Source organism: Pristiophorus japonicus, chromosome 1 (assembly GCF_044704955.1).
Source record: "Pristiophorus japonicus isolate sPriJap1 chromosome 1, sPriJap1.hap1, whole genome shotgun sequence".
NCBI classification, from domain to species: Eukaryota; Metazoa; Chordata; class Chondrichthyes; family Pristiophoridae; genus Pristiophorus; species Pristiophorus japonicus.
Genome location: NC_091977.1, coordinates 524,050,739 through 524,122,827, shown reverse-complemented (window position 1 = coordinate 524,122,827; position 72,089 = coordinate 524,050,739).

Below are 72,089 nucleotides of genomic sequence, written 5' to 3'. Positions count from 1 at the left end.
CAGGGTATCAGCAGAATGGAATATCCGCCCATCACTGTGAGTCCACCACGACCATTAAAAAGGACAGAAAATGACCTGAAGATGCAGGAGGGGTTTGGAGTGTTTTAGGCCACGGCCTGGACCAAGGACTGAAAGGATTACGGCCTGAGGCCTAATTGAAGGGAAAGGTTTCCTCCTCTGGTCCCTTTCCCTCCTCAAGAGGCGTCGGTGGACGTTTACGATTCTCATTAAAAATTTCAAACCAAAACATTTTGTTCTCACACATGACTTGGCTACTCAAAGAAGTTTAGCATGAAATATTTTCTGTACTGCATAATTTTTAATTATTCTCAGGACACGGGTGTCGCAGGCAAGGCCGATGTTTTTGCCCATCTCTAGTTGCCCTTGAGAAGGTGATAGTGGGAATTCTTCTTGAACCGCTGCAGGTGCTCCCATCATCACCATCATCATCATATGCGGTCCCTCGAAATGAGGATGACTTGCTTCCACGCCAAAAAAGGACGAGTTCACAGGTGTTTCGAATGAAGAACCCAAACTACATCCTCAAGGTTGGAAGATGCCTGTGTGTGACTTTTTTTAACGTGTGGTGACCGTTGCACACCAGCCACCACACGGGCTTGACAGAGCTAGGCCTTGGTCCAGTGGCAAGGATTAATCAAGACAACTGGAAACAGCTCTGCTGCACGGACCCAGTGCGCACATATAAAGCAGTGTGGGCTGGCCCGTGCTGCCCCTGTTCCCCTGGCCCCAAACTCACGCCTCCCCTGGGCCCCGATCACATCCCTCCACAGTCTCTCACCGCTCCTTCGCCCCGACCTCGCCGCTCCTGCTGTACCTGCCCACGCTCCAATCACCGACCTGGACCTTGCTGACGTCACACTTCGCTGCCGTCGCTCTCCTGCTCCAGCACGGGCTGTACCTTGGCTGCCCATGGCCGCCGCTCATTTTATGGCCCCGACCTGCCGCTGATGGTCTCTCGCGGGTCGGGGCTTCCACGCTGCCCATGGCCGCCGCTCACCGCTCACCCACACTGCTTAGCAGTTCGCTATGACCGAGTGGCTTGCTAGGCCGCCTCAGAGGGAATTTATGAGTCAATCTCAGTGCTGTGGAACTAGAGTCACATATACGTCCCTGATAAGGCCTGGAGGTTTCCTTCCCTGAATGACGTAAGTGAACAGTTTGAGTTTTTATGACAATCCAACAGCTTCATGGTCACTTTTACTGATACCAGCATATTCTTTTTATTCAAAGATTTATTTTTAAACTGAGTTAAACTGGACATCGAGGGATTTGAACTCACATGCTTTAGATGATTAGTTCAGGCTTCATAGACTACTGGTCCAGTAATATAACCACTGCACTACCCTAGCCCAGATCTGCCCATCATATGTCTTCTCATTATCAATGGTCATGTGACAACACTCTGAATATAAAAGGGTCTCATTTTGGTACACTTTAGAGGGCATAAATAGCATAATGTTTGCAGGGATCTGCAGCTTTTTGATATGTTGTATGTACAATGCCGTTGTTACCTAATTCTAAGTAATGGCATTGGATTGAAATGACAGGAATGGTTCCAGGGATGAGGGACTTCAGTTGGATAGACTGGAGAAGCTGGGGTTGTTCTCCTTGGAACAGAGAAGGTTGAGAGGAGATTTGATCGAGGTGTTCAAAATCATGGTGGGTGTGGACAGAACAGACAGAGAGAAACTGCTCCCATTGGCAGAAGGGTTGAGATACCAGAGGACACAGATTTAAGGTGAATGGCAGTAGAACCAAAGGCGACATGAGGAAAAACATTTTTTACGCAGCGAGTGGTTAGGATCTGGAATGCACGGCCTGAAAGGGTGGTGGAGGCAAATTCAATCACAGCTTTCAAAAGGGAATTGGATAAGTACCCGAAGGAAATAATTTGGAGGGTTACTGGGGAAGGGCGAGGGAGTGGGACGAGCTGACATGCTCTTGCAGAGAGCCGGCACAGGCTCTATGGGCTCAATTTTCCCCAGTTATCTGCGCCCTTTTTTTGCCATGCACAGCTTTGTTGGGCCAAATTAAAATATCCAAGTTTCCCCAAAGTTTGTGCGCAAGTGTAACTCAGTTGGTTATGATTTTTTTTATTAGTATTTTTTTTGCGACGTGGGGGCATAACCTGATGTCTGCGCCAGTTTTTCAGCTTTATGCAAGTTTGGTCAACTTACATTTCTCCTAGAACGCGTATCTGACTGCTCCCAAAAACCCTTCTGGGCACTTAGGAAAAACCAGCGCACATTAAAAAATTGGTGTAGAAAGATGCCATTGTTTATGTGCAAATTTTGGAGGAAGTCAAGAATATATTAAATATGCATCATGAAGCTTAATTTTTTTTCATACTTAAAACGCAGAAAATGGAAGTCTAATGCAATCCTTTAATTTTGGATCTTTTTTAAAGTACCACGCCACCACCGAAAGTCTCCAAACCGGACTCGAGGGTCGGAGAGTCAGCCGACAGCCGGCAGAATCGATCCCTCGCTGGTCTGGGGATTGGAGTGGGAGTGGCAGTTGATTCTGTCAATGGCCGTGGGATCTGGGCATGTTCCCTTATTGCAGCAGCTACCTCCGACATTCCCTGCCTCATGTGCCCTGATAGTTTCTCAACTACATCCAACATTCCCTCCTTCATGTTCGCCGACAGTTTATCAGCTACCTGCGACATTCCCTCCCTCATGTTTAGGAACAGTATGTCAACTACCTCCAGCACTCCCTCCCTCATGTTCACCGACAGTGTGTCAACTACCTGCAACATTCCCTCCCTCATGTTCAGGAACAGTGTGTCAACTACCTCCAACATTCCCTCCCTCATGTTCACCGGCAGTGTGTCAACTACCTGCAACATTCCCTCCCTCATGTTCAGGAACAGTATGTCAACTACCTCCAACATTCCCTCCCTCATGTTCACCGGCAGTGTATCAGCTACCTGCGACATTCCCGCACTCATATGTCCGGACAGAGTTCCCATTTCTCGTGAGAATATTGTTACTTCTCCCGACAGTCCCGCTACCTCATCACCCACCCCACTGATGGTGTCCAGGAGTGATCAGGTAAGATCAATGCTCTCCGCACTCAATGCCATCATCTGAACCACTTCTGTTAGATCCTGCACCTGAGGAGAGTGCTGTCGAGCTCTCCTTCCCCCTCCTCACCCTGAGTGTAGCTCGCTGCATCCCACTGGGACCCGCAGCTTCGGATGGTGGGGCCCTGGGTGTGCCTCACTGCACCCCGCTGGAATCCCTAGCCTCGGACTGTGAGAAACCATGGAATGTCCCAATACTCGTACCACTCAGGAAAGAGCCTGCCACCTCAATTGGTGGCACCTACACCTCCTCCAGAGTGAGTACAACATTGTGGGATTCATCCATCACCTCCCTCTCCCTCTCACCCCTATGCACATCCAGGGCCCCAACATCTAAGGCTGCGGGTCCCAGTGGGATGCAGCTAGCCACACTTCTTGTTCTGGAAGGTGGGATTGGAAGATGTTCTCTTCTTCAGGCTCATCCGTGTCTGAATTTTCTTCTGCATCGGCTTCAGCCTCGTCAGGGCGGGCCTCAAGTTCTGCAAAATATAACAGAACAAATGGTTAGCAGCAGAGGAGGGGGCAGGATGGGTGACATGAGTAGGCTCACACAGCGCAGGCAGCAGGCTGATTTGAGGGACCACGACGAATGATGGCACATTGCATCAAATCGAAGCGTAGCTGACGAAGACATCCCCATGAACCGAAGCGTGGCTAGCCCACGCTGTACTTAACATTTAGCAAGGCCAGACTGTGGAATTTGCAGGACTTACCCTCTCCCTCGAGTGTGGGCCCAGCTTGTGCAGTGGTGGTTGCTTTTCTCCAGGCAGGACCCATCAAAGCAGCGACCCTCTCTTCCAAGGGTGTCAGTGGCTGCAGATTAGCCGGGCCTCCTCCTGGTCGAGTTCTTTTCCATTTGTTGTGTGCCACCTTCCTCTGCAAAGATGAAAATATAACTTTTAGAGAGGGTGTCTTTCTGCTGGGTGGGACATATACAGCTGGGCACATTTACAATTGCAATTTCATTGAATAAATGAAAATATTATTTACACTAACTACTTGACCAAAGTCCTGCCACTTTTTGCACTGGTTTCCAGACCTCAGGATGGTCATCATTGCACAGTAATCTTCTGCAAGGTGGTTCCAGCATTTCTTAATTTCTTTTGGTAAAACTTTTATGTGACCTCTGCTGGTGTCCAGCTCATGCCATGTGGCCTCAATTACAGTAACCAGTGCCTCCACTTCATCCTGTGAGAAATTCTTGGTCCTTGAGCCGCGTTGCATCTTGTATTACAGCTCCGATTTTTCCACTGAGAATTAAAGTTCTCACACACAACTGGCTCTTTAAAAATGGCCGAATGGAGCTGTACTGTGCATGCGCGCCCATGTTCATGTTCATGTTTCATGTTCAGCCATGAACTCATTGAATGGCGGTGCAGGCTAGAAGGGCTGAATGGCCTGCTCCTGCACCTATTTTCTATGTTTCTATGTTTCTATAGCAGTCACATAAAAAATGTCTTTTTTTTTGCGCGTGTGTAGAAGGTGGGGGGGGGCATTGTTTTTTTGGCGCGGACATTAGGCTTCACCCCCCAGAACAGGACAGGCTGCGCGGCGCCAATTAAAAAAAATAGAACGGGAAAATTTGGTACTTATTTTTCTGGAGTAGTCGGGGCCAAAAAAAGCAGGTGTGACTCTGGCAATACGCCAAAAAGCAGATTTGGGGAAAATTGAGCCCTATGATTCTAGGAGACATGTTGGAGTTTGCAGAGATTCAGACATAAAAATTAGTAAATATTGACAGAGCCACGGAACGGGAAGAAATTCAGCAGTGCTAATCAATGACTAATGTATTTGGTTATTGATTATGAACATTTAAAGATGTTTATTTAAAGTATCAAAGCTTCGGTTAAGCATCCAGTTATATACAGTCAAGATCAGTCTGTCTGCAAGCTGGAATGTTTTAGTGAAGGTTGAGCTGCTGAATGTGAAGATAGTTAAAACCATAATAAATCTGATTATTATTATTTTATTTGGTGTTGAATTGTTAACATTGACAGAGGAAGATTGCAAAAAATTATGGGACCTTTCCTTCTTTTGGCACACTTTCCCCTCCATTTCCCACTTCATGGTCACACTCCTTCTACAATATCCCCCACTTCACACACTCACTCTTACCCCTCAATCACCCAGTTCACCGGCACACACTTTCCCATCCATTGCCTAGTTCACACTCACTCTTCCCTCTCAATCCCCAGGTCACACGCTCACTCTCTTTCCCCTCCATTCCCCACTTCACGCTCACACTCGTTCCCCTCCACCCCCAGTTCACACCGTCACACATTCCCCCTCAATCCCTGAGGTCACACACTCACTCTTTCCCCTCCACCCCCAGTTAACATCTACTCCTGCCATCATTCATGCTCGCGCTCTGCTTCTCCTCAATTCACACTGGCAAGCTTCCCTTCCTCGTCCCGTTCACCGGGAACCAAATAATGGAGCCTGAAAATGTTGTGAATGAAGAGAAGCATATAATGAGGCTTAATGGACAGAAAGAAAGACTTGCATTTATATAGTGCCTTTCACGACCACCAGACATCTCAAAACGCTTTACAGCCAATGAAGTACTTTGGAGTGTTGTCACTGTTGTAATGTGGGAAACGCAACAGCCAATCTGCGCACAGCAAGCTCCCACAAATAGCAATGTGATAATGACCAGATAGTCTGTTTTTTTGTTATGCTGATTGAGGGATAAATATTGGCCCAGGACACCGGGAATAACGCCCCCTGCTCTTCTTCAAAATAGACAGAGCCTCAATTTAACGTCTCATCCGAAAGACGGCACCTCCGACAGTGCAGCACTCCCTCAGCACTGCACTAGAGTGTCAGCCTAGATTTATGTGCTCAAGCCCCTGGAGCGGGACTTGAACCCACAACCTTCTGACTCCCAACTGAGCCACGGCTGACACACAACAGATCAAAGTGTGAGACTGAACATCAAACTTCAGTGGCTAAGGTTTGAAGTGTTTATAAAGGGCAAGTGATAACAATTAGTGAGCACGGTTTTCCTAGGTCGGGACAATACGCTGCATACAGTGACATCATAAGTCCCACCCAGAATGGAGATGATTGGCTAATTCCACAGTCAATCACGCACTGCTGTAAGTGACTGGGATTGACATTACGCACAAGATTTGTATTATGTAACTGTACTCCACTCACTGCATGTTGCTGGAAAAATCACCCTGCTTTTATCAGGAGCAGTCCCTGCAGTTTCGGTCACGAGCTCTGTTTGTCGTAGAGCGCAGAGCTGAGTCGATAGATTGTTTGCAGCAGTGCGCTGTTATTATAGACCCAGTTTGCTGTTTGATGTAAAATAGATTCTGTTTGTTGCCCTGCCGTAAGTCTCACTCGTCCACCAACTGATTGGCTGGCACAGTGATGTCAATACTCACTTCGGGGAAAAGTTCACCAGCAAGAGTCATAGAAACATAGAAACATAGAGAATAGGTGCAGGAGTAGGCCATTCGGCCCTTCGAGCCTGCACCACCATTCAATGAGTTCATGGCTGAACATGCAACTTCAGTACCCCATCAGGGCAGGGCAGAAGGTGCAAGAATGGGGATTACAATGTTAAAGCCCTATCTCTGACCCAGGTCATGTTTAACAAGGCATCGTACTCGGAGCAGATCCTTGCAATTTCAACCAGAATGAAATCAACTTAAGTCTGTGTGACAAAATAGAAGCATGCTTGTCAGTTTGTTTATTGATTGGATTCCGTCTTATTCGGCATGACAAAAGCAGTTAAAATTGGATACAGCTTAAATTTTTCAGCAAATATATCTCGCAGTTCCACTCCAGGGACTTGAGCACAATAAAACCTAGTGCAGTGCTGAGGGAGTGCTGCACTGTCAGAGGTGGCTTGTTTTGGATGGGACATTAAACCGAGGCCCCGTCTTCTCTCTCAGTTGGATGTAGACGTTCCCATGGCTACTATTTGGAGGAAGAGCAGGGGAGTCACCCCCCCAGTTTCCTGGCCAATGTTTATCCCTCAATCAACATAACGAAAAAAAACAGAGGGGGTGAAATTCACTAGCACTCTGTTTGGGGGCGGTAACCGAGGTGAGGCGGGACTTCCTCATCGGTCGCAGGAAGTCCCGCCCCGGCCGTGAAATTGGGGTTACTGACCCCGAGACGAAGTGGGCGGTGACCCCAATGTCGGGCGCTCCAATTCCTCTCGGGTGCGGGCCTGGGATGGTAAGTGCGGGATTTTAATTAAAGGGGCGGGCACGCTACGAGCTCTTCAGTGGGGCGAGGGACCTCCGCTAGGCCTCCCGGGATGCGGGGTGCCGTGGCCACAGCCCACCACAGAAGCGGAGATCCGGGCCGCACCACCATGGCGCGGACCCCGCGAAATGGGCAGCGAAAGACCGGACCGGAATTTGACAAAAAAACAAAATGGCGGCACCCGCCTCCCCCTTACTTTTCACCCCAAGGGCGGAGTGCGACCCGGTTCGCGAGCTCTGAGGCTGGTGTGAACATTGCCTGCGGCGACCTCACGGAGCATTACCCAATTTCTGCTCCGGGGCGAAAACGGGTCGCTGCGCATGGCGATGACGCCATCGTCACCGGCGCAGCGGTCCGGGGCACTACCTGCGGGAGTGGGGCACTGCCGGTTTGTGCCTCCACTAACCCCCCGCGCAAATTCGCGGGAGGTGGTAACACCTCTTTCCCCCGGGGCAAGAAATAATTTGCGCCCTGTTAGCGATGCAAATTTCTCCCTCAGATTATCTGGTCATTATCACGTTGCTGTTTGTGCGAGCTTGCTGCCGTGTTTCCTACACTTCAGAAAGTACTTCATTGGCTGTGAAGCACTTTGGGATGTCCAGAGCACCTTAGAGGGAATATTGGGGGAGAATCTCTCCAGCCAGATAGCGTGAGAGAAGAATTTCACCTGAAAGTGTTCAACGTTCAAACATTAGTATCTCACGGTGTAGTCTTATGGCCATCCTTTTAACTTCTTTTTTTTACTTATTCCTTCACGGGTTGTGGGCGTCACTGCCAAGGCCAGTCTCTAATTGCTCTTGAGAAATGGTGATGAGCCGCCTTCTTGAGCCGCTGCAGTCTGTGTGGTGAAAGTACTCCCACAATGCTGTTAGGGAGGGACTTCCAGGATTTTGACCCAGTCACAATGAAGAAACGGCCGATATATTTCCAAGTCAGGATGGTATGTGACTTGGAGGGCACCTTGCAGGTGGTGGTGTTCCCATGCGCCTGCTGCCCTTGTCCTTCTAAGTGGTGGAGTTCGCGGGTTTGGGAAGACTTGTCGCAGAAGCCTTAGCGACTTGCCACAGTGCATCTTGTAGATGGTACACACTGCAGCCACGGTGCGCCGGTGATGCAGGGAGTGAATGTTGAAGGTGGTGGATGAGGTGCCAATCAAGCGGGCTGCTTTGACCTGGATGTGTCGAGCGTCTTGAGTGTTGTTGGAGCTGCACTCATCCAATCAAGTGGAGAGTATTCCATCACACTCCTGACTTGTGCCTTGTAGATGGTGGAAAGGCTTTGAGGGGCCAGGAGATGAGACACTCACCACAGAATACCCAGCCTCTGACCCGCTCTTGTTGCCATGGTACTTATGTGGCTGGTCCAGTTACATTTCTGATCATTGAGTGGTGGAAAGCATTCACGGGAGCATGGATCCATATCTTAGATTTCTGAGTTTTAACGAGAGGAGAAGGGAAATCTATATGTTCTGACTGACAAGGATTGGATGATCTGACTTTATTTGAAATGGTATTTAGGTTGAACTTGATGAGCGATGTCAGCATCTTGGCATGTAACCAGCAACTGGTGTGCCCTAGTTAGGAAAATTAACTCATTGGCTGACACACCTTTCACAACCTCAGGATGTCCAAAGCACTTTACAGCCAATGAAGTACTTTTGGAGTGTAGTGACTGTTGTTATGTGGAAAATGTCATGTATCTCACACTACTGTACATAACTGTATCTCACCATGTTGGTGAGAGGGGAGCGACCTGTCAAAAGCCCAGCGGGAGATCGAGAGCCAGCGGCAGTTGGTGAGAGGGGAGCGACCTGTCAAAAGCCCAGCGGGAGATCGAGAGCCAGCGGCAGTTGGTGAGAGGGGAGCGACCTGTCAAAAGCCCAGCGGGAGATCGAGAGCCAGCGGCAGTTGGTGAGAGGGGAGCGACCTGTCAAAAGCCCAGCGGGAGATCGAGAGCCAGCGGCAGTTGGTGAGAGGGGAGCGACCTGTCAAAAGCCCAGCGGGAGATCGAGAGCCAGCGGCAGTTGGTGAGAGGGGAGCGACCTGTCAAAAGCCCAGTGGGAGATCGAGAGCCAGCGGCAGTTGGTGAGAGGGGAGCGACCTGTCAAAAGCCCAGCGGGAGATCGAGAGCCAGCGGCAGTTGGTGAGAGGGGAGCGACCTGTCAAAAGCCCAGCGGGAGATCGAGAGCCAGCGGCAGTTGGTGAGAGGGGAGCGACCTGTCAAAAGCCCAGTGGGAGATCGAGAGCCAGCGGCAGTTGGTGAGAGGGGAGCGACCTGTCAAAAGCCCAGCGGGAGATCGAGAGCCAGCGGCAGTTGGTGAGAGGGGAGCGACCTGTCAAAAGCCCAGTGGGAGATCGAGAGCCAGCGGCAGTTGGTGAGAGGGGAGCGACCTGTCAAAAGCCCAGCGGGAGATCGAGAGCCAGCGGCAGTTGGTGAGAGGGGAGCGACCTGTCAAAAGCATACTGGTGCAGCTACAGCGGGAGAGAAAGCAAAATAGAAGTAGAAAGTAATCAAAAAGTGACGTCACAGCCAATGGGGTAAGTGATTGGCTGGTGATTGGTGAGTAGCTTTTCTTTTATTTTTTATATCAGTAAGTGAACTATAACATTGTTATTACCAATTTAAGGGTATCTAAGGTTAAGACATGGCAGGAGAGCTCGGTCATGTGATATGCTCCTCCTGTACCATGTGGGAACTCGGGGACACTTCCGGTGTCCCTGACGACTACGTGTGTGGGAAGTGTATCCGCCTCGAGCTCTTGACGGTCCGCGTTGCGGAATTGGAGCTGAAGGTGGATTCACTCTGGAGCATCCACGATGCTGAGAATGACGTGAGTATCACGTGTAGTGAGTTGGTCTTACCGCAGGAGAAGGGTCCACAGCCAGATAGGGAATGGAAGACCAACAGGAAGAGCAGTGCAAGAAAGATAGTGCAGGAGTCCCCTGTGGTCATCCCCCTGCAAAACAGATACACTGCTTTGAGTACTGTTGGGGAGGATGACTCATCAGGGGAGGGCAGCAGCAGCCAAGTTCATGGCACCGTAGGTGGCTCTGCTGCAAAGGAGGGCAGGAAAAAGAGTGGGAGCGCGATAGTGATAGGGGATTCGATGGTGAGGGGAATAGATAGGCGTTTCTGCGGACGCAACCGAGACTCCAGGATGGTATGTTGCCTCCCTGGTGCAAGGGTCAAGGATGTCTCGGAGCGGGTGCAGGACATTCTGAAATGGGAGGGAGAACAGCCAGTTGTCGTGGTGCACATTGGTACCAACGACATAGGTAAAAAAAGGGATGAGGTCCTACGAAAAGAATTTAAGGAGCTAGGAGCTAAATTAAAAAGTAGGACCTCAAAAGTAGTAATCTCGGGATTGCTACCAGTGCCACGTGCTACTCAGAGTAGGAATCGCAGGATAGCGCAGATGAATACATGGCTTGAGCAGTGGTGCAGCAGGGAGGGATTCAAATTCTTGGGGCATTGGAACCGGTTCTGGGGGAGGTGGGACCAGTACAAACCGGACGGTCTGCACCTGGGCAGGTCCGGAACCAATGTCCTAGGGGGAGTGTTTGCTAGTGCTGTTGGGGAGGAGTTAAACTAATATTGCAGGGGGATGGGAACCTATACAGGGAGACAGAGGGAGACAAAAAGGAGGCAAAAGCAAAAGACAGAAAGGAGATGAGGAAAAGTGGAGGGCAGAGAAACCCAAGGCAAAGAACAAAAAGGGCCACTGTACAGCAAAATTCTAAAAGGACAAAGGGTGTTAAAAAAGCAAGCCTGAAGGCTTTGTGTCTTAATGCAAGGAGTATCCGCAATAAAGTGGATGAATTAATTGTGCAAATAGATGTTAACAAATATGATGTGATTGGGATTACGGAGACGTGGCTCCAGGATGATCAAGGCTGGGAACTCAACATCCAGGGGTATTCAACATTCAGGAAGGATAGAATAAAAGGAAAAGGAGGTGGGGTAGCATTGCTGGTTAAAGAGGAGATTAATGCAATAGTTAGGAAAGACATTAGCTTGGATGATGTGGAATCTATATGGGTAGAGCTGCAGAACACTAAAGGGCAAAAATCGTTAGTGGGAGTTGTGTACAGACCTCCAAACAGTAGTAGTGATGTTGGGGAGGGCATCAAACAGGAAATTAGGAGTGCATGCAATAAAGGTGCAGCAGTTATAATGGGTGACTTTAATATGCACATAGATTGGGCTAGCCAAACTGGAAGCAATACGGTGGAGGAGGATTTCCTGGAATGCATAAGGGATGGTTTTCTAGACCAATATGTCGAGGAACCAACTAGGGGGGAGGCCATCTTAGACTGGGTGTTGTGTAATGAGAGAGGATTAATTAGCAATCTCATTGTGCGAGGCCCCTTGGGGAAGAGTGACCATAATATGGTGGAATTCTGCATTAGGATGGAGAATGAAACAGTTAATTCAGAGACCATGGTCCAGAACTTAAAGAAGGGTAACTTTGAAGGTATGAGGCATGAATTGGCTAAGATAGATTGGCTAATGATACTTAAGGGGTTGACTGTGGATGGGCAATGGCAGACATTTAGAGAACGCATGGATGAATTACAACAATTGTACATTCCTGTCTGGCGTAAAAATAAAAAAGGGAAGGTGGCTCAACCGTGGCTATCTAGGGAAATCAGGGATAGTATTAAAGCCAAGGAAGTGGCATACAAATTGGCCAGAAATAGCAGCGAACCTGGGGACTGGGAGAAATTTAGAACTCAGCAGAGGAGGACAAAGGGTTTGATTAGGGTAGGGAAAATGGAGTACGAGAAGAAGCTTGCAGGGAACATTAAGGCGGATTGCAAAAGTTTCTATAGGTATGTAAAGAGAAAGAGGTTAGTAAAGACAAACGTAGGTCCCCTGCAGTCAGAATCAGGGGAAGTCATAACGGGGAACAAAGAAATGGCAGACCAATTGAACAAGTACTTTGGTTCGGTATTCACTAAGGAGGACACAAACAACCTTCCGGATATAAAAGTGGTCAGAGGGTCTATTAAGGAGGAGGAACTGAGGGAAATCTTTATTAGTCGGGAAATTGTGTTGGGGAAATTGATGGGATTGAGGGCCGATAAATCCCCAGGGCCTGATGGACTGCATCCCAGAGTACTTAAGGAGGTGGCCTTGGAAATAGCGGACGCATTGACAGTCATTTTCCAACATTCCATTGACTCTGGATCAGTTCCTATCGAGTGGAGGGTAGCCAATGTAACCCCACTTTTTAAAAAAGGAGGGAGAGAGAAAGCAGGGAATTATAGACCGGTCAGCCTGACCTCAGTAGTGGGTAAAATGATGGAATCAATTATTAAGGATGTCATAGCAGCGCATTTGGAAAATGGTGACATGATAGGTCCAAGTCAGCATGGATTTGTAAAAGGGAGATCATGCTTGACAAATCTTCTGGAATTTTTTGAGGATGTTTCCAATAAAGTGGACAAAGGAGTACCAGTTGATGTGGTATATTTGGACTTTCAGAAGGCTTTCGACAAGGTCCCACACAGGAGATTAATGTGCAAAGTTAAAGCACATGGGATTGGGGGTAGTGTGCTGACGTGGATTGAGAACTGGTTGTCAGACAGGAAGCAAAGAGTAGGAGTAAATGGGTACTTTTCGGAATGGCAGGCAGTGACTAGTGGGGTACCGCAGGGTTCTGTGCTGGGGCCCCAGCTGTTTACATTGTACATTAATGATTTAGACGAGGGGATTAAATGTAGTATCTCCAAATTTGCGGATGACACTAAGTTGGGTGGCAGTGTGAGCTGCGAGGAGGATGCTGTGAGGCTACAGAGTGACTTGGATAGGTTAGGTGAGTGGGCAAATGCGTGGCAGATGAAGTATAATGTGGATAAATGTGAGGTTATCCACTTTGGTGGTAAAAACAGAGAGACAGACTATTATCTGAATGGTGACAGATTAGGAAAAGGGAAGGTGCAACGAGACCTGGGTGTCATGGTACATCAGTCATTGAAGGTTGGCATGCAGGTACAGCAGGCGGTTAAGAAAGCAAATGGCATGTTGGCCTTCATAGCGAGGGGATTTGAGTACAGGGGCAGGGAGGTGTTGCTACAGTTGTACAGGGCCTTGGTGAGGCCACACCTGGAGTATTGTGTACAGTTTTGGTCTCCTAACTTGAGGAAGGACATACTTGCTGTTGAGGGAGTGCAGCGAAGATTCACCAGACTGATTCCCGGGATGGTGGGACTGACCTATCAAGAAAGACTGAATCAACTGGGCTTGTATTCACTGGAGTTCAGAAGAGTGAGAGGGGACCTCATAGAAACGTTTAAAATTCTGACGGGTTTGGACAGGTTGGATGCAGGAAGAATGTTCCCAATGTTGGGGAAGTCCAGAACCAGGGGTCACAGTCTAAGGATAAGGGGTAAGCCATTTAGGACCGAGATAAGGAGAAACTTCTTCACCCAGAGAGTGGTGAACCTGTGGAATTCTCTACCACAGGAAGTAGTTGAGGCCAATTCACTAAATATATTCAAAAGGGAGTTAGATGAAGTCCTTACTACTCGGGGGATCAAGGGGTATGGCGTGAAAGCAGGAAGTGGGTACTGAAGTTTCATGTTCAGCCATGAACTCGTTGAATGGCGGTGCAGGCTAGAAGGGCTGAATGGCCTGCTCCTGCACCTATTTTCTATGTTTCTATGTTTCTATATACATGACTGTAACTCGAGATGACCTGTAACCACTAGCTTACCTTACCACTAGGGCTGCACTTGCAGGATACACTGGATACCTGTCCCAGACAGGTATATAAGGACAGGTCTCAGGCAAGTGTGGCATTCGAGAGCTGTGTAATAAAGGTGCAGGTCCTGAGTGACCTTGACTTCAGCATGTGCCTCAAGTGAGTTTGTACTGAGGGGACAGGACTTTACAGAAAACGTGGCAGACAATTTGCGCGCAGCAAGCTCCCACAAACAGCAATGTGATAATGACCAGATAATCTGTTTTAGATGCTGATTGAGGGATAAATATTGACCAGGACACCGGGGATAACTCCCCTGCTCTTCTTCAAAATAGTGCCATGGGATCTCTTACATCCACCTGAGAGGGCAGAAAAAATAGAAAAGCAAATTATAATTTAAATGGAGAAAAATTGCAAAGTGCTGCAGTACAGAGGGACCTGGGGGTCTTTGGGTATGAAACACAAAAAGTTAGTATGCAGGTACAGCAAGTAATCAGGAAGGCAAATGGAATGTTGACCTTTATTGCAAGGGGGATGGAGTATAAAAGCAGAGAAGTCCTGCTACAACTGAACAGGGTATTGGTGAAGCCACACCTGGAGTATTGCGTGCAGTTTTGGTCTCCGTATTTAAGGAAGGATATACTTGCATCAGAGGCTGTTCAGAGAAGGTTCATTAGGTTGATTCCAGAGATGAGGGGTTTAACTTATGAAGATAGGTTGAGTAGGTTGGGCCTATACTCAGTGGAGTTCAGAAGACTGAGAGGTGATCTTATCGAAACATATAAAATAATGAGGGGGCTCGACAAGGTGGATGCAGAGAGGATATTTTCACTCATAGGGGAAACTAAAACTAGGGGACTTAGTCTCAGAATAAGGGGCCGCCCATTTAAAACTGAGATGAGGAGGAATTTCTTCTCTCAGAGGGTTGTAAATATGTGGAATTCTCTGTCCCAGAGAGCTGTGGAGGCTGGGTCATTGAATATATTTAAGGCAGAGATAGACAGATTTTTGAGCGATAAGGGAGTAAAGATTTATGGGGAGTGGGCGGGGAAGTGGAGCTGAGTCCATGATCAGATCAGCCATGATCTTATTAAATGGCGGAGCAGGCTCGAGGGGCCGTATGGCCTACTCCTGCTCCTATTTCTTATGTTGTTATGTTCAGACGGGGCGTCACTTTAACGTCTCATTCGAAAGACGCCACCTCCCACAGTGCAATGCTCCCTCAGTACTGCATTGGGAGTGTCAGCCTAGATTTTTGCACAACCTTGTAACTCAGAAGCGAGCATGCTGCCACAGCAGACACATAAAGCAAGGGAGCTGCTGGGTAAAACTCTGAATGTGCATCAGTCGAGCTTCAGGGGCACTGCTCTCCCCTCCCCCTACCACCCTCCTACCAGGCCGTGACATTTGAATTCCATGAACAACTCTCTTCTCTGAGTAAGGCTACCAATTAGTGACACATTATAGAAAGCGCTATGCTTCAAGCTTGCACTCGTTCAGAGGTGGGCTGACTCACTTCTTTCAAGATCGTTCTATCCAGCAGAATTTTAACAATGAAAGCTAGAGTCAAACTCAGAAGCGAGAGAGAGCACAGTAATCTAATTCCCTCTGCCACTATGGTGCAGTTGCCAGCACTCTGATCACAGAGTCAGAATACTGTGGGCCCAGGGATAAAATCTCGGCTCCCACTTCAGTGCAATTTTTCAGATGAGATGATAAACCGTCTGCTTTCTCAGATGAACATAAAAGATCCTATGGTGCTATTTCAAGGAAGAGCAAGGGGGGGGGGGGAAGCCAATTGCCCCTCATCATCATCGTCATCATAGGCCGTCCCTCGAAACGAGGATGACTTGCTTCCACGCCAAAAAAAGGACGAGTTCCCAGGTGTGTCAATGAAGGACCCGAACTACATCCTGAAGGGTGGAAGATGCCTGTGCGTGAATTTTTTCAATGTGGGGTGGCCGTTGCACACCAGTCACTACACGGGCTTGACAGAGCTAGGTCTTGGTTCAGTGGCAAGGATTACCCAAGACGACTGGAGACCTGCTCTGCTGCACGGACCGAGCGCGCACTCACGTATCGCAGTGTGGGCTGGTCCGTGCTGCCCCTGGGCCCCTGGCCCCGAACTCACACCTCCCCTGGGCCCCGATCACGTCCCTCCGTAGTCTCTCGCCCCTCCACAGTCTCGCGCCGGTCCTTCGCCCCGACCTCGCCGCTTGTGCTGTATCTGCCCACACTCCAATCACCGACCTGGATCTTGATGACGTCACTCTTCACAGCCGTTGCCCTCCTGCACCAGCTCGCGCTGCTCCCTGACGTAGTACGCCTCCACACTGCCCATGGCCGCCGCTCGCTGCTCCTTTTATGGCCCCGACCTGCCGCTGATGTTCCCTCGCAGGCTTGTCTCCTGCCACTACTAAGAGAGGCAAGCTCTGAAATTGATCCTAGTATTTCACCAGTACAGTGATACGACCGATCATAGGAATGTTCTCTCCTGAGAATCTCGCAGCTCTATCTTAGATTTCTACAACGGGAAATCATGCAATTTGTCGAGATATAGCGATTCCGGTACTATGCTCACGGATGCACCAGTGTCAATTTCCATGGGTATCTTGTTTCCTGCAATCTCTACTTGGATGGTGATACTTTTCGAATCGCTGTTCGATCGACTTCGTGCTCCTGATGGTGTATCTCTTCATCCTGTTGCTTTTCTTCCATAGTATGTAGTCTCTGGGGATTTCTACTTATAGCTTTGAAAGTTGGGAAGTAGACAAAAAGCAGGAAACTATAGACCAGTTAGCCTAACATCTGTGGCTGGGAAAATGTTGGAGTCCATTATTAAAGTAGCAGTAGCAGGACATTTGGAAAAGCAAAATTCGGTCAGGCGGAGTCAGCATGGACTTATGAAGGGGAAGTCATCTTTGACAAATTTGCTGGAGTTCTTTGAGGATGTAACGAACAAGGTGGATAAAGGGGAACTAGTGGATGTGGTGTATTTGGATTTCCAGAAGGCATTGACAAGGTGCCACATAAAAGGTTACTGCCCAAGATAAAAGTTCACGAGGTTGGGGGTAATATATTAGCATGGATAGAGGATTGGCTAACTAACAGAAAACAGAGAGTCGGGATAAATGGTTCATTCTCTGGTTGGCAACCAGTAACTAGTGGGGTGCCGCAGGGATCAGTGCTGGGACCCCAACTATTTACAATCAATATTAACGACTTGGAAGAAGGGACTGAGTGTAACGTAGTCAAGTTTGCTGATGATACAAAGATGGGAGGAAAAGCAATGTGTGAGGAGGATTAAAAAATCTGCAAAAGGACATAGGCAGGATAAGTGAGTGGGCAAAAATTTTGGCAGATGGAGTATAATGTTGGAAAGTGTGAGGTCATGCACTTTGGCAGAAAAAAATCAAAGAGCAAGTTATTATTTAACTGGAGAAAGATTGCAAAGTGCTGCAGTACAGCGGAACCTGGAGGTACTTGTGCATGAAACACAAAAGGATAGCATGCAGGTACAGCAAGTGATCAGGAAGGCCAATGGAATCTTGGCCTTTATTGCAAAGGGGATGGAGTATAAAAGCAGGGAAGTCTTGCTACAGCTATACAAGGTATTGGTGAGGCCACACCTGGAATAGGTGTCCTGGTCAATATTTATCAAGGGGACGTATTATAGAATCACTAAGTGGGCTGGATTTTCGTTCTTCTGCCGCTCCTGTAACCGCAAAGGCGGCGGTATGCACTTCCGGGCAGGCGGTCAGCTTCCAGCGCTCCGCCGCGACATTCGATGCCGGTTTTGCCGGGGCGGGGAGCATTACCGGCCGGAAGTGGCGAGCTGGTGGGCCACGCCCCTGGTTGCGACACCTGCTCGATTATTGTCTGCAGCCTGACCCTTGGCGCTCCATAGAGCGCCCCCTGTTGGGACGGCCTGTGACAGCGGGCGGTCCGAGCTGTAGCGGCCGCAGTGAGGTAAGTAATGGCCACCTGAAGTGTGATTGTTTCTTTTGTTCTTTTTTTACGATTTCCGTTGTGGTGGCGTGAATTATGTATTGGGAATGTTTTGGTGGGGGTTTGTTCAGGTCCCCCCCCCGCCCCCGCCACCCCCCGCGCCCCCCGAGCCCTCTGTTATGGCACTCTGAGACCGGCTGTATAGCTTAGGATTTTCATTTTCTCAGCCGGCCTAGCGCCCTAAAAGAGGTGTGCAACACCTCTCTTAGCGCCCCATTCCAAACTCCGGGCCCAACTGACGAATTTTGCAGCGGCAGACGCAATCCGTTTGCTGGCGTGAAATTTACCGCTCCGCCCGGGACACCGCCCCAACAGAGACGCGATCGAATTTCCCCCCCACTGTACCATAGAATGGTTACAGCACAGAAGGAGGCCATTCAGCCCGTCGAACCCATGCCGACTCTCTGCACGGGTGTGGGAGAATTTCTGGGCGACCCTGGGTACTACGCCCAGTATGCCCTTTGCATGTCTCCAGCTGAGAGCTGTTGTGTCTCCTACTGTGGCTCCATGGTCGGGCCCCAAAACTTCAGCTGACAATAAAACAAACTCCAGTGGCTCGACAACCAGCTGAAGATTGAAACAGCTAACCTTTTCTCATTGGGCTCTGCCCAGGCCTCTGCTCTGCTGTTGGAGCAGAATAGTGCTGTTCCGATTTTCCAGGCCTTCTGAAGTGCCCTCATGGTCACGGGCCGCCCACTGACCGTGCAACTTACTGTTGTGCCCATTGGACTTTTGGGGACAAATTTATTACCAGAAGGAGCTCTACCACATCATCCTGAGGTACTCCTATAATCCCAATTTTACCTTGCTTTGTAAAAACTGAAGCAACCTCATTGCTAAGCATCTAGAAGCAAAGACACTTGCAGCACAGAAGGAGGCCGCTCGGCCCATCGAGCTTGTGCTGGCTCTTTGAAAGAGTTGTCGTGCTAGTCCCAGATCCTTGCTTTTTGTCCCTAACCCTGTAACTTCCTCATCCTCATCTACCATGTCTTCACTTTGAAGTGCAAGATTATTTCCTTCATCTCTAGACCCTTCTTGGGCTATCTTGTACTTCTTATAGTACTACTCCAACACACTCCTGGCTCGCCTCCCACATTCTACACTACGTAAACTTGAGGTCATCCAAAACTTGGCAGCCTGTGTCCTAACTCGCACCAAGTCCCGATCACCCATCACCCCTGTGCTCACTGACCTACATTGGCTCCCGGTTAAACAACGCCTCGATTTCAAAATTCTCATCCTTGTTTACAAATCTCTCCATTCCTCAGCCCTCCCTATCTCTGTAATCTATTTCAGCCTCACAACCCCTGAAGTTGCCTGCGCTCTTCAAATTCTGCCCTCTTGAGCATCCCTGATTATAAACGCTCAACCATTGATAGCAGTGCCTTCTGTTGCTTGGGCCCCAAGTTCTGGAACTCCCTGCCTAAACCTCTCTGCCTCTCCACCTTTCAGACGCTCCTCAAAACATCCTCTTCAACCAAGTTTTTGGTCACCTGCGCTAATTTCTTCTTCTGTGGCTCAGTGTCAAATTTAACTGTTTTGTCTTATAACACTCCTGTGTAGTGCCTTGGGACATTTTACTACGTTAAAGGCACTATATAAATGAAGGCCGTGCCTACTTGTACTAACTGAAAGACAGCCGTTTCTCTGATTGGCTCTCCATTTTCACATAACCTGAAGTTCCTCTGGGATGTGTAACTGGAACCGCCCAGCCCAAGTTCTGACTGACTTTCTAATTTGTAATTCGATCCATTTTGACTTCAGAAGCCACAGAGGATAGATCTCCCCAAGAGCCACCAAGTTCCAGCCAGTTCATTACCCCAGCACAAGTGCTGCCTCCCCCAGCCGAAGTCCCTTACCCCAGTAGCGGTTGCACTGGGAAATGGCAAAGTGCTGAGGATATGAAAGCCGTCAGCTGTGGCTCAGTTGATAGCACTGAGTCAGAAGGTTGTGGGTTCAAGTCCAACTCCAGAGACTTGAACCCAAAATCTTGGCTGACACGCCAGTGCAGTGCCGAGGGAGTGCTGCACTATCAGAGGATAAGACATTAAGCCGAGGCCCCGTCTGTCCTCTCAGGTGGATGTAAATGATTCCATGGCACTATTTCAAAGATGAGTAGAGGAGTTCTCCCTGGTGTCCAGGCCAATATTTATCCCTCAATCTGCATCACTAAAAAACAGTTAATCTAGTCAACAGTGACTACACTCCAAAAATTACTTAATTGCCGACCTATACCACCTAGAAGGACAACGGTAGCAGGCACATGGGAAAACCATCACCTGCATCTTCCCCTCCAATCACACACCATCCTGACTTGGAAATATATCAGCATTCCTTCATTGTCGCTGGGTCAATCTCCTGGAACTCCCTCCCTTCCCACAAGCCACAAGTCAGGAGTGTGATGGAATACTCTCCACTTGCCTGGATGAGTGCAGCTCCAATAACACTCAAGAAGCTTGATACCATCCAGGACAAAGCAGCCCGCTTGATCGGTACCCCATCCACCACCTTCAACCACTGGCGCACCGTATCTGCAGTGTGTACCATCTACAAAATGCACTGCAGCAACTCGCCAAGGCTTCTTTGACAGCACCTCCCAAACCCGCGACCTCTACCATCTAGAAGGACAAGGGCAGCAGCCACACGGGAAGACCATCACCTGAAAGTTCCCACTCCAAGCCACACACCATCCTGACTTGGAAATAGATCGGCTGTTCCTTCACTGGGTCAAAGTCCTAGAACGCCCTCCCTAACAAAGCTGTGGGAGTACCTTCACCACACGGACTGCAGCGATTCAAGAAGGCAGCTCATCACCACCTTCTCGAGGGCAATTAGGGATGGGCAATAAATGCCGGCCTTGCCAGCGACGCCCACACCCTGTGAATGAATTTTAAAAAGTGCACATCAACTGTGGAAAATTGTTTCTAATCACACAGATAGGGTTTGAAGTGTTAACAATTCATCGATATGCTGCAGTGGGACAGATTTAAAGTGAGCAGCGACCTCACGTAAATATAGAGGTTTCAAAAGATTGATTTTATGATCGGAAATGTCACGGTAATACTTTGTCCATTCCTCCCTCACAACATAGATGTGGAAATGGGACAGACAGAAAGCTGAATCTGAAACGGTTGCAAGATTTGACAGACCTCGGAATGAAATTGCACCTTGTTAAACGATAATAATTTTAGATCAGGAAAGCATAATCCTGATGTAAAAATGTCACTATCGATCCCTGCTGTTCCACACATATATTTAGTCCTTCACTGAATTCTGACCTTTTCATGTTTTCTCCACAACAACAAGCATTTACCACTGCTCCGCATGCCAAGTGTTTGCGAGGAAGTCGATGATAAAAATAGAAAGAGTTAGAGCCTGTGTAGGAGGAGGAACAGCTGTAGAAGGAGAATAATATGGATACAAAACCAAAATACTGCAGATGCTGGAATCTGAAATAAAATGTTGGAAATCTCAGCGGGTCAGGCAGCATCTGTGGAGAGAGAGACAGAGTTAACGTTTCGGGGCAACGACCATTCGTCAGATGGGAAAAGTTTTGAGATGTAAACATAGACATAGAAAATAGGTGCAGGAGCAGGCCATTCAGCCCTTCTAGCCTGCATCGCCATTCAATGAGTTCATGGCTGAACATGAAACTTCAGTACCCCCTTCCTGCTTTCTCGCCATAACCCTTGATCCCCCGAGTAGTAAGGACTTCATCTAACTCCCTTTTGAATATATTTAGTGAATTGGCCTCAACTACTTTCTGTGGTAGAGAATTCCACAGGTTCACCACTCTCTGGGTGAAGAAGTTTCTCCTCATCTCGGTCCTAAATGGCTTACCCCTTATCCTCAGACTGTGACCCCTGGTTCTGGACTTCCCCAACATTGGGAACATTCTTCCTGCATCTAACCTGTCTAAACCCGTCAGAATTTTAAACATTTCTATGAGGTCCCCTCTCATTCTTCTGAACTCCAGTGAATACAAGCCCAGTTGATCCAGTCTTTCTTGATAGGTCAGTCCCGCCATCCCGGGAATCAGTCTGGTGAATCTTCGCTGCACTCCCTCAATAGCAAGAATGTCCTTCCTCAAGTTAGGAGACCAAAACTGTACACAATACTCCAGGTGTGGCCTCACCAAGGCCCTGTACAACTGTAGCAACACCTCCCTGCCCCTGCGGGAGTCAGGCAGTTCGAGCAGTCAGTCGAGGAGGCGGGAGCTCGGAGCAGCGCGAGTCCGGGGTCGGCGAGAGGCCTATAAAGGCCAGCGGGAGTCGGGCAGTTCGAGCAGTCAGTCGAGGAGGCGGGAGCTCGGAGCAGCGCGAGTCCGGGGTCGGCGAGAGGCCTATAAAGGCCAGCGGGAGTCGGGCAGTTCGAGCAGTCAGTCGAGGAGGCGGAAGCTCGGAGCAGCGCGAGTCCGGGGTCGGCGAGAGGCCTATAAAGGCCAGCGGGAGTCGGGCAGTTCGAGCAGTCAGTCGAGGAGGCGGGAGCTCGGAGCAGCGCGAGTCCGGGGTCGGCGAGAGGCGTACCGGTGCAGCTACAGGGAGAAGGCAAAGATACAAAGGTGACGTCACAGCCTAGGGGGTAAGTGATTGGCTGGTGATTGGTGAGTAGTTTTTCTTTTTCTTCTTATATTGGTCAGTAACTTTTAACATTGTTATTACCAGTTTAAGTGTATCTAAGGGTTAAGACATGGCAGGAGAGCTCGGTCGGGTGTTATGCTCCTCCTGTACCATGTGGGAACTCAGGGACGCTTCCAGTGTCCCTGACGACTACGTGTGCGGGAAGTGTGTCCACCTCCGGCTCCTGACGGCCCGCGTTGCGGAGTTGGAGCTGAGGGTGGATTCACTCTGGAGCATCCACGATGCTGAGAATGACGTGAGTATCACGTGTAGTGAGTTGGTCTTACCGCAGGGAAAGGGTCCACAGCCAGATAGGGAATGGAAGACCAGCAGGAAGAGTAGAGCAAGGAAGGTAGTGCAGGGGTCCCCTGTGGTCATCCCCCTGCAAAACAGATACACCGCTTTGGGTACTGTTGAGGGGAATGACTCATCAGGGGAGGGCAGCAGCAGCCAAGTTCATGGCACCGTGGCTGGCTCTGCTGCACAGGAGGGCAAGAAAAAGAGTGGGAGAGCAATAGTGATAGGGGATTCAATTGTGAGGGGAATAGATAGGCGTTTCTGCGGCCGCAACCGAGACTCCAGGATGGTATGTTGCCTCCCTGGTGCAAGGGTCAAGGATGTCTCGGAGCGGGTGCAGGACATTCTGAAATGGGAGGGAGAACAGCCAGTTGTCGTGGTGCACATTGGTACCAACGACATAGGCAAAAAAAGGGATGAGGTCCTACGAAACGAATTTAAGGAGCTAGGAGCTAAATTAAAAAGTAGGACCTCAAAAGTAGTAATCTCGGGATTGCTACCAGTGCCACGTGATAGTCAGAGTAGGAATCGCAGGATAGCGCAGATGAATACGTGGCTTGAGCAGTGGTGCAGCAGGGAGGGATTCAAATTCCTGGGGCATTGGGATCGGTTCTGGGGGAGGTGGGACCAGTACAAACCGGACGGTCTGCACCTGGGCAGGACTGGAACCAATGTCCTAGGGGGAGTGTTTGCTAGTGCTGTTGGGGAGGATTTAAACTAATATGGCAGGGGGATGGGAACCAATGCAGGGAGACAGAGGGAAACAAAAAGGAGACAAAAGCAAAAGACAGAAAGGAGATGAGGAAAAGTGGAGGGCAGAGAAACCCAAGGCAAAAAACAAAAAGGGCCACTGTACAGCAAAATTCTAAAAGGACAAAGGGTGTTAATAAAACAAGCCTGAAGGCTTTGTGTCTTAATGCAAGGAGTATCCGCAATAAGGTGGATGAATTAATTGTGCAAATAGATGTTAACAAATATGATGTGATTGGGATTACGGAGACGTGGCTCCAGGATGATCAGGGCTGGGAACTCAACATTCAGGGGTATTCAACATTCAGGAAGGATAGAATAAAAGGAAAAGGAGGTGGGGTAGCATTGCTGGTTAAAGAGGAGATTAATGCAATAGTTAGGAAAGACATTAGCTTGGATGATGTGGAATCTATATGGGTAGAGCTGCAGAACACCAAAGGGCAAAAAACGTTAGTAGGAGTTGTGTACAGACCTCCAAACAGTAATAGGGATGTTGGGGAGGGCATTAAACAGGAAATTAGGGGTGCATGCAATAAAGGTGTAGCAGTTATAATGGGTGACTTTAATATGCACATAGATTGGGCTAGCCAAACTGGAAGCAATACGGTGGAGGAGGATTTCCTGGAGTGCATAAGGGATGGTTTTCTAGACCAATATGTTGAGGAACCAACTAGGGGGGAGGCCATCTTGGACTGGGTGTTGTGTAATGAGAGAGGATTAATTAGCAATCTCATTGTGCGAGGCCCCTTGGGGAAGAGTGACCATAATATGGTGGAATTCTGCATTAGGATGGAGAATGAAACAGTAATTTCAGAGACCATGGTCCAGAACTTAAAGAAGGGTAACTTTGAAGGTATGAGGCGTGAATTGGCTAGGATAGATTGGCGAATGATACTTAGGGGGTTGACTGTGGATGGGCAATGGCAGACATTTAGAGACCGCATGGATGAAGTACAACAATTGTACATTCCTGTCTGGCGTAAAAATAAAAAGGGGAAGGTGGCTCAACCGTGGCTATCTAGGGAAATCAGGGATAGTATTAAAACCAAGGAAGTGGCATACAAATTGGCCAGAAATAGCAGCGAACCTGGGGACTGGGAGAAATTTAGAACTCAGCAGAGGAGGACAAAGGGTTTGATTAGGACAGGGAAAATGGAGTACGAGAAGAAGCTTGCAGGGAACATTAAGGCGGATTGCAAAAGTTTCTATAGGTATGTAAAGAGAAAAAGGTTGGTGAAGACAAACGTAGGTCCACTGCAGTCAGAATCAGGGGAAGTCATAACGGGGAACAAAGAAATGGCGGACCAATTGAACAAGTACTTTGGTTCGGTATTCACTAAGGAGGATACAAACAACCTTCCGGATATAAAAGGGGTCAGAGGGTCTAGTAAGGAGGGGGAACTGAGGGAAATCTTTATTAGTCGGGAAATTGTGTTGGGGAAATTGATGGGATTGAAGGCCGATAAATCCCCAGGGCCTGATGGATTGCATCCCAGAGTACTTAAGGAGGTGGCCTTGGAAATAGCGGATGCATTGACAGTCATTTTCCAACATTCCATTGACTCTGGATCAGTTCCTATGGAGTGGAGGGTAGCCAATGTAACCCCACTTTTTAAAAAAGGAGGGAGAGAGAAAACAGGGAATTATAGACCGGTCAGCCTGACCTCAGTAGTGGGTAAAATGATGGAATCAATTATTAAGGATGTCATAGCAGTGCATCTGGAAAATGGTGACATGATAGGTCCAAGTCAGCATGGATTTGTGAAAGGGAAATCATGCTTGACAAATCTTCTGGAATTTTTTGAGGATGTTTCCAGTAAAGTGGACAAAGGAGAACCAGTTGATGTGGTATATTTGGACTTTCAGAAGGCTTTCGACAAGGTCCCACACAAGAGATTAATGTGCAAAGTTAAAGCACATGGGATTGGGGGTAGTGAGCTGATGTGGATTGAGAACTGGTTGTCAGACAGGAAGCAAAGAGTAGGAGTGAACGGGTACTTTTCAGAATGGCAGGCAGTGACTAGTGGAGTGCCGCAAGGTTCTGTGCTGGGGCCCCAGCTGTTTATATTGTACATTAATGATTTAGACGAGGGGATTAAATGCAGTATCTCCAAATTTGCAGATGATACTAAGTTGGGTGGCAGTGTGAGCTGCGAGGAGGATGCTATTAGGCTGCAGAGTGACTTGGATAGGTTAGGTGAGTGGGCAAATGCATGGCAGATGAAGTATAATGTGGATAAATGTGAGGTTATCCACTTTGGTGGTAAAAACAGAGAGACAGACTATTATCTGAATGGTGACAGATTAGGAAAAGGGAAGGTGCAACGAGACCTGGGTGTCATGGTACATCAGTCATTGAAGGTTGGCATGCAGGTACAGCAGGCGGTTAAGAAAGCAAATGGCATGTTGGCCTTCATAGCGAGGGGATTTGAATACAGGGGCAGGGAGGTGTTGCTACAGTTGTACAGGGCCTTGGTGAGGCCACACCTGGAGTATTGTGTACAGTTTTGGTCTCCTAACTTGAGGAAGGACATTCTTGCTATTGAGGGAGTGCAGCGAAGGTTCACCAGACTGATTCCCGGGATGGCGGGACTGACCTATCAAGAAAGATTGGATCAACTGGGCTTGTATTCACTGGAGTTCAGAAGAATGAGAGGGGATCTCATAGAAACGTTTAAAATTCTGACGGGTTTAGACAGGTTAGATGCAGAAAGAATGTTCCCAATGTTGGGGAAGTCCAGAACCAGGGGTCACAGTCTGAGGATAAGGGGTAAGCCATTTAGGACCGAGATGAGGAGAAACTTCTTCACCCAGAGAGTGGTGAACCTGTGGAATTCTCTACCACAGAAAGTAGTTGAGGCCAATTCACTAAATATATTCAAAAGGGAGTTAGATGAAGTCCTTACTACTCGGGGGATCAAGGGTTATGGCGAGAAAGCAGGAAGGGGGTACTGAAGTTTCATGTTCAGCCATGAACTCATTGAATGGCGGTGCAGGCTAGAAGGGCTGAATGGCCTACTCCTGCACCTATTTTCTATGTTTCTATGTTTCTATGTATTCAAATCCCCTCGCTATGAAGGCCAACATGCCATTTGCTTTCTTAACCGCCTGCTGTACCTGCATGCTAACCTTCAATGACTGATGTACCATGACACCCAGATCTCGTTGCACCTTCCCTTTTCCTAATCTGTCACCATTCAAATAATAGTCTGTCTCTCTGTTTTTACCACCAAAGTGGATAACCTCACATTTATCCACATTATACTTCATCTGCCATGCATTTGCCCACTCACCTAACCTATCCAAGTCACTCTGCAGCCTAATAGCATCCTCCTCGCAGCTCACACTGCCACCCAACTTAGTGTCATCCGCAAATTTGGAGATACTGCATTTAATCCCCTCGTCTAAATCATTAATGTACAATGTAAACAGCTGGGGCCCCAGGTTTTAAACAAGTGCGGGGACGGGGAAAGTGGGAGGGGAGGAAAGAACAAAAGGGAAGGTCTGTGATAGGGTGGAAGGCAGGAGAGATTAGAGAGACAGAAGGGTTGATCACAAAAATGAGATGGTAATTGTTATGTATGTAAACCTGTAAATGCCATGCCTAACCACCAGAGGGCTTATCCCCTGGAATCCCAAGGGATCCCACAATCCCTTGGGAGCACCTGTATATAAGGAGGCCTCACAGGCTGGAGAAGCACTCTGAGCTCTGTAATAAAGGACTATGGTCACACTTACTTTGAGCTTGCAGTATCTAGTTTGACTCTTTATTCAAGACATAACAGTAATGGCAGAAGTTAAGAAACAAAAGATGAACCGAGATAGGGTGTGAATGGCGGAGTCATCACCAGCTGCCATGAGGAAAAAAAAAAAAGAGGAGGGGTGGGTTGTGAAAAAAAAGGAGGAAAGGGAAAAGAAATATGGGCCGAGGTTATGGTCTGAAATTGATGAACTCGATGTTGAGTCCAGAAGGCTGTAAAGTGCCTAATCAAAAGATGAGGTGCGGTTCCTTGAGCTTACGTCGAGCTTCATTGGAACAGTGTAGGAGGCCGAGGATGGAGAAGTCAGAGTGAGAGCGGAGCGGGGAATTAAAGTGACAGGTGACCAGAAGCTCGGGGTCACGCTTTTGGAATGAACCCAGGTGTTCTGTAAATCATAGAATCATAGAAATTTACAGCACGGAAGAAGGCCATTTTGGCCCATTGTGTCCGCGCCGGCCAACAAAGAGCTATCCAGCCTAATCCAACTTTCCAGCTCTTGGTCCGTAGCCCTATAGATTACGGCACTTTAAATGCACATCCAAGCACCCCTTAAATGTGGTGAGGGTTTCTGCCTCTACCACCCTTTCAGGCAGTGAGTTCCAGACCCCCATCACCCTCTGGCTGAAGAAATTTTCCCTCATATCTCCTCTACACCTCTTACCAATCCCTCTGCCAAGGGAAACAGGTCCTTCCTATCCACTCTATCCAGGCCCCTCATAATTTTATTCACCTCAATAAGGTCACCATCAGCCTCCTCTATTCCAAGGAAAACAACCCCAGCCTATTCAATCTTTCCTCATAGCTAACATTTTCCAGACCAGGCAAATCCTCGTAAATCTCCTCTGTACCCTTTCCAGTGCAATCACATCTTTCCTGTAATGTGGTGACCAGAACTTCACACAGTACTCTAGCTGTGGCCTTGCTAGTGTTTTATAGAGCTGAAGCATAACCTCCTTGCTCTTGTATTCTATACCTCGAATATTAAAGTCAAGTATTCCGTATACCTCCTTCACCACATTATCTACCTGGCCTGCTACCTTCAGGGATCTGTGGACCTGCACTCCAAGGTCCTTTTGTTCCTCTACACTTTTCAGTGTCCTACCATTTAATGTGTATTCCCTCGCCTTGTTAGCCAAATGCATTACCTCACACTTCTCCAGATTGAATTCCATTTGCCACTGTCCCGCCCTCCTAACCAGTACATTGATATCTTCCTGCAATCTGTAGCTTTCTTCTTCATTATCAAGCAGACAAACTTTTTTGTATCATCTGCAAACTTCTTAATCATACCCCTATATTCAATTCCAGATCATTGATATATACTACAAAAAGCAAGGGACCCAGTACTGAGCCCTGCGGAATCCCACTGGAAACAGCCTTCCAGTCACAAAAACATCCATCAACCATTACCCTTTGCTTCCTGCCTCCGAGCCAATTTCGATCCAACTTGCCACTTTGCCCTGGATCCCATGGGCTTTTACTTTTGTGACCAGTCTGTCATGTGGAATCTTATCAAAAGCCTTGCTAAAATCCATACACACCACATCATACACACTATCTTCATCGACCCTCCTGGTTACCTCCTCAAAAAATTCAATCATGATCTTCCCTTAACAAATACATGTTGACTGTCCTTGATTAATCTAAATGAAGGTTGATCCTGTTCCTCAGAATTTTTTCCAATAATTTTCCCAACACCTAAATTAGGCTGACTGGCCTGTAATTACTCGGTTTATCCCTTTCTCCCTTTTTAAACAAAGGTACAACATTAGCAGTCCTCTCGTCCTCTGGTCACCCAATCTGCGTTTGGTCTCCCCAATGTACAGGAGACCACTTCGTGAATACAGTATACTAAATTGAAAGATGTACAAGTAAAGTACAAGTAAGAATAATACGGTCATGGGCTAAACCTGCTGAATTTATTGGCACTCGTGACAGAATCCATTCACTGAGTTTTCGCACAACAGATGCTTCGTTAATCATTTTATTCTGGCAGACAGCTCCAGAAGATGGTTTAACTATGAAAGTGAGCAATTATACTATGGATTTTTCCCAATCTGTAGTGGCAGCCGTGTCTCAGTGGGTAGCACTCTCGCCTCTGAGGTTGAGTGTTCAAGAAACTTGAGCACAAAATTTAAGCTGATGCTCCAGTTCGGTGCTGAGGGAACGCCACACTGTCGGAGGTGTCATCTTTCAATGAGACGTTAAATTGACTTTTCCTCTTGTGGAGGTAAAAGATCCCATGGCACTATTTCGAAGAAGAGCAGGGGAGTTATCACCGGTGTCCTGGCCAGTATTTATCCCTCAATCAACGTCACAAAAACCTATTATCTGGTCATCATCACATTGCTGTTTGTGGGAGCTTGCTGTGCGCAAATTGGCTGCCGCGTTTCCTACATTACAACAGTGACTACACTCCCAAAGTACTTCATTGACTGTAAAGTGCTTTGGGACGTCCGGTGGTCGTGAAAGGTACTGTGTAAATGCAAGTCTTTCTATTTATGAGAGAGATTTTACAGGATTTTCTTGGCATGCTGGTTAAGACCAATTTGATCTGTAATACTTTCCCACTTACTTTCACTACAGTGGGAGGTTCATCGCTGAAATATAATGGAGAGTGCGGGAATGGAAAATGTTCTGCAGTTTCACTGGCCAGTCCTAAAAATAATTAGCTCTCAATTGCCCCCATCCTTCAGACCTCTATCTCATTCTCCATATTCGTTCAATTTTCTATCATCGAGTTGTATCTTGTACCTAGACCCCTAGAATTCTAATAAGGCTAATTTCCAAGTGGCAGCTAAATTTGAAGTACATTACTAGCTAGTCAATGCCTGGTAAATCGATACTAGTATTCTGAATCACAAGGGTGTCAATTTTTTTTTATTCGTTCAAAGGATGTGGGCGTTGCTGACAAGGCCAGTATTTATGGTCCATAACTAATTGTCCTTGAGAAGGTGGTGGTGAGCTGCCTTCTTGAACCGCTGCAGTCCATGTGGTGAAGGTTACTCCCACAATGCTGTTAGGGAGGGAGTTCCAGGATTTTGACCCAGCGACAATGAAGGAACGGCCGATATATGACCAAGTCAGGATGGTGTGCGACTTGCAGGGGAACGTGGAGCTGGTGGTGTTACCATGCGCCTCATAGTGTTGGCTCCCATTCTTTAATCCCCATGCATTTGAAGTTTATTAAGCTCCATTAACTCACCCCCTGCACATGGACCTACTAAATGAGACTCCAAGGAGGGAAAATTCAGATTTTGATGGAGATTGAGTTTCGCTCCCTAAAACTCTGCAAAACTCTTCGATTAAGAATCTGAGATCAAGGAGGTCACATGATCCCCATGCATTTCACACCTTGCATATTTTAACCGTGGCAAGATGTGGCAAAGTGTGAAACAGATTAAGAAGGTGTGAATTATTAGGGTTAGAAAATGGCTACATATTGTGACACCACTATTCCTGGCCCGAATGGAGATGATTGGGTAATCCCCCTCGGCAATCACGCCTGAGGCAAGAAAATCAAATTGATTTTACGCACATAGAATTACACAGGATACACAGCACAGAGACAAGCCATTCGGCCCAAACAGTCCACGCCAGCGGTTATGCTCCACTCGAGCCTCCTCACGTCTTTCCTCATATAAATCTATCAGCATTCTTTGCCTGGACTGGGGAATTTTGGCAATGAGGAAAGATTGGAGATGCTGGATCTGTTTTCTTTAGAATAGAGAAGGCTGAGGGGGAGACCTGATTGAGGTATATAAAATTGTGAGGCACCCGGATAGAGTGGATAGGAAGGATCTATTTTCCTTGACAGAGGGATCAACAACCAGGGAGCATAGATTTAACGTAATTGAGGGGAGGTTTAGAGGAGATGTGAGGGGAAATTTCTTCACCAAGAGGGTGGTGGGGTTCTGGAACTCACTGCCTGAAAGGGTGGTGGAGGCAGAAACCCTCACCACATTTTAAAAATACTTGGGTGTGCATTTAAAGTGCGGTAACCTACAGGGCTTCGGACCAAGAGCTGGAAAGTGGGATTCGGCTGGATAGCTTATGGTCGGCCGGCGCGGACACGATGGGCCGAAATGGCCTCTTTCCGTTTGCTGTAAATTTCTATGATTCTATGATTGATTCTGTTCCCTTCTCCCTCTATGCTTGTCTAGCCTCCCCTTAAATGCATCTAGACTATTCGCTTCGATCGCTCCCTGGTGTTAGCAAGTTTCACAACCTCACAACTCATTGGGTAAAGAAGTTTCTTCAGAACTCTCTGAATCGTGATACAGGATTTGTTTTATGTGACTATCCTATGCTAACTGCATTTAGCTGGAGAAATCACCCTGCCTTTACCGGGAGACTTTCCGTCATGAGTTCTGTTTGCTGTAGTTCGTCGAGACTCTTTGTAAATAGACTCTGCAGACTGTCGCAGTGCACTGTTTAACTAGACTCTGTTTGCTGTGAATGCTGCCATAAGCCCTGACCCATCTCCTACTCATTGTAGACACTCTGTTAGAAGATTGGTGTTGCTAGCACCATTTGGAAACAGAACACTAGGTATTACAGCTCGAATTAATTAAATTTAATTTGATTTATTTGGAGGAATTCCACAGCGATTTCTGCAATTGTGGAATGATGGAACCTTTAGGAGCATTGTTCTTTCCTGTTGGCATCCACCTTTTTGGATTAGATCCTCTGATGGTACTTTGAAGACATTTGATATCCTGATCTCCAGGAAGTTAGAGGTTTTCTTGGTGAACTACATTTCAGCAATGACATTTGCAAACTTCAACAATGAAATGCAACGAAACTACCCTTTTAACGTTGTTATTTCAACAATCCAATGGCGCTCAATATAGTATTGCTGCTTTTTATTTGCAGTCATGATGGTGTTACACCGCCCTCCTGTATGGCTCAGAGACGTGGACCATATACAGTAGACACCTCAAATCGCTGGAGAAATACCACCAACGATGTCTCCGCAAGATCTTGCAAATCCCCTGGGAGGACAGACACATCAACATTAATGTTCTCGATCAGGCCAGCATCCTCAGCATCGAAGCACTGACCACACTCGACCAGCTCCATTGGGCGGGCCACATTGTCCGCATGCCCGACACGAGACTCCCAAAGCAAGCGCTCTACTCGGAATTCCTACACGGCAAGCGAGCCCCAGGTGGGCAGAGGAAACATTTTAAGGACACCCTCAAAGCCTCCTTGATAAAGTGCAACATCCCCACTGTCACCTGGAAGTCCCTGGCCAAAGACCGCCCTAAGTGGAGGAAGAGCATCCGGGAGGGCACTGAGCACCTCGAGTCTCGAGAGCGTGCAGAAAACAAGCACAGGCAGCGTGCGGCAAACCAGACTCCCCACCAACCCTTTCCTTCAACCACTGTCTGTCCCACCTGTGACAGAGACTGTAATTCCCATATTGGACTGTACAGCCACCTGAAAACTCACTTTTAAAGCGGAAGCAAGTCTTCCTCGATTTCGAGGGACTGCCTATGATATGATGATGTTTCATCGCTATCCAGGACGTACCTGCTGGACAGTAGACAAGAATAGATGGCAAGTGAGGACAGAATTAGATAAATACATGAAATGGAAAAAATTTGCATAGCTATGGGCAAAGGGCAGGGGAGTGGGATTAATTGGATAGTGCTTTGAAAGAGCCGACACGATGGGCCAAATGGCCGCCTTCTGTGCTGTATCATTCTATGATTCTAAGAGCTGACTGTGATGCCACCTTTAGTCGAATAACGAGTAACAGCCCAGCTTCATGAATGGTTTAATTGGATGAGTTGGATAACTTGGATGGGTAACAGCAGTAGCTCGGAAACACTACACCAGCATCACTTACCACCTTCAGATGAGCCAGAGAGAAGCAAAGAATAGGGAAGAAAAATGGTACTGAAGAATGCTTTGGACTTGAATAATGTGCATGTTTCCTTGAAATTGTCTAAAACAAGGATCTTATGTGGAGACTATACATAGGACTGGATTTTCGGCTTTGCTGATTTCGGGGCGGTAATGGTGTCGGGGCGGTAAAGTTTGCTGACGGGAACAATTTGCGTCTCAGTCATCACAATTGGGCAGCTGGGCCGTGAGCGTGGGGCAGAATGCTAAGGGAGGCATTGCACACATCTCTCAGGGCGCTAGGCCGGCTGAGCATGGGAAAATCCCGAGCTAAACAGCCGTCCGGGAGCGCTCTAAGAGAGGCCCGGTGGAGAAAAAAAAACCCTGAAAAAATCCACCAAAAACATTCCCAATCCATAGCCCACGCCACCACAACAGAAATTCGCAAAAAACATAGAAACCTAGAAAATAGGTGCAGGAGTAGGCCATTCGGCCCTTCGAGCCTGCACCACCATTCAATATGATCATGGCTGATCATGCAACTTCAGTACCCCATTCCTGCTTTCTCTCCATACCCCTTGATCCCTTTAGCCGTAAGGGCCACATCTAACTCCCTTTTGAATATATCTAACGAACTGGCCTCAACAACTTTCTGTTCCACAGGTTCACAACTCTCTGAGTGAAGAAGTTTCTCCTCATCTCAGTCCTAAATGGCTTACCGCTTACCCTTAGACTGTGACCCCTGGTTCTGGACTTCCCCAACATCGGGAATATTTTTCCTGCATCTAACCTGTCCAATCCCGTCAGAATTTTATATGTTTCTATGAGATCCCCTCTCATTCTTCTATTTTTGCTATGTTGATTGATGAATATTGCTGGGTCATTGAATAAATTTAAGCCAGAGATAGACAGTTTCTTAACTGATAAGGGACTAAGGGGTTATGGGGAGCGGGCAGGGAAGTGGACCTGAGTCCATGATCAGATCAGCCATGATCGTATTAAATGGCGAAGCAGGCTCAAGGGGCCGTATGGCCTACTGCTGCTCCTATTTCTTATGTTATTATATTGGCCATACTGGGGATGACTTAACTGTCTTCTTCGAAATAGTGCCATGGGATCTTTTATGTCCAACTGAGAGAGCACACGGGGCCTCGGTTTAACGTCTCATCCGAAAGACAGCACATCCAACAGTGCTGCGCTCCCTCAGCACTGCACTGGCAAATAAGCCAAAGGTGGGCAGCGGAAGCGTTACAGGGAACCCTCAAAGCCTCCCTGATAAAGTGCGACATCACCACTGACACCTGGGAGACCCTGGCCGAAGACCGCCCGAGGTGGAGAAAGTGCATCCGGGAGGGCGTTGAGCTCTTTGTGCCTCAACGCAAAGAGCTCAAGCGCAGACAGCGGAAGGAGCGCGCGACAAACCAGTCCCATCCACCCCTTCCCTCGACGAATGTCTGTCCCACCTGTAACAGGATCTGTGGCTCTCGTATCGGACTGTCCAGCCACCAAAGAACTCACTTTGGGAGTGGAAGCAAGTCTTCCTCGATTCCGAGGGACTGCCTCTGGTGGCGCGTCAGCCTAGATTTATTGGGCAAGTCCCTGGAGTGGGACTTGAGCCCACAACCCTCTGACTCAGAGGCGAGTGTGCTACCCACTGAGCCACGGCCGACGCACTTTTACAATTGGTACTGCTAGTGTAGAGCTTCTCTGGACAATGCGTGTACCGCCCCACAGGACATTCCGTCTCTGTTAAAATAGAATAAAGATAAAATAGGGCAACTTGGCAGGATGTACCAAGCATTCATTGCCAATAATGATTCCTATGCTATGGTGGCCAGAATTGATCGTAACATTGCTACAGTCAGCCATTCTGTGCCTCTGAGTGTTCCTGTGCCAGCACTTAACTGTTCATCTGCCCACGTAGATACATATGCCTGCTCAAAATCACACAGCACAGGAGGAGGCCACTCAGCTTGCATCAGCTCTTTGAAACAGCTATCCAATTATTTCCACTCACCTGTATTTTGCCCATAGCCCAGAAAACTCCTCCTTTTGAAGTATTTATCTAATTCCCTTTTAAAGTTACCATTGATTCTGCTCCCACCGTCCTTTCAAGCAGCACGTTCCGGATCTGAACAACTCGCTGCGTAAAAAAAAATTCTTCTCATCCTCCCCTGGATTTTTTGCCAATTATTTTGAATCTGTGTCCTCTGGTTACCCACCCTCGGCTTGTGGGTGCCTAGATTTTATTTGGTGCTCCCAAGGGTCGACTTTTTGAAAGAGCATAAAAGTTGTCATATTGTATGAACTGAAATATTGTATCATTTCAAAGGAAAGACCTGCGGGCATTTGCAAAATTAGAAATTTCTTTTCTTGGAAAATACTTTATTTACTTTTGCTCCTAATTTGGCTTTGACTTCACCCATGTTTTCAACTTGGGTCCATAAATATAAGATAGCCACAGATAACAGGAACTTAAGAGCATAAGATATAGGAACAGGAATAGGCCATTCAGCCCCTCGAGCCTGCCCCACTTCAATGAGATCATGGCTGATTTTCTATCTCAACTCCACTTGGAAAGTGTGATGTCATGCACTTTAGCAGAAAAAAATCAAAGAGCAAGTTATTATTTAAATGGAGAAATATTGCAAAGTGCCGCAGTACAGCGGGACCTGGGGGTACTTGTGCATGAAACACAAAAGGATAGTATGCAGGTACAGCAAGTGACCAGGAAGGCCAATGTAATCTTGGCCTTTATTGCAAAGGGGATGGAGTATAAAAGCAGGGAAGTCTTGTTACAGCTGTACAGGGTATTAGTGAGGCCACACCTGGAATACTGCGTGCAGTTTTGGTTTCCATATTTACGAAAGGATATACTTGCTTTGGAGACAGTTCAGAGAAGGTTCACTAAGTTGATTCTGGGGATGAGGGGATTGACTTATGAGAAAAGGTTGAGTAGTTTGGGCCTCTACTCATTGGAATTCAGAAGAATGAGAGGTGATCTTATCGAAATGTGTTATATATGTGCACTTGTATTTATTCTATACAGCCACCAGAGGGCTCATTTCCCGGAGTCCCAAGGGATTCCATAATCCCTTGGGAGCACAGGTATTTAAGAAGGCTTCACAGGTTGGAGAGGCACTCTGGAGACCTGCAATAAAAGACTAAGCTCACACTTTACTTTAAGCTCACAGTGTTCAGTCTGACTCTTTCTCCATACATAACAACTGGCGACGAGATACAGATAGCGAACCCAAAGATGCAGAGAACAATGGGCATCCTGGAGAAATTTTCGGAGGGAGATGATTGGGAAACTTTTGTGGATCGACTCGACCAATACTTCATGGTCAATGAGCTAGATGGGGAAGAGAGCGCTGCCAAATGCAGAACGATCCTCCTCACCGTCTGTGGGGCACCAACGTATGGCCTCATGAAGAATCTGCTCACTCCAGCGAAACCCACGGAAAATCATACGATGATTTGTGCACACTGGTCCGAGAGCATTTGAACCTGAAGGAAAGTGTTCTGATGGCGAGGTACCGGTTCTACACCTACAAAAGGTCTGAAGGCCAGGAAGTGGCGAGTTATGTCGCTGAGCTGAGACGCCTTGCAGGACATTGCGAATTTGAAGGACATTTGGAGCACATGCTCAGAGACTTTTTCGTACTTGACATTGACCATGAAACCATACTTCGCAAGCTCGTGACTATAGAGACCCAAACCTTGAGTAAGGCCATAGCGATAGCCCAGGCATTCATTGCCACAAGTGACAATACTAAGCAAATCTCTCAGCACACAAGTGCTGTTACAAGTACTGTGAACAAAGTGATGTTGTTTTCGAATTGTGCCATACAGGGCAGGTCACACATACCTGTAGCTGCACATCCGCAGATGTCTCAGAGTCCACCATCAAGGATGATGAATGCAAGGCCTTTAACACCTTATTGGCGCTGCGGGGGTGATCATCATTTCCATTCATGCTGATTCAAAGGATACATTTGCAAGGGTTGTGGAACAATGGAACACCTCCAACGAGTGTGCAGGCGTACTGCTAAGCCTGCTAAATCTGCAAACCACCACGTTGCAGAGGAGGACAGATCCACGGAGGATCACTACGAACCAGAGCCTCAGATAGAGGAGGCAGAGGTACATGGGGTGCACACATTCACCACGACTTGTCCCCTGATAATGCTGAATGTTGAACTAAATGGACTCCCGGTGTCAATGGAGCTGGACACGGGCGCGAGCCAGTCCGTCATGGGCAAAAAGACTTTCGAAAGGCTTGTGGTGCAACAAGGCCTCAAGGCCAGTCTTAACTCCAGTTCGCACGAGACTAACAACTTACACTAAAGAACTGATTCCTGTAATCGGCAGTGCTACCGTAAAGGTCTCCTATGATGGAGAGATACACAAGCTACCACTCTGGGTGGTACCGGGCGATGGTCCCACGCTGCTCGACAGGAGCAGGCTGGGAAAGATACGCTGGAACTGGGACGACGTCCGAGCGCTATCGCCCACTGATGACACTTTGTGTGCCCAGGTCTTAAAAAATTTCCTTCGCTGTTCGAACCAGGCATCGGGAAATTCCAAGGAGCAAAAGTGCAGATCCACCTAATTCCGGGGGCTTGACCCATCCATCACAAGGCGAGAGCAGTACGTACATGATGAGAGAAAGGGTAGAGGTCGAGCTAGACTGGCTGCAAAGAGAGGGCATCATTTCACCGATCGAGTTCAGCGAGTGGGCCAGTCCTATCATCCCAGTCCTCTCGTCTCAGTCCTCAAGGGAGACGGCACTGTCAGAATCAGTGGTGATTACAAAGTAACTATCAATCGTTTCTCCCTGCAGGACCAATACCCACTACCAAAAGCCACTGGCGGGAGGAAAGACGTTCACAAAGCTGGATCTGACTTTAACCTACATGACATAGGAACTGGAGGAATCATCGAAGGCCCTCAGCTGTATCAACACGCACAAAGGCGTTTTTGGTTATAACAGATGCCCGTTTGGAATCCGATCAGCGCCGGCGATATTCCAAGAAACATGGAAAGTTTATTGAAGTCGGTCACGCACACCGTGGTCTTCCAGGACGACATTTTGGTCACAGGTCGGAACACAGTTGAGCACCCGCAGAACATGGGGGAGGTTCTTAGTCGACTCAACCACGTGGGGCTCAGGTTAACAACGCTCGAAGTGCGTTTTCCTGGCGCCTGAAGTGGAGTTCCTGGGAAGGAGGATTGCGGTGGACGGCATCAGACCCACCAACGCGAAGACGGAGGCAATCGAGAATACACCGAGGCCACAGAACGTGACGGAGCTGTGGTCGTTTCTGGGACTCCTGAACTACTTTGGTAACTTCTTACCTGGTCTCAGCACCCTGCTAGAACCACTACCTGTCTTACTACGAAAAGGAGGCGAATGGGTTTGGGGCAAAAGCTAAGATAATGCCTCTGTAAAAGCGAGAAAATTGTTATGCTCAAACAAATTGTTTATGTTGTATGATACATGTACTAGCATGTGATGCATCGTCATATGGCGTCGGGTGTGTATTGCAACAAGTTAATGCTTTCGGGAAACTGCAACCGGTTGCTTATGCATCCAGGAGTCTGTCTAAGGCCGAGAGAGCCTCCGGCATGATTGAAAAAGAAGTGTTATTAGCGTGTGTCTATGGGGTAAAGAAAATGCATCAATACCTGTTTGGGCTAAAATTCGAATTGGAAAGCCACTGACCATAAGCCACTTATATCCCTGTTTTCCGAGAGTAAAGGGATAAATACCAACGCATCAGCCCGCATCCAGAGATGGGCGCTCACGTTGTCCGCATACAACTACGCCAACCACCACAGGCCAGGCACAGAAAACTGCGTCGATGCTCTCAGTAGGCTGCCATTGCCCACCACGGGGGTGGAAATGGCACAGCCCGCAAATCTAGCCATGGTTATGGAAGCATTTGAGAGTGAGCAATCACCCGTCACTGCCCGGCAGATCAAAACCTGGACAAGCCAGGACCCCTTATTATCTCTAGTCAAAAGCTATGTGCTTCACGGGAACTGGTCCAGTGTCCCAGTGGAAATGCAGGAAGAGATAAAGCCGTTCCAGCGGCGCAAAGATGAAATGTCTATACAGGCAGACTGCCTTCTGTGGGGCAATCAAGTAGTGGTCCCCAAAAAAGGCAGAGACACCTTCATCAATGACCTCCACAGTACCTACCCAGGCATTGTAACGATGAAAGCGATAGCCAGATCCCACGTGTGGTGGCCCGGTATCGATGCGGACTTAGAGTCCTGCGTTCACAGATGCTCGCAGTTAAGCAATGTACCCAGGGAGGCGCTGCTAAGTTTATGGTCTTGGCCCTCCAAACCATGGTCAAGGGTACACATCGACTATGCAGGTCTGTTCTTGGATAAAATGTTCCTTGTGGTTGTAGACACGTACTCCAAGTGGATTGAATGTGAGATAATGTCGACTAGCACATTCGCTGCCACCACTGAAAGCCTGCGGGCCATGTTTGCCACACATGGCTTACCCGATGTCCTGGTGAGCGACAATAGGCCATGTTTTACCAGTGCTGAGTTCAAAGAATTCATGACCCGTAACAGGATCAAACATGTCACATCTACCCCGTTTAAACCAGCGTCCAATGGTCAGGCAGAGAGAGCAGTGCAAACCATCAAGCAAGGCTTGAAGAGGGTAACTTAAGGCTCACTGCAGACTCGCCTATCCCGAGTCCTGCTTAGCTACCGCACGAGACCACACTCACTCACTGGGATCCCACCTGCTGAACTGCTCATGAAAAGAGCACTTAAGACAAGGCTCTCGTTAGTTCACCCTGATCTACATGAACAGGTAGCGAGCAGGCGGCTTCAACAAAGTGCATACCATGATAGTGCAAATGTGTCATGCGAGTTTAAGTTAATGTCCTGTATTTGTATTAAATTATGGACAAGGTCCCAAGTAGCTTCTCGGCACTGTCGTGGCCAAAGAGGGGAGCAGGGTGTTTCGGGTCAAATTTTCAAATGGACTCATTCACCGGAAACACTTGGACCAAATCAGATTACATAGAAACATAGAAACATAGAAAATAGGTGCAGGAGTAGGCCATTCGGCCCTTCTAGCCTGCACCGCCATTCAATGAGTTCATGGCTGAACATTCAACTTCAGTACCCCATTCCTGCTTTCTCGCCATACCCCTTGATCCCCCTAGTAGTAAGGACCTCATCTAACTCCTTTTTGAATATATTTAGTGAATTGGCCTCAACAACTTTCTGTGGTAGAGAATTCCACAGGTTCACCACTCTCTGGGTGAAGAAGTTCCTCCGCATCTCGGTCCTAAATGGCTTACCCCTTATCCTTAGACTGTCACGCCTGGTTCTGGACTTACCCAACATTGGGAACATTCTTCCTGCATCTAACCTGTCTAACCCCGTCAGAATTTTAAATGTTTCTATGAGGTCCCCTCTCATTCTTCTGAACTCCAGTGAATACAAGCCCAGTTGATCCAGTCTTTCTTGATAGGTCAGTCCCGCCATCCCGGGAATCAGTCTGGTGAACCTTCGCTGCACTCCCTCAATAGCAAGAATGTCCTTCCTCAGGTTAGGAGACCAAAACTGTACACAATACTCCAGGTGTGGCCTCACCAATGCCCTGTACAACTGTAGCAACACCTCCCTGCCCCTGTACTCAAATCCCCTTGCTATGAAGGCCAACATGCCATTTGCTTTCTTAACCGCCTGCTGCACCTGCATGCCAACCTTCAATGACTGGTGTACCATGACACCCAGGTCTCTTTGCACCTCCCCTTTTCCTAATCTGTCACCATTCAGATAATAGTCTGTCTCTCTGTTTTTACCACCAAAGTGGATAACCTCACATTTATCCACATTATACTTCATCTGCCATGCATTTGCCCACTCACCTAACCTATCCAAGTCGCTCTGCAGCCTCACAGCATCCTCCTCGCAGCTCACACTGCCACCCAACTTAGTGCCATCTGCAAATTTGGAGATACTACATTTAATCCCCTCATCTAAATCATTAATGTACAGTGTAAACAGCTGGGGCCCCAGCACAGAACCTTGCGGTACCCCACTAGTCACTGCCTGCCATTCTGAAAAGTACCCATTTACTCCTACTCTTTGCTTCCTGTCTGACAACCAGTTCTCAATCCATGTCAGTACACTACCCCCAATCCCATGTGCTCTAACTTTGCACATCAATCTCTTGTGTGGGACCTTGTCGAACGCCTTCTGAAAGTCCAAATATACCACATCAACTGGTTCACGGACTACCCTGGGCAACCCACCTTGGACCCTACCTTTTTTGATCCCCCAACACACACACCAGTGGCAACCGACACCACGGTTGACCACGAGGCAGAACCCATCATCCACAGCAGCCCTGCAGGGACCAACACACCAGGCAGCCCAGCAAGGCCAGCTGCACAGCGGCCCAGCAAGGGCCCAACAAATAATTCAACAACACCAGCTTTCACACCGAGATGATCAACCGGGGCAAGAAAGGCCCCAGATCGACTCACATTGTAAATAGTTACACTATTGACTTTGGGAGGGAATGTTGTTATATATGTGGACTTGTATTTACTCTATACAGCTACCAGAGGGCTCATCCCCTGGAGTCCCAAGGGATCCCATAATCCCTTGAGAGCACAGGTATTTAAGAAGGCTTCACAGGTTGGAGAGGCACTCTGGAGATCTGCAATAAAAGACTAAGGTCACACATTCCTTTGAGCTCACAGTGTTCAGTCTGACTCCTTCTCCATACACAACAAAATGTATAAGATTATGAGGGGGCTTGACAAGGTGGATGCAGAGAGGATGTTTCCACTGCAAGGGGAGACTAGAACTAGAGGGCATAATCTTAGAATAAGGAGCCGCCCATTTAAAACTGAGATGAGGAGAAATTTCTTCTCTCAGAGGGTTGTAAATCTGTGGAATTTGCTGCCTCAGAGAGCTGTGGAAGCTGGGACATTGAATAAATTTAAGACAGAAATTGACAGTTTCTTAAATGATAAGGGAATAAGGGGTTATGGGGAGCAGGCAGGGAAGTGGAGCTGAGTCCATGATCGGATCAGCCATGATCGTATGAAATGGCGGAGCAGGCTCGAGGGGCCGTATGGCCTACTCCTGCTCTTATTTCTTATGTTCTTATTTCCTGCACTATCCCCATAATCCCTTGATTCCCTTAATATTCAAAAATCTATCAATCTCTGTCTTGAATATACTCAACGACTGAGCCTCCACAGCTCTCTGGGGTAGAGAATTCTAAAGATTCACCATCCTCTGAGTGAAGTTTCTCCTCATCTCAGTCCTAAATGGCTGACCTCTTATTCTGAGCCTGTGGCCCCTGGTTCTCGACTCCCCAGCCAGATGAAACATCCTCCCTGCTTCTACCCTGTCAAGCCCTGTACGAATTTTGTATGTTTCTCATTCTTCTAAACTCTAGAGAATATATGCCTAGTCTACTCAATCTCTCCTCATAGGACAATCTCCCAATCCAAGGAATCAGTCTGGTGAACCTTCGTTGCACTGCCACAATGGCAAGTATATCCTTCCTTAGGTAAGGAGACCAAAACTGTACATAATACTCCAGATGCGGTCTCACTGGGCCCTATATAATTGCAATAAGATGTCTTTACTCTTATACTCACATCCTCTTGTAATAAAGGCCAACATACCATTTGCTTTCTTAATTGCTTGCTGTACCTGCATGTTAACTTTCAGCGATCCGTGTACAAGGACACCCAGGTCCCTCAGAACACCAACATTTCTCAATCTCTCACCATTTAAAAAATACTCTGCTTTTCTATTTTTTCTACCAAAGTGGATAACTTCACATTTCTCCACATTATATTCCATTTACCATGTTCTTGGCCACTCACATAGCCTGTCTATACACCCTTGAAGTCTCTTTGCATCCTTCTCACAACTTACATTCCCACCTAGCTTTGTATCATCAGCAAACTTGGATATATTACATTTGGTCCCTTCAACTAAATCATTGATATAAATTGTGAATATCTGGAGCCCAAGCAGTGATCCTTGCGGTACCCCACTAGTTACAGTCTGCCAGCCCGAAAATGACCCATTTATTCCTACTCTCTGTTTTCTGTCTGTTAACCAATCCTCAATCCATGATAGGAGCAGATCAATGCATGGAAGTCCTGCCACATCCAGTCGTGAATGGTGGTGGACCATTGAACAACTAACGGGAGGAGGATCCATGAATATGCCCATCCTCAATGATGGTGGAGCCCAGCACGTGAGTGCAAAAGACAAGGCTGAAGCGTTTGCAACCACCTTCAGCCAGAAGTGCCGAGTGGACGATCCATCTTGGCCTCCTCTTGAGGTCCCCACCATCACAGAAGCCAGTCTTCAGCCAATTCGATTCCCTCCACGTGATACCAAGAAACGGCTGAGCGCACTGGGTACAGCAAAGGCTATGGGGCCCGACAACATCCCGGCTGTGGTACTGAAGACTAGTGCTCCAGAACTAGCCGCCCCTCTGGCCAAGCTGTTCCAGTGCAGCTACAACACTGGCATCTATCCGACAATGTGGAAAACTGCCCAGGTATGTCCTGTCCACAAAAAACAGGACAGATCCAATCCGATCAATTACCGCCCCATCAGTCTACTCTCAATCATTAGCAAAGTGATGGAAGATGTCATCGACAGTGCTATTAAGTGGCACTTGCTCACCAATAACCTGCTAACCGATGCTCAGTTTGGGTTCCTCTAGGACCACTTGGCTCCAGACTGCATTACAGCCTTGGTTCAAACATGGACAAAAGAGCTGAATTCCAGAGGTGAGGTGAGAGTGACACAGACTCCCAAAGCAAGCGCTCTACTCGGAACTTCTACACGGCAAGCGAACCCTAGTTGGGCAGAGGAAACACTTCAAGGACACCCTCAAAGTCTCCTTGATAAAATGCAACATCCCCACCGGCACTTGGGAATCCCTGGCCCAAGATCGCCGAAAGTGGAGGAGAAGCATCCGGGAAGGCGCCGAACACCTCGAGACTCTTCGCCGGGAGCAAGCTGAAGCCAAGCGTAAACAGCGGAAGGAGCGCACGACAAACCCAAGCACCCCACCCACCGTCCCTCCAACCACCGACTGCCCCACCTGTGACAGGGACTGTAGGTCCCGCATTGGTCTCATCAGTCACCTGAGAACTCATATTAGTGTGGAAGCAAGTCAACTCCGAGGGACTGCCTAAGAAGGAGAAGGAACATTGCACAACATTCTGGCTTTTGTACTCAATGCCCGTATTAATTGCTTTTACTGACGGAAAATCGAAATTACAATAATGCACTCTGAGCAATTTGTTTTCAATCTAACTCCTTGTCAGAATTATTTCAATGCTCAGCCCTGCCTGAGGAAAGTGAAATGGAACTGAAAGAGGCTGAAAATCATAGGCCAGTGACACCTGCCAAAGGCTTTACCCATTGTAGATGCAGCTTACTGGCGTAATCCATGAATCCTGTTCCATGTGCCATCCATTTCAATAGCCCCAATACTCTTTGGGAGTCTGAGGATTGGACTTGTCAGTTGTGAGATAATTGGAAGACAAGCTCGTAATCCATGTACATGAAGCCTGAATAATTAATACGCATCAGGCCAGAAACCTGCCAAATATAAATAAACCGATAATTAGGAACAACTAACCGGGGAGACATCAGAATACAACATCCACTGCCACAGGTTTGCGCGAAATGTTGTGGCCTGGATGAGTCTGTGGGGCCAAAATTCGGGGTCCCGATAAGGCCCCGTTACCATGGGAACCCGGCGGGCAGGCGGCGGAATCCAATGGCCGCCGATTTCTGGTTGAATGGCCGCCACCAGCCAAATTCAGCGGGGGGGGGGGGGCTGGGGGCGTTTCTGGTGGTCCCCACTTCTGCCCCGCTGCTGCCAAACGGCCGTAAGTGCGTCATCAGTGCGCGCACCACCAGGATCTCCCCCCCACCCCCCCAACCCAACCTCCCTCGAAATTCAGGCCGAATAAAAATCGAATCGCCGCCGAGCAGTGCCCCCGACAGCTTTCTCTGTTGGTGTGCCTTGTATTCTCTCTCTCAGCCCTGGCGCCACCGCCATTTTATTTTTGCCGGCCGAGTTCCATGTCAGCCGGAATAGCCGGAATACCGTGCCCTCGGGTTCGGCCGGGCAGCCAACAGGCAGCCCCAGGCCGCTGGCCCGGCCGAAACCCTCCCTGGTGACCCAGTGGTCGATTCTAAAGATTCGCCGATTCTCTCCCCTTTAATGGAGGGGAGAGACATGTTGACGCAGGCGCGCAATGATGTCACCACCGCTCCGCTGCTGAGGAGAATCCGTCCCCCCCTCCACTTCCGACCCTCACCAGCGCTTACCGCCTCACGTCCCCGTTGTGACCGACCTCCTGGACGCTTAAAAATAAAGAGACAAAGAGCTGATATCGATCAAGAGGCGACCTGATCCTACCCGGCGGTGAAAACACTTAAAAAAACGATAAGTGCGCCAGGTTTCTGGCGGGCCCGAATTTCGGCCCCTGTGTTTTATACGTATGTTGAGTGCGAGAGGCTGCAGTCCCTCTCTCACTATTTGAACAGTCTGCACCTCAACCTCTGGCTGCACGTCAGTCCCACGCTCCTAATCTTTGGACACCCCAGGGTGGGGAGGCGGGCAAGTCGGAGGTGCTCAGCACCCTCCCGGATCCTCTTCCTCCACAATGGACGGTCGTGGGCCAGGGACTCCCTGGTGTCGGTGGGGATGTTGCACTTTATCAAGGAGGCTTTGAGGGTGTCCTTGAAACGTTTCCTCTGCCCACCTGGGGTTCGCTTGCCGTGTAGGAGTTCCGAGTAGAGCACTTGCTTTGGGAATCTTGTGTCAGGCATGCAGACGACATGGCCCGCCCAATGGAGCTGGTCGAGTGTGGTCAGTGCTTCGTTGCTGGGGATGTTGGCCTGAGCGAGAACACTGACATTGGCGCATCTATCCTCCCAGTTGATTTGTGGAGGCAGCGCTGGTGGTACTTCTCCAGCGCTTTGAGGTGTCTACTGTATATGGTCCACATCTTTGAGCCATACAGGAGGGCGGGTATCACTACTGCCCTGTAGACCATAAGCTTGGTGCCAGATTTGAGGTCCTGTCTTCAAACACTCTCTCCCTCAGGCGACCGAAGGCTGCGCTGGTGCACTGGAGGCAGTGTTGGACCGCGTCATCGATGTCTGCCCTTGCTGATAGTAGGTTCCAGAGGTATGGAAAATGGTCCACGTTGTCCAAGGCTGCGCCGTGGATTTTGATGACCGGTGGGCAGTGCTGTGTGGTGGGATCAGGTTGGTGGAGGACCTTTGTCTTACAGATGATTAGTGTAAGGTCCATGCTTTCGTACGCCTCGGTGAAGATGTTGACGATGGTTTGAAGTTCGGCCTCTGAATGTGCGCAGACGCAAGCGTCGTCCTTGTCGTTCGATAACAGAGGATGGGACAATCTTGGCTGTAGCCTGGAGGCGACGAAGTTTGAACAGGTTCCAATTGGTTCTATAGTTTAGTTCCACTCCAGTGGGGAGTTTGTTGAGAGTGAGCTGGAACATTGCAGCGAGAAAGATCGACAAGAGGGTTGATGCAATGACACAGCCCTCCTTGACCCCGGTCCGGACATGGATTGTGTCTGTGGTGGATCCATTGGTCAGGATCACGGCTTGCAAAGGCCTTTGACACTGTCAACCATGGGGGAATATGGAGCATCCTCCTCTGTTTCGGCTGCTCCCCAAGGTTTGTCAACATCCTCTGCCTGCTCCACGATCTTCTAAAATAGTGAACTGAGGAATGTCGTCAAAATGTCTTCATCCACAACAAAACATAGAAACATAAAAACATAGAAAATAGGTGCAGGAGTAGGCCATTCGGCCCTTCGAGCCTGCACCACCATTCAATATGACTGTGGCTGATCATTCACCTCAGTACCCCTTTCCTGCTTTCTCTCCATACCCCCCTGATCCCTTTAGTCATAAGGGTCACATCCAACTCCCTTTTGAATATATCCAACGAACTGGACTCAACAACTTTCTGTGGTAGAGAATTCCACAGGTTCACCACTCTCTGGGTGAAGAGGTTTCTCCTCATCTCGGTCCTAAATGGCTTACCCCTTATCCTTATATGTGACCCCTGGTTCTGGACTTCCCCAACATTGGGAACATTCTTCCTGCATTTAACCTGTCCAGTCCCGTCATAATTTTATATGTTTCTATGAGATCCCCTCTCATTCTTCTAAATTCCAGTGAGTATAAGCCTAGTCGATCCAGTATTTCTTCATATGTCAGTCCTGCCATCCTGGGAATTCATCTGGTGAACCTTCGCTGCATTCCCTCAATAGCAAGAATGTCCTTCCTCAGATTAGGAGACCAAAACTGTACACAATATTCCAGGTGAGGCCTCACCAAGGCTCTGTACAACTGCAGTAAGACCTCCCTGCTCCTATACTTAAATCCTCTCGCTATGAAGGCCAGTGTGCCATTTGCTTTATTTACTGCCTGCTGTACCTGCATGCCTACCTTCAGTGACTGATGTACCATGACACCCAGGAACGGTCACATAGCGGGTATGTTACAGGACCAGTAATCCAGAGGTCTGGACTAATGATCTGGAGGTGTGAGTACAAATCCCACCGCGGCAGCTGGGGAATTTAAATTCAGCTAATAAATAAATCGGGAATAAAAAGCTAGTATCCGTAATGGTGACCATGTAACGACCGGATTTTCATAAAAACCCATCTGGTTCACTGATGTCCTTTAGGGAAGGAAATCTGCCGTCCTTACCCGGTCTGGCCTATATGTGACTCCAGACCCAGACTTTGAACAGCCCTCTGAAATGGCCGATCAAGCCACTCAGGAAACGGCAACTCGGGATGGGCAATAAATTCTGGTCTTGCCAGCGACGCCCACATTGAGTATTGAATAAAATAAAATTATAATGAATACAGAATTATGAGTCAGGAATAGTACCCTGGTCAGTGATTTACTTCTTCACTTTCAATTGTCATAAATGATATTCAGCAAATTTAGTAAATTTTTGATATTAGTTCTGAAGCCAGTTAGTTGTGACCAGATCAGTACTAAACCCCTTCGGAAACAAATACTCAATTAACATTCAAACTGTTTGCATTCCACCAGTTGTCAGCTGTGGCTCAGTGGGTAGCACTCTCACTTCTGGGTCAGCAGGTTGTGGGTTCAAGTCCTGCACCAGAGACTTGAGCACATAAATCTAGGCTGACACTCCAGTGCAGTGCTGAGGGAGTGCTGCACTGTCGGAGGTGACGTTTGTCAGATGAGACATTAAATCGGGGCCCTGTCTGCTCCCTCAGATGGATGTGAAAGATCCCATGGCACTATTTCAAAGAAGAGCAGTGAAGTTATCCCTGGTGTCCTGGCCAATATTTATCACTTAATCAACGTCAACGTCACTAAAACAAATTACCTGGTCACTATCACAATGCCGTTGTGGGAGCTTGCTGTGCACAAAATTGTCTGCCGTGTTTCCTACATAACAGTGATTAGGCTCTCTCGCTCACCTATCACCCCTGTGCTCGCTGACCTACATTGGCTTCCGGTTAAGCAACGCCTTGATTTCAAAATTCTCATCCTTGTTTTCAATTCCCTTCTTTAGCCTCACCCGTCCCTATCTCTGTAATCTCCTCCAGCCCCACAATCCCCCGAGATGTCTGCGCTCCTCAAATTCTGCCCTCTTGAGCATCCCTGATTATAATCGCTCAGCCTTTGGTGGCCGTGCCTTCTGTTGCCGAGGCCCCAAGCTCTGGAACTCCCTCCCTAAACCTCTCCACCCCTCTACCTCTCTCTCCTCCTTCAAGACGCTCCTTAAAACATACTTCTTTGACCAAGCTTTTGGTCACCTGCCTAATTTTTCCTTATATGGCTCAGTGTCAAATTTTTTGTTTCATAATACTCCTGTGAAGCGCCTTGAGACATTTCACTACATTAAAGATGCTATATAAATACAAGTTGTTGTTGTGACTACACTTCAAAAGAACTTAATTGGCTGTAAAGCGCTTTGGGACGTCCGATGGTCGTGACAGGTGCTATATGAATGCAAGTCTTTCTTTCCTTCATTCTTGTTTTTGCACATTGAATTTAAAATCATTTGGATAAATAATTTTTTGGCAGTCATACATCAATTATATTTTTTCCACACATTCCTGGTCAAATTACCTCTTTAAAAAAGACATCAATTTATGACAAACTATTAACGTTACAGGAAATGTAGTCACTTCTAACATGTGCCATATCTGTTCCTGATGCGACTTGAGTTCTTATTCAGTGTTGGCGCGACCTGACACCAGAGCTTGAATGGGTCCTGGGAGAACTGCCCTCTCATGCAGACACAACAATCTTTATGGGCACCTCATTAATTTTGCAACCGAATCACGTGTGAGAACAGCTTGAAGCTCATTGGCTGCGTTTAATGCTGCCCGGGGAAGTGAAACCTTCCCAATAAGAGACTGAACTTTGTTTTTGCCGAATCCAGCCTTTGCCAGCTGGAGGTTTTTATCGAGGCAGGATTTATTTGCCATCTTCCACAGGAGCATTTAGTCATTTGCTTTCTGAATGTTCTAGATAGAGCAAGTCCAAGGAGCTGTAAATCAATTAGCTTAACATCGGTGGCAGGAAAGATTGGGGTGGAAATTCGATTTGAGGCTAATTCGGGCGGTAATGGCGACGGGACGGTAAATTTTGCACCAGGAAATAGTTTGTGTCTGCAATCACAAAATGCATCAGCTGGGCCCTGAGTGTGGGGCGGAGCGCTAAGGGAGTCCTTCCACACCTCTCTTGGAACGCTAGGCCAGCTGAGCAACTGAAAATACCGAGCTAAACAGCCGGCCTCGGAGCGCTCTAAGAGAGTCTTTTCGTGGAGAAAAAAAATCTCCGAAACAAACATTCCCAATACCTTGCTCACCCCACATAAACATAAATCGCAAAAAGAAAAACAAGGAAAAGAATCGCACTTACCTCACGCAGTCATGCCTTTCCTCACTGCCACCGGTACAACTCGGACCGCCCGCTTTCCCAGGTGGTCCCACTAGGGGGCGCTCACCATCATCATAGGCGGTCCCTCGAACGAGGATGACTTGCTTCCACGAGAGTTCACCGAAGTTTCAATAAAGGACCTGATGTTCCAGTCCTGAACTCCACAGGAAGATGCCTGTGCGTGGATTTTTTTTAACGGGTGGTGACCGTTGCACACCAGCCACCACACGGGCTTGACAGAGCGAGGTCTTTATCCAGTGGCAAGGGTTGAACCAGGACGACTGGAGACCTGCTCTGCTGCACGGACCTAGTGCGCACACATATCGCAGTGTGGGCTGGACCGTGCTGACCCTGGGCCCTCGGCTCTTCTGGGCCCCGTACCCTCATTCGCCGCACCTCCGCCACAATGTTCCAGGGCCCCGCGCTCCAGCTCTATTTATAGCCCCGACCTGTGGTGGTGTTCCCACACAGGTTGGGGCGGCCCATGATGTTGACCACCAGGGAGCGGGGTGCTGGGCCATCAGCCCGGCATTAGCCCGGCACAGACTCCACGCTCAAGGAGACAACGTGCCGCGACAGGTGAGTCGGAGGATTTTTTATTTACGCTCACGCCACCTCCTCATTAACGAGCACCCAGCAAGCGGCAGGACCCTGTAGCTATCGCTGGCATCGCCCGACACAGCTTCAGGGGGTGATACCGAATTTTGGTTCCAGGGCGAAAACGGGGCACTGAGCACGGTGATGACGTCGGTGTCGCCGGCGCAGCGGAGCGAGGTACGACTGGTTACCACCGCTGCTAAACACCTGCGGAATTTAGCGGGAGTCATTAGTGGCTCCGCACCCGGGCAAAAAACCGTTTGCCCCCGGGGGGCGCTAATGGGAGGGGCTAAGGAGAGGCCAATTTCTCCCCCTGAAAATATAACATAGAGTTGAGGTGACTGCATTGATGCATTTAAGGGGAATGTCGCGAAACACACGAGGGAGAAAGGAATCGAAGGTTATTCCAAAGGGCAGAAAACGCTAGTGGGAGTTGTGTATAGACCACCAAACAGTAGTAGTGAGGTTGGGGACAGCATCAAATAAGAAATAAGGGATGTGTGCAGTAAAGGTACAGCAGTAATCTTGGGCGACTTTAATCTAAATATTGATTGGGCTAACCTAACTGGTAGCAATGCGGTGGAGGAGGATTTCCTGGAGTGTATTAGGGATGGTTTTCTAGACCAATATGTCGAGGAACCAACCAGGTTGCTGGCCATCCTAGACTGGGTGATGTGTAATGAGAAGGGACTAATTAGCAATCTTGTTGTGCGAAGCCCCTTGGGGAAAAGTGACCATAATATGGTAGAATTCCTTATTAAGATGGAGAGTGACAAAGTTAATTCGGAAACTAGGGTCCTGAACTTAAGGAAAGGTAACTTCGACGGTATGAGACGTGAATTGGCTAGAATAGACTGCCAAAGGATACTCAAAGGGTTGACGGTGGATAAGCAGTGGCAAACATTTAAAGATCACATGGATGAACTTCAGCAATTGTTCATCCCTGTCTGGAGTAAAAATAAAACAGGGAGGGTGTCTCAACCGTGGCTAACAAGGGAAATTAAGGATAGTGTTAGAGCCAAGGAAGAGGCATATAAATTGGCCAGAAAAATCAACAAACCTGAGGGCTGGGAGAAATTTAGAATTCAACAGCAGAGGACTAAGGGTTGAATTAAGAAGGGGAAAATAGAGTATGAGAGGAAGCTTGCAGGGAACATAAAAACTGACTGCAAAAGCTTCTTTAAATATGTGAAGAGAAAAAGATTTGTAAAGACAAACGTAGGTCCCTTGCAGTCAGATTCAGATGAAATTATAATGGGGGACAAAGAAATGGCAGGCCAATTGAACCAATACTTCAGTTCTGTCTTCACGAAGGAAGATACAAATAACCTTCCGAAGGTACTAGGGGACAGTGGGTCTAGTGAGAAGGAGGAACTGAAGGATATCCTTATTAGGTGGGAAATTGTGTTCGGGAAATTGATGGGATTGAAGGCCGATAAATCCCCAGGGCCTAATAGTCTGCATCCCAGAGTGCTCAAGGAAGTGGCCCTAGAGATAGTGGATGCATTGGTGATCATTTTCTAACAGTCTATCGACTCTGGATCAGTTCCTATGGACTGGAGGGTAGCTAATGTAACACCACTTTTTAAAAAAGGAGGGAGAAAGAAAGCGGGTAATTATAGACCGGTTAGTCTGACATCAGTAGTGGGGAAAATGTTGGAATCAATCATTAAGAATGAAATAACAGCGCATTTGGAAAACAGTGACAAGATCAGTCCAAGTCAGCATGGATTTATGAAAGGGAAATCATGCTTGATGAATCTTCTGGAATTTTTTGAGGATGTAACTAGCAGAGTGGACAAGGGAGAACCAGTAGATGTGGTGTATTTGGACTTTCAAAAGGCTTGGTGTGCAAAATCAAAGCACATGGCATTGGGGGTAATATACTGACATGGATAGGAAACTGGTTGGCAGACAGGAAGCAGAGAGTCGGGATAAACGGGTCCTTTTCAGAATGGCGGGCAGTGACTAGTGAAGTGCCGCAGGGCTCAGTGCTGGGACCCAAACTCTTTACAATGTACATTAACGATTTAGATGAAGGAATAGAGTGTAATATCTCCAAGTTTGCGGATGACACTAAACTGGGTGGCGGTGTGAGCTGTGAGGAGGACGCTAAGAGGCTGCAGGGTGATTTGGACAGGTTAGGTGAGTGGGCAAATACATGGCAGATGCAGTATAATGTGGATAAAATGTGAGGTTATCCATTTTGGGGGCAAAAACACGAAGGCAGAATATTATCTGAATGACGGCAGACTAGGAAAAGGGGAGGTGCAACGAGACCTGTGTGTCATGGTTCATCAGTCACTGAAAGTGTGCACGTAGGTACAGCAGGCGGTAAAGAAGGCAAATGGTATGCTGGCCTTTATAGCTAGGGGATTTGAATATAGAAGCAGGGAGGTCTTAATGCAGCTGTACAGGGCCTTAGTGAGGCCTCACCTGGAATATTGTGTTCAGTTTTGGTTTCCTAGTCTGAGGAAGGACGTTCTTGCTATTGCGGGAGTGCAGCGAAGGTTCACCAGACTGATTCCAGGGATGGCTGGGCTGTCATATGAGGAAAGACTGGATCAACTGGGCCTTTATACACTGGAGTTTAGAAGGATGAGAGGGGATCTCATAGAAACATTTAAGATTCTGATGGGAGTGGATAGGATAGATGCGGGAAGAATGTTCTCGATATTGGGGAAGTGCAGAACCAGGGGACATAGTCTTAGGATAAGGGGTAGGCCATTTAGGACAGAGATGAGGAGAAACTTCTTCACTCAGAGAGTTGTTAACCTGTGGAATTCCCTGCCGCAGAGAGTGGTTGATGCCAGTTCATTGGATATAGTCAAGAGGGAGTTAGATATGGCCCTTACGCTTAAAGGGATCAAGGGGTATGGAGAGAAAGCAGGAAAGGGGTACTGAAAGAATGATCAGCCATGATCTTATTGAATGGCAGTGCAGGCTCGAAGGGCCGAATGGCCTACTCCTGCACCTATTTTCTATGTTTCTATGTTTCTATGTTTCTGACAGGGTGAGATGAAGAAGGGTGGGGAGGAGGCTTGTGTGGAGCATAAACACCGGCATGTACCGGTTGGGCCGAATGGCCTGTTTCTGTGCTGTAAATACTACGGAATACAATGTAAAAGAACGGGATCTGATGTCGGAGGCAAGATTTCATTCTTGAGTTAAACGTCCCCAGTGCAAAGTGTTATATATGCAGACTATAGATATACTCTCTGTGTAGTCACTGTATAGTTGCATAAGATGGAGACTTGTTTACCTGATGTCCTGTCAATAAGGCTTACATTGTGTATATACATGCTGGCACCACTAGAGGGTGCAACTGATGGAGACCAGGGTTTCCTGCCCTGGTGGCAGGGGCTGTATAAAAGGGGAGCCACCATGCGGCTGCCTCACTCTGGAGTTACGAATAAAGGACCAAGGTCACTACAGTTTGAGTACAACACATTGCCTCGTGGAGTCATTCATAAGTACATTATAGACATAATACAAAGTATAAAAGCAAAATACTGACGATGCTGTAAATCTGAAATTAAGACATGAAATGCTGGCAATGATCAGAGAAAGACGGTTAACAATTCAGGTCGGTGACCTTTCGTCAATTCAGCATTTTCGGTTTTTGTAATGGTACTGGGTATTCTGTGCTGTCAATATGAGCTGAATGCATCGTCGAGAGAAGCAATAAAGACCAGGGTGTTTCTCAATAAAGTTGCCTTTGGTGACATATCACTCTCGCTCACGTTAGCAAAGACAAGGCCATAAGTATCTGCACTTCTTAACTGTTCCAGCGTTCCCTCTTTCCATTGTGGCTGAAAGCACTATCACATCTGGACTGTATGGAATCCACGCACAATCTGTGTCACATATCCAAGGTGCCCTGCTCTAATATGGACTGCAATATATTTTCCTTAATTCTTCACACAGCCTTGTCCATGATGTAGTCTGAAAGATAGCGGCAGTGAGCTCATACAGTTACTGGCTGCTCCCCAGAGCACTTAAACTCACTTGTCAGTTACCAGATGGCCAACTGGTGATTATTCTCCTTTCCCGGGAAGCCAATAAAGTTCAGGAGATGGCACGTCCCGTAATGGGAGATGGGAAATGAATCAATCTTGTATAGTCAATTCAGTAATCTGCTACAGTCCCCACCGCTCATAGCGGGCGCGTTCGTGCAAGCGCAATTTGCCCGTTACACACCATGGATGGTATAACGTGGCACTGTACTACATAAGGACATAAGAAATAGGAGCAGGAGTAGACCATTTGGCCCCTCGAGCCTGCTCTGCCATTTAATACGATCATGGCTGATCTGATCTTGGGCTCAGCTCCACTTCCCTGCCCACTCCCCATAACCCTTCACTCCCTTATCGCTCAAAAATCTGTCTATCTCCACCTTAAATACATTCAATGACCCAGCCTCCACAGCTCTCGGGGCAGAGAATTCCACAGATTTACAACCCTGTGAGAGAAGAAATCCTTGTCACTGGACCAAGACCTAGCTCTGTCAAGCCCATGTGGTGGCTGGTGTGCAACAGTCACCACTCGTTAAAAAAATCCACGCACAGGCATCTTCCACCCTTCAACATGTAGTTTGGGATCTGGAATATTAGGTCCTTCATTGAAACACCTGTGAACTCATCCCTTTTTGGTGTCGAAGCAAGTCATCCTCGATACGAGGGACTGCCTATGATGATGATGATGATGATTATCCCTCCTTAAATAAGGAGACCAAAACTGTATGCAAAACTCGGGGAGCGGGCGGATAAGTGGAGCTAAGTCCACGGCCAGATCAGCCATGTTCCTAATTCTTATGTTCTTATATACTTATGTTCTACTCCAGGTGTGGCCTCACCCTTTGCCTTCCTGATCATTTGCTGTACCTGCATACTAACATTTTGTGTTTCATGCACAAGGACCCCCAGGTCCCTCTGTACTTAAAGGGTTGTAAATCTGTGGAATTCTCTGCCCCAGAGAGTTGTGGAGGCTGGGTCACTGAATATATTTAAAGTGGAGATAGACAGATTTTTGAGCGATAAGGGAGTGAAGGGTTATGGGGAGCAGGCAGAGAAGTGGAGCTGAGCCCAAGATCAGATCAGCCATGATCATATTAAATGGCGGAGCAGGCTCGAGGGGCTAAATGGCCTACTCCTGCTCCTATTTCTTATGTTCTTACGTAGTACAGTGCCACGTTATACCACCCAAGGTGTGTAACGGGCAAATTGCACTTGCACGACCGCGCCCGCTATGAGCGGTGGGAACTGTAGTAGATTACTGAATTGACTATTCAAGATTGATTCATTCCCAGTCTCCCATTATAGGACGTGCCATAGCCTGAACTTTATTGGCTTCCCGGGAAAGGAGAAAGGCCATCAGGGAACTGACAAGCGAGTTTAAGTGCTCCGGGGAGCAGCCAGTAACTTCATGAGCTCACTGCCGCTATCTTTCAGACTACATCATGGACAGGGCTGTGTGAAGAAACATAGAAACATAGAAAATAGGTGCAGGAGAAGGCCATTCGGCCCTTCGAGCCTGCACCGCCATTCAATGAGTTCATGGCTGAACATGCAACCTCAGTACCCTATTCCTGCTTTCTCGCCATACCCCTTGATCCCCCTAGTAGTAAGGACTACATCTAACTCCTTTTTGAATATATAAAAGAATTAAGGAAAATATATTGCAGTCCCTATTAGATCAGGGCACAGACACAGATATGTGACACAGATCATGCGTGGATTCCATACAGTCTGGATGTGATAGTGCTTTGAGCCACAATGGAAAGAGGGAATGCTGGAACAGTTAAGAAGTGCAGATACTTATGGCCCTGTCTTTGCTAACCTGGGCGAGAGTGATATGTCACCAAAGGCTTTATTGAGAAACACCCGGTTCTTTATTGCTTCTCTCTATGATGGCAGAAAAAAATCGAAGAGCAAGTTATTATTTAAATGGAGAAAAATTGCAAAGTGCTGCAGTACAGTGGGACCTGGGGGCTACTTGTGCATGAAACACAAAAGGATAGTATGCAGGTACAGCGAGTGATCAGGAAGGCCAATGGAATCTTGGCCTTTATTGCAAAGGGGATGGAGTATAAAAGCAGGGAAGCCTTGCTACAGTTGTACAGGGTATTGATGAGGCCGCACTGGAATACTGCATACAATTTTGGTTTCCATATTTAAGAAAGGATATACTTGCTTTGGAGGCAGTTCAGAGAAGATTCACTAGATTGATTCCGGGGATGAGGGGGTTGACTTATGAGAAAAGGTTGAGGAGGTTGAGCCTCTACTCATTGGAATTCAGAAGAATGAGAGGTGATCTTATCGAAACGTGTAAGGTTATGAGGAGGCTTGACAAAGTGGATGCAGAGAGAATGTTTCCACTGATAGGGGAGACTAGAATTAGGGGCATAATCTTGGAATAAAATTATTTAAAACTGAGATGAGGAGGAATTTTTTCTCTCAGAGGGTTGTAAATCTGTGGAATTCTCTGCCTCGGAGAGCTGTGGAAGCTGGGACATTGAATAAATTTAAGACAGAGATAGGCAGTTTCTTAACCGATAAGAGAATAAGGGGTTATGGGGAGCAGGCAGGGAAGTGGACCTGAGTCCATGATCGGATTAGCCATGATCGTATTAAATTGTGGAGCAGGCTCGAGGAGCCAAATGGCCTACTCCTGTTCCTATTTCGTGTTCTTATGTTCTTATTTTGTAATTTTTCTCCATTCAAATAATAATTTGCTTTTTTATTTTTCCTGCCAAAGCAGATAACCTCACACTTACCCACATTATACTCCATCTGCCAAATGTTTGCCCACTCATTTATCCTGTCTATATCCCTTTGCAGATTTTTTGTGTCTTCCTCAGAACTTGCTTTCCCACCCATCTTTGTATCATTAATTTTTATTTTTAAGTGAGTTTATATTCCACTGCTGCCGAGGTGGGATTTAAACTTACATCTCCCGATTATTACTGGTCTGGTAATTTAACCAGTGTGCTACTGTTGCCGATGGAGCTATTCTCGCTGATGGAGAGAAGTTTCACTGAAGAAGTTTTCCTTCATCGAGCCTTCTGGCCCTGGGTGAGTTTGTTGGCAGTGTTCCATTGTAACCAGCCCTGAGGAACTATACATCATCAAAATCTGCTCATTTCTACTGAAGACGAATCTACACAATGATGAACAGAATGAAACAGGCAACTGTGTTTTCATTAATTCATGGGATGCAGGCATCGCCGGCAAGGCTAGGATTTATTGCCCATCCCTAGCCTTCTTGACCCGCTGCAGTCCTTGTGGTGAAGGTGCTCCCACATTGCTGTTAGGGAGGGAGTTCCAGGGAGTGTTAGAAACATAGAAACATAGAAACATAGAAAATAGGTGCAGGAGTAGGCCATTCGGCCCTTCTAGCCTGCACCGCCATTCAATGAGTTCATGGCTGAACATGCAACTTCAGTACCCCATTCCTGCTTTCTCACCATACCCCTTGATTCCCCTAATAGTAAGGACTTCATCTAACTCCTTTTTGAATATATTTAGTGAATTGGCCTCAACAACTTTCTGTGGTAGAGAATTCCACAGGTTCACCACTCTCTGGGTGAAGAAATTCCTCCTCATCTCGGTCCTAAATGGCTTCCCCCTTATCCTTAGACTGTGTCCCCTGGTTCTGGACTTCCCCAACATTGGGAACATTCTTCCTGCATCTAACCTGTCTAACCCCGTCAGAATTTTAAACGTTTCTATGAGGTCCCCTCTCATTCTTCTGAACTCCAGTGAATACAAGCCCAGTTGATCCAGTCTTTCTTGATAGGTCAGTCCCGCCAACCCGGGAATCAGTCTGGTGAACCTTCGCTGCACTCCCTCAATAGCAAGAATGTCCTTCCTCAGGTTAGGAGACCAAAACTGTACACAATACTCCAGGTGTGGCCTCACCAAGGCCCTGTACAATTGTAGCAACACCTCCCTGCCCCTGTACTCAAATCCCCTCGCTATGAAGGCCAACATGCCATTTGCTTTCTTAACCGCCTGCTGTACCTGCATGCCAACCTTCAATGACTGATGTACCATGACACCCAGGTCTCTTTGCACCTCCCCTTTTCCTAATCTGTCACCATTCAGATAATAGTCTGTCTCTCTGTTTTTACCACCAAAGTGGATAACCTCACATTTATCCACATTATACTTCATCTGCCATGCATTTGCCCACTCACCTAACCTATCCAAGTCGCTCTGCAGCCTCATAGAATCCTCCTTGCAGCTCACACTGCCACCCAACTTAGTGTCAGCCGCAAATTTGGAGATACTACATTTAATCCCCTCGTATAAATCATTAATGTACAGTGTAAACAACTGGGGCCCCAGCACAGAACCTTGCGGTACCCCACTAGTCACTGCCTGCCATTCTGAAAAGTCCCCATTTACTCCTACTCTTTGCTTCCTATCTGACAACCAGTTCTCAATCCATGTCAGCACACTACCCCCAATCCCATGTGCTTTAACTTTGCACATTAATCTCTTGTGTGGGACCTTGTCGAAAGCCTTCTGAAAGTCCAAATATACCACATCAACTTGTTCTCCCTTGTCCACTCTACTGGAAACATCCTCAAAAAATTCCAGAAGATTTGTCAAGCATGATTTCCCTTTCACAAATCCATGCTGACTTGGACCTATCATATTACCTCTTTCCAAATGCACTGCGATGACATCCTTAATAATTGATTCCATCATTTTACCCACTACCGATGTCAGGCTGACCGGTCTGTAATTCCCTGTTTTCTCTCTCCCTCTTTTTTTAAAAAGTGGGGTTACATTGGCTACCCTCCACTCCATAGGAACTGATCCAGAGTCAATGGAATGTTGGAAAATGACTGTCAATGCATCCACTATTTCCAAGGCCACCTCCTTAAGTACTCTGGGATGCAGTCCATCAGGCCCTGGGGATTTATCGGCCTTCAATCCCATCAATTTCCCCAACACAATTTCCCGACTAATAAGGATTTCCCTCAGTTCCTCCTCCTTACTAGACCCTCCGACCCCTTTTATATCCGGAAGATTGTTTGTGTCCTCCTCAGTGAATACCGAACCAAAGTACTTGTTCAATTGGTCCGCCATTTCTTTGTTCCCCGTTATGACTTCCAGTGACGATGAAGGAATGGCCGATATACCTGTACTTCCAAGTCAGGATGGTGCATGTCTTGGAGGGGATCTCGGAGGTGATGGTGTTCCCATGCGCTTGCATTACTTACTTACTGGTGCTAAGCTATATCAGCACAAGTATTCTTGGGCTGACCACCAAAGTTGCCTTGTCTCAACTGAAACACTTGAATGAAAGGATCTCATGATGACCAACACAGCAGGTAAAATGGAGAAGGCCATGGTCCTCATTGTCCTGAGCATTAATATTACAGTAACGTTCTTAAACACTTCAAATCAGCTTTGTTAAATAACTAGTGTTAAGCTCTCTCATACATTGTCAGAAAGTTTAGGAGCAAACACGGAAAAAAGGCTTTGCTATATCCTTGCAAGTCCAGCAAGTATTTATTCGTCACTTTTGTCCAAGAGAACTCGTAAGAACATAAGAAATAGGAGCAGGATTAGGCTATTTGGCCCTTCAAGACTGCTCCGCCATTCAATAAGATCATGGCTGATCTTCTACCTCAACTCCATCTTCCCACCCGATCTCCATATTCCTTGATTCCCCGAGAGTCCAAAAATCTATCGATCTCAGTCTTGAATATACTCAACGACTGAGCATCCACAGCCCTCTAGGGTGGGGAATTCCAAACATTCACCACTCATTGAGTGAAAACATTCCTTCTCATTTCAGTTCTAAAAGGTCGACCACTTATTCTGAGACTGTGACCCCTGGTTCTAGACTCCCCAGCCAGCGGAAACATCCTCCCTGCATCTACCCTGTCAAGCCCTGTAAGAATTTGGTGGTCCAGATTTTTAGCAGGTTTGCAACCGGGTTTTTGCCGCGATTTGACTCCGCGGCGAAAACTCGGTCGCAAAGCCCGGGCGGGATCATCGGGTACCTGTTTGAAACGCACTTCCAAGTACTGCCGGGGAGAGGTGCGCCGATGTGGAACGACTCGGATTGCATTTGTGTCCGAGTTCCGGCTCTCTCCCGACCCGTACACCGCGCCCAGAATACCGACAGGCCAAACCTGTCGGTGCAACTCTGCCAGCAGCGGTAAGTATGAAAACCTGCAAATAAGATAAGTTAAAATTTTTATTTTTTTATTTTTTTGACGCGATTAGATAGTTAAGGGTCTTGTAAATGTTTTTTGCAATGTTTTGGGGAATTTTTTTCCCCCGTCCCAAGGCCTCACTCGCTCCCGGCCCCAGACTAAAGTTGCTGAAACTCACGTTTTGCGTCGCGAATGCTTGTGCAACGCCTCCGTCACCGTTGGCGCAGACGTAAAGGTCAAAAGTTCAACCTAAAAACGGTAGTACAGCGCAAACGGTAAGTATTGCTACCAGTTTCGCCGAAATACCCCCTAAGCCGAAAATCTGTATGTTTCAATGAGATCACCTCTCATTCTTCTAAACTCTTTCAGTCTATGAATAAAGATGGACCCTCCACACCCACCAACACCCCCCCCCTCCCTCCGCCCCCACCTCATTTGAAAGTTCAACAATGAGAGGGCATAGATTTAAAGTAATTGGGGGGAGGTTTAGAGGAGATATGAGGGGGAATATCTTCACCCAGAGGGTGGTGGGGGTCTGGAACTCACTACGGTGAAAGGGTGATAGAGGCAGAAACCCTCACCACATGAAAAAAGTACTTGGATGTGTACTTGGAAGTGCCGTAACCTACAGGGCTTCGGACCAAGAGCTGGAAGGTGGGATTAGGCTGGATAGCTCTCGGTCAGCCGGTGCGGACACGATGGGCCGAAATGGCCTCCTTCCGTGCTGTAAATTTCTATGATTCTCTATGATTCTATGAAAGCAGATATTTCAGAAAATAATTGAGCAATACCTTCATACTAGCCGCACTTTTGTCTGCACAGCTCGTGGAGCATTAGTCTAGAGATTTCTGCTGTTAAATAATATGTTCATGGCAAGAAATATGTAATAACGGAGCCAAATAATTGGGAGTTCAGAAACTGGCTGGCTTCCTGCCCACTCCCTACATAATTTGCCGACCCACTTGCCTGGCAGTGATGTGTTCTGTCATGCAGAGTCAGCAAGGGCTTCATTATAAAGTTTTGTTCTATGTACACGAGGATCAAGTCAAATTCTACTTTCATCAATTAGAATTGGCATTAAAGGCCAGAAAGATTCTTGCCTTTTTGGGACGAGATCACTTAAAGCTGCATGGCTCAGTTATTCTTGCTGCCTTTCAGTTGCAGCCTGTGGGGATAACAGACACTGAGCCCCTCTCACAGGATGTCGTGGAGAACCATTGTGAACGAGGAGGAATGCCAAGGATATCAGATGGCACCAGAGGTGACAGGCCAAACCCAACACAATGCCAGCAGCCACAACAACCGTGGGGTCATCCACTCGGGACCAAAAACAGAATAGATCAGAAAACAGTAAAAGAGTTGTCAGAGGATTAGGGACCAAAATTGAGATCAATTGGTGGAGGAAGAAGGCATGGCTGAGGTACTAACAGCGTACTTTTGCATCAGTGTTTACCAAGGAAGAGGACTTTGCCAAAGTAATGGTAAACGAGAAGGTTGCTGGGATATTGGATGAGGTAAAAATAGATAAAGAGGAAATACTAGAAAGGCTGGCGGTACTCAAAGTGGATAAGTCACCCGGTCAGGATGGGAGGCATCCTGGGTTGGCGAGGGAAGTAAGGGTAGAAATTGCGAGTCACAACCTTCCAATCCTCCACCGATATAGGGGTGGTGCCTATTATGTCTATAATGTACTTATGAAAGACTCATAGAAACATAGAAAATAGGTCATTCGGCCCTTCGAGTCTGTACCACCATTCAATAAGATCATGGCTGATCATTCACCTCAGTACCCCTTTCCTGCTTTCTCTCCATACCCCTTGATCACTTTAGCCATAAGGACCACATCTAACTCCCTTTGAAAATATCCAATGAATTGGCATCAACAAAGCTCTACGTAGGGAATTCCACAGATTAACAACTCTCTGAGTGAAGAAGTTTCTCCTCATCTCCTAAATGGCTTACCCCTTATCCTAAGACTATGTCCCCTGGTTCTGGACTTCCCCAACACCGGGAACATTCTTCCAGCATCTAACCTGTCCAGTCCTGTCAGAATGTTATATGTTTCTATGAGATCCCCTCTCATTCTTCTAAACTCCAGTGAATACAGGCCCAGTTGATCCAGTCTCTCCTCATATGTCAGTCCTGCCATCCCAGGAATCAGTCTGGTGAACCTTCGCTGCACTCCTTCAATAGCAAGAACGTCCTTCCTCAGATTAGGAGACCAAAACTGAACACACTATTCCAGGTGAGGCCTCACCAAGGCCTTGTACAACTGCAGTAAGACCTCCCTGCTCCTATACTCAAATCACCTAGCTATGAAGGCCAACATACCATTTGCCTTCTTCACCACCTGCTGTACCTGCATGCCAACTTTCAATGACTGATGAACCATGACACCCAGGTCTCGTTGCACCTCCCCCTTTCCTAATCTGCCGCCAATCAGATGATATTCTGCCTTCGTGTTTTTACCACAAACGTGGATAACCTCACATTTATCCACATTGTACTGCATCTGCCACGCATTTGCCCACTCACCTAACCTGTCCAAGTCACCCTGCAGCCTCTTAGCATCCTCCTCACAGCTCACACCGCCGCCCAGCTTAGTGTCATCAGCAAACTTGGAGATATTACATTCAATTCCTTCATCTAAATCATTAATGTATATTGTAAATAGCTGGTATCCCAGCACTGAGCCCTGTGGCACCCCACTAATCACTGCCTGCCATTCTGAAAAGGACCCATTTATCTGACTCTCTGCTTCCTGTCTACCGACCAGTTCTCTATCCACGTCAATACATTACCCCCAATACCATGTGCTTAATTTTGCACACCAATCTCTTGTGTGGGACCTTGTCAAAAGCCTTTTGAAAGTCCAAATACACCACATCCACTGGTTCTCCCTTGTCCACTCTACCAGTTACATCCTCAAAAAATTCTAGAAGATTTTTCAAGCATGATTTCCCTTTCATAAATCCATGCTGACTTGGACCGATCCTGTCACTGCTTTCCAAATGCGCTGCTATACCATCTTTAATAATTGATTCCAACATTTTCCCCACTACTGATGTCAGGCTAACTGGTCTATAATTACCCGTTTTCTCTCTCCCTCGTTTCTTAAAAAGTGGTGTTAAATTAGCTACCCTCCAGTCCATAGGAATTGATCCAGAGTCGATAGACTGTTGGAAAATGATCGCCAATGCATCTATTATTTCTAGGGCCACTTCCTTAAGTACTCAGGGATGAAGACTATCAGGCCCCGGGGATTTATCGGCCTTCAATCCCATCAATTTCTCTAACACAATTTCCCACCTAATAAGGATATCCTTCAGTTCCTCCTCCTCAATAGACCCTCGGTCAACTAGTATTTCCGGAAAGTTATTTGTGTCTTCCTTCGTGAAGACAGAACCAAAGTATTTGTTCAACTGGTCCACCATTTCTTTGTTCCCCTTTATAAATTCACCTGAATCTGACTGCAAGGGACCTACGTTTGCCTTCACTAATCTTTTTCTCTTCACATATCTATAGAAGATTTTGCAGTCAGTTTGTATGTTGCCAGCAAGCTTCCGCTTGTACTCTATTTTCCCCTTCCTAATTAAACTCTTTGTCCTCCGCTGCTGAATTATAAAATTCTCCAAATCCTCAGGTTTGCTGCTTTTTCTGGCCAATTTATATGCCTCTTCCTTGGATTTAACACTATCCTTAATTTCACTTGTTAGCCACGGTTGAGCCACCTTCCCCGTTTTATTTTTACTCGAGACAGGGATGTACAATTGTTGAAGTTCATCCATGTGATTTTTAAATGTTTGCCATTGCTTATCCACCGTCAACTCTTGAAGTATTATTCGCCAGTCTATTCTAGCCAATTCACGTCTCATACCATCGAAGTTACCTTTCCGCAAGTTCAGGACCCTAGTCTCTGAATTAACGGTGTCACTCTCCATCTTAATAAAGAATTCTACCATATTATTGTCACTCTTTCCCAAGGGGCCTTGCACAACAAGATTTCTAATTAGTCTTTTCTCATTACACATCACCCAGTCTAGGATGGCCAGGCCTCTAGTTGATTCCTCGACATATTGGTCTAGCAAACCATCCCTAATACACTCCAGGAAATCCTCCTCCACTGCATTGCTACCAGTTTGGTTAGCCCAATCAATATGTAGATTAAAGTCGCCCATGATAACTGCTGTACCTTTATCGCACGCATCCCTAATTTCTTGTTTGATGCTGTCCCCAACCTCATTACTACTGTTTGGTGGTCTGTACACAACTCCCACTAGCGTTTTCTGCCCTTTGGTATTCCGTAGCTCCATCCATACCGATTCCACATCATCCAAGCTAATGTCCTTCCTTACTATTGCATTAATTTCCTCTTTAACCAGCAATGCCACCCCACCTCCTTTACCTTTCTGTCTATCCTTCCTGAATGTTGAATACCCCTGGATGTTGAGTTCCCAGCCTTGGTCACCCTGGAGCTATGTTTCTGTGATGCCAATTACATCATATCCGTTAACAGCTATCTGCGCAGTTAATTCGTCCACCTTATTATGAATACTTCTCACATTGAGGCACAGATCCTTCAGGCTTGTCTTTTTAACACACTTTGTTCCTTTAGAATTTTGCTATAATGTGACCCTTTTTGCTTTTTTCCTTGGACTTCTCTGTCCTCCACTTTTTCTTTTCTTCTTTCTATCTTTTCATTCTGCCCCCATTCTACTTCCCTCTGTCTCCCTGCATAAGTTCCCATCCCCCTGACATATTAATTTAATCCCTCCCCAACAGCATGAGCAAACGCTCCCCCTTGGTCCTTTCTTCAAACTCCAGAGTGAGACACAAGCATGGTGTGCAGCCTTTTATACAGGGCCCTGCCACCAGGGCAGGAAACCCCCGGTCTCCACCAGTTGCACCCTCTAGTGGTGCCAGCATGTATATACACAGTGTAAACCTTATTAGCAGTACATCAGGTAAACAAGTCTCCATCTTATGCAACCACACAGTGACTACACAGAGAATAAATCCATGGTCTGCATATATAACATCACTCTCCCCCAAGTTCTTTGTGCCGATTACCTTTGCACTATGTGCTCTGGCTTTGCTTTCCCCAGACTTAAGTGCCAATAGCCCTTGCACCTTGGCTGTGCTTTGGCTTGGCTCTCTCCCTGTTAACCCCCAAGTCCTTGTGGTTACCAGATTGAATGGTTCGATGATGCAGTGGAGGTTCCAGTGGGTTCTGGGTGTGATCCATGTGTGTGTCCATGGCTACATGCATCCATTTCCCCCCCCACCCCCAGAGTGAGATCATGCAGCTGGCCCATTACATTAACATGCAGGATCAGACACAGTGCAAGTACAAAGAAAGGAAGAAAAAAAATTGTTTTTTTTACAGTTTGTATCAGGTTCAGTGACTTACATTCGTTACGTTTTACGGTCGTGCGCCAGGATTGGGTAGATTGCATTCATGGTTTAGTCATGTCCAGTACCAGGATGCTCGTTCCAGAACAACCGGACAGAATCCTCGTCGTCTGATGGCAGTGCTGCGCCACCTACTAGCGGGGTGGGCTTGGTTCACTCACCTAGCCAGGACTCAGGGTCTTTGCCGTTGCCTAGTGGTCTGCATATACAACATTGCCAAAGAATTGGAGCATTGTAAATGTTACACTGTGTTCAAAAAGGGGAGAAGGATAATGTTGTGTTCCTAACACAGATGAGACTGCACACAGGGAGGTTAAAGTAACAGTGACCTCAGTCTTTAATAAGACACTCCAGAGTGAGGAACAGGCCTTAGGTGCCGGCTTATATACAGTGCTCCCAAGGGATGCTGGGATCCCTTGGGACTACAGGGGATGTGCTCCCTGCTGGCAGAACATGGGAATGCATGCTTTACAGATACACAACATCACTCCCCCCCAAAGTCAAAGTGAAAACTATTTACAAGGTGAAGCAGTCGGGAGCCTTTCCTTCTCTGGTGGCCCGCCTCGGTACAAATGTCTGTTCTGGTGTGTTGGCTGTGCCCTCGCTGGGCTGGCGTGTTGTTGGCCCTGCAGGGCTGCTGGTTGAGCCTGGCCTTGCTGGGCTGTTGGGCGTGATGTGTTCAATTTCCTGGTCCGGCGTGGTGTCGTTGATCATTTGGGTGTGTGTTGTGGGCTCGAAAAAGGTGGTGTCTGCTGTGGGTTGTTCAGGGCAGTCTGTGAACCGCAGCCTCGTTTGGTCCAGGTGCTTTCTGAAAATTTGTCCATTGTCTGGTTTGACTACAAACACCCTACTCCCTTATTTAGCTATCACCGTGCTCGCGATCCACTTGGGACTCTGTCCATAGTTTAGTACATACACAGCGTCATTCAGATCAATTTCCCGTGGAGAGGCCTACAAAAGGCCCAACGTCAGAGGAGGAGCGACAGTTCGAGCAGCGTGAGTCCGGGGTACGTGGAGAGGCCTATAAAGGCCCAACGTCGGAGGAGGAGCGACAGTTCGAGCAGCGCGAGTCCGGGGTGCGTGGAGAGGCCTATAAAGGCCCAACGTCGGAGGAGGAGCGGCATGTCGAGCAGCGCGAGTCCGGGGTGTGTGGAGAGGCCTATAAAGGCCCAACGTCGGAGGAGGAGCGACAGTTCGAGCAGCGCGAGTCCAGGGTGTGTGGTGAGGCCTATAAAGGCCCAACTTGTACAGCTCCAGCCGGGAGAAAAAGCTAAAAAGAAATAGTAAGAAATCAAAAGGTGACGTCACAGCCAAAGGGGTAAGTGATTGGCTGGTGATTGGTGAGTAGCTTTTCTTTTTCTTTTTTATATCAGTAAGTAACCCGTTAACATTGTTGTCTTTTTCTTTTTTATATCAGTAAGTAACCTGTTAACATTGTTGTCGCCATATTAAGTGTATCTAAAGGTTAAGTCATGGCAGGAGAGCTCAGTCACGTGATATGCTCCTCCTGTACCTTGTGGGAACACAGGGACACTTCCGGTGTCCCTGACGACTATGTGTGTGGGAAGTGTATCCGCCTCCAGCTCCTGACGGACGGCGTTGCGGAATTGGAGCTGAGGGTGGATTCACTCTGGAGCATCCACGATGCTGAGAATGACGTGAGTAGCATGTGTAGCGAGTTGGTCTTACCGCAGGTGAAGGGTCCAAAGCCAGCTAGGGAATGGAAGACCAGCAGGAAGAGCAGTGCAAGAAAGGTAGTGCAGGAGTCCCATGTGGTCATTCCCCTGCAAAACAGATACACTGCTTTGAGTACTGTTGAGGGAGATGACTCATCAGGGGAGGGCAGCAGCAGCCAAGTTCATGGCACTGTGGCTGGCTCTGTTGCACAGGAGGGCAGGAAAAAGAGTGGAAGAGCTATAGTGATAGGGGATTCAATTGTAAGGGGAATAGATTGGCGTTTCTGCGGCCGCAACCGAGACTCCAGGATGGTATGTTGCCTCCCTGGTGCAAGGGTCAAGGATGTTTCGCAGTGGGTGCAGGACATTCTGAAAACGGAGGGAGAACAGCCAGTTGTCGTGGTGCACATTGGTACCAACGACATAGGTAAAAGAAGAGATGAGGTCCTACGAGACGAATTTAAGGAGCTAGGAGCTAAATTAAAAAGTAAGAACTCAAAAGTAGTAATCTCAGGATTGCTACCAGTGCCACGTGCTAGTCAGAGTAGGAATCGCAGGATAGCGCAGATGAATACGTGGCTTGAGCAGTGGTGCAGCAGGGAGGGATTCAAATTCCTGGGGCATTGGAACCGGTTCTGGGGGAGGTCGCACCAGTACAAACCGGACGGTCTACACCTAGGCAGGACCGGAACCAATGTCCTAGGGGGAGTGTTTACTAGTGCTATTGGGGAGGAGTTAAACTAATATGGCAGGGGGATGGGAACCAATGCAGGGAGACAGAGGGAAACAAAATGGAGACAGAAGCAAAAGACAGAAAGGAGATGAGTAAAAGTGGAGGGCAGAGAAACCCAAGGCAAAAAACAAAAAGAGCCACTGTACAGCAAAATTCTAAAGGGTCAAAGTGTAATAAAAAGGCAAGCCTGAAAGCTCGGTGCCTCAATGCAAGGAGTATTCGGAACCCAGGAGAGGGCTCTGAGCTAGTTAGAGTGGGTGAGAGCTCAGATGAACAGGACCCCAAGAAAGAATGCAAAAGGCAGGAGGCAACAGAGCATGGTAGCACTGAGGTAAGTGTAAACCACAAGGTGATAGCAGGGACAATATGCATGAATAAAAAGGGGCTGCAGGAGGGGTCAAAACTCAAAATCATGGTTTAAAAACTAGTATTAAAACACTCTACCTGAACGCACGCAGCATTCGAAATAAAGTAAATGAGTTGACGGCACAAATCATTACAAATGGGTATGATTTGGTGGCCATTACAGAAACATGGTTGCAGGGTGGCCAAGACTGGGAATTAAAGATACAGAGGTATCTGACAATTCGGAAGGATAGACAAGAAGGGAAAGGAGGTGGGGTAGCTCTGTTAATAAAGGATGATATCAGGGCAGTTGTGAGAGTTGATATTGGCTCTAATGCACAAAATGTTGAATCATTGTGGGTGGAGATTAGAGATAGTAAGGGGAAAAAGTCACTGGTGGGTGTAGTTTATAGGCCCCCAAATAATAACTTCACGGTGGGGCGGACAATGTGAAAAAGGAACGGCAGTAATCATGGGGGATTTTAACCTACATATCGATTGGTCAACTCAAATCGCACGGGGTGGCCTGGAGGAGGAATTCATAGAATGCATACGGGATTCTTAGAACAGTATGTTACAGAACCTACAAGAGAGCAAGCTATCTTAGATCTGGTCTTGTGTAATGAGACAGGAATAATAAACGATCTCCTAGTAAAAGATCCTCTTGGAATGAGTGATCACAATATGGTTGAATTTGTAATACAGATTGAGGGTGAGGAAGTAGTGTCTCAAACAAGCGTACTATGTTTAAACAAAGGGGACTACAGTGGGATGAGGGCAGAGTTGGTTAAAGTAGACTGGGAACACAGACTAAACGGTGGCACAATTGAGGAACAATGGAGGACGTTTAAGGAGCTCTTTCACACTGCTCAACAAAAATATATTCCAGTGAAAAAGAAGGGCGGTAAGAGAAGGGATAACCAGCCGTGGATAACCAAGGAAATAAAGGAGAGTATCAAATTAAAAACCAATGCATATAATGTGGCCAAGGTTAGTGGGAAACTAGAAGATTGGGAAAATTTTAAACGACAGCAAAGAATGACTAAGAAAGCAATAAAGAAAGGAAAGATAGATTACGAAAGTAAACTTGCGCAAAACATAAAAACAGATAGTAAAAGCTTTTACCGATATATAAAACAGAAGAGAGTGACTAAAGTAAATGTTGGTCCCTTAGAAGATGAGAAAGGGGATTTAGTAATGGGAAATGTGGAAATCTTCACAGTGGAAGACACAAAAATCATGCCAAAAATTGTTGGTCACGGGAATGTGGGAAGGAAGGACCTTGAGACAATCACTATCACTAGTGGGGTAGTGCTGGACAGGCTAATGGGACTCAAGGTAGACAAGTCCCCTGGTCCTGATGAAATGCATCCCAGGGTATTAAAAGAGATGGCGGAAGTTATAGCAGATGCATTAGTTATAATCCACCAATATTCTCTGGACCCTGGGGAGGTACCAGCGGATTGGAAAGCAGCTAATGTAACGCCTCTGTTTAAAAAAGGGGGCAGACAAAAGGAAGGTAACTATAGGCCAGTTAGTTTAACATCTGTAGTGGGGAAAATGCTTGAAGCTATCATTAAGGAAGAAATAGTGGGACATCTAGATAGGAATAGTGCAATTCAGCAGACGCAACATGGATTCATGAAGGGGAAATCATGTTTAACTAATTTACTGGAATTCTTTGAGGATATAACGAGCATGGTGGATAGAGGTGTACCGATGTATGTATTGTATTTAGATTTCCAAAAGACACACAAATGGTTACTGCAGAAGATAAAGGTACGCGGAGTCAGAGGAAATGTATTAGCATGGATAGAGAATTGGCTGGCTAACAGAAAGCAGAGAGTCGGGATAAATGGGTTCTTTTTGGGTTGGAAATCGGTGGTTAGTGGTGTGCCACAGGGATCGGTGCTGGGACCACAACTGTTTACAATATACATAGATGACCTGGAAGAGGGGACAGAGTGTAGTGTAACAAAATTTTCAGATGACACAAAGATTAGTGGGAAAGCGGGTTGTGTAGAGGACACAGAGAGGCTGCAAAGAGATTTAGATCGGTTAAGCGAATGGGCTAAGGTTTGGCAGATGGAATACAATGTCGGAAAATGTGAGATCATCCACCTTGGAAAAAAAAACAGTAAAAGGGAATATTATTTGAATGGGGAGAAATTACAACATGCTGCAGTGCAGAGGGACCTGGGGGTCCTTGTGCATGAATCCCAAAAAGTTAGTTTGCAGGTACAGCAGGTAATCAGGAAGGCGAATGGAATGTTGGCCTTCATTGCGAGAGGGATGGAGTACAAAAGCAGGGAGGTCCTGCTGCAACTGTATAGGGTATTGGTGAGGCCGCACCTGGAGTACTGCGTGCAGTTTTGGTCACTTTTCTTAAGGAAGGATATACTAGCTTTGGAGGGGGTACAGAGATGATTCACTAGGCTGATTCCGGAGATGAGGGGGTTACCTTATGATGATAGATTGAGTAGACTGGGTCTTTACTCGTTGGAGTTCAGAAGGATGAGGGGTGATCTTATAGAAACATTTAAAATAATGAAAGGGATAGACAAGATTGAGGCCGAGAGGTTGTTTCCACTGGTCGGGGAGACTAGAACTAGGGGGCACAGCCTCAAATTTAAAACCGAGTTGAGAAGGAATTTCTTCTCCCAGAGGGTTGTGAATCTGTGGAATTCTTTGCCCAAGGAAGCAGTTGAGGCTAGCTCATTGAATGTATTCAAATCACAGATCGATAGATTTTTAACCAATAAGGGAATTAAGGGTTATGGGGAGCGGGCGGGTAAGTG